Source organism: Metopolophium dirhodum, chromosome 3 (assembly GCF_019925205.1).
Source record: "Metopolophium dirhodum isolate CAU chromosome 3, ASM1992520v1, whole genome shotgun sequence".
NCBI lineage: Eukaryota > Metazoa > Arthropoda > Insecta > Hemiptera > Aphididae > Metopolophium > Metopolophium dirhodum.
In genome coordinates this window covers 12,648,521-12,720,609 of record NC_083562.1, presented here as the reverse complement: position 1 = coordinate 12,720,609, position 72,089 = coordinate 12,648,521, and the positions used below count along the sequence as shown (strand labels likewise).

Genomic DNA, 72,089 nt, shown 5'->3' with positions numbered 1-72,089 from the left:
TATTACTTTTATGAATTATAATAATATGATATAGGTATTATTTAAATTATTATTTTAGTTTATCAATTTAATTATTGATTAAGGTGGTGAATAGATATAAGAAGCACAAGAATTTTTTTTGCCCTAATCCCTATGATATAGAATATAGATATTAGGTGAACAATAGAAGTTAAGTATGTGACACTAAATTAATAGCTACCTATAACTTATAACGTTGTATTTGGAAAAAAAAATACCAGTTATTAATTAAAATTGTATCTTATGACTACTATCAGTTATAAGTTATAACATATATTTCTATAAATTAAACCAAAACATATATATATATATATATTGAGTACCCTATAAAGGTATGCACCTATTAATTATAATTATTCTACGAATAGGGACTGGAAAAACGACGACGACGTTTATATCTCACGTATTTTATACATTTCTAGTTCGGAACTAAAATATAGCCTACAATACTTGGATAGCACATTTTTCGTGACATTAAATATTTATTTTAAGTCTTAAAAGTAAATTTAAGCCCCAAAAGAATATAAAACAAACTTGCTTGAATTATCGACTCTTTCGGCGGAATCCGTGACGTGTGTGAACTGCGACGCCGATGAGGAAACGCTCCAGAAACAGAACTTAGAATATCTTCTTTGCTTATTGAAATTTTAGAATTTTTAGTCGAATGTGTCTTCTGCAACGACTTTGAGATTTGCCATAGATAAATAAATAAATGATAGATATTATACTAGGTACATCAATATGATGAATCCACGGATATAATATAATGCAACTTTTTATATCAAAGAGTTCCGTGTTAAGGAACAATACTTTGTTCATTGAAATTTGATATGACAATAAACCAAAATAGTTTATAATTTTGATTATAATAATATGATATGGGTATTATTTAAATTATTATTTTCGTTTATCAATTTAATTATTGATTAAGGTGGAGAATAGATATCAGAAGCACAAGAATATTTTTTTAAGAGCATATTGTATTTTATGAATTATTAAATAAAAATGTGATTACTGGATTTTAGAGTTAACATAAAGCCATCAACGTATACAGTAAATTCATCAAATACTATAATACCAACTAGATTTCTAAAACTCCAAGTCTATAATTCTAGATTCTGAGCGGATCGATGACTGTATTAATTTTACAATGATCTGTTCTTTATTTTTTAATATTTTTAATTATTTTTTCTTGTGGTCTGTGTAAACGATAAGTATTCGTAATAAAGATTCAATTTTCATATATAATATTATTTTATAGGCACTCAGTATATGTAATCATATGTTTATTTTTAGTTTAATTTAGTTGTAGGTATTTTTTTCTATTAACTATAAATTCATAATTGTATGAGCTATACATGTTACATATATTTTTCGAAAAAATTATTTAAAAAAACAAGAATAATTCCTATTTTACGCCAAATTTAAGTCTAAAAAGTAAATGTAAAATAGTAGGTATTAATATGAAAACAAACTTACTCGTAAACATCTACTCTTCCGGTGAAACGTAGCTAGAGTGCCGCCATCGCCGAAGAAACTATCTTTATCCATCTTCATCTCGCTCTGAACTGAAACTTGAAAGTATCAAAATACTTTATGAAAATAACCGGATCATAATGAAATTTGCGAGTTTGTATTAAAAATTACATTATATAATATGTACGGTTTAACGAACTGTCCGTTTATATGAGTTGCTTATTATTTTTTTGTTCACTGAAATCAAAATATACAATATATTATATTTATAATACAATAGTATTTGCTGAAATTATTAGAATTGTTAACCGTCGCCGACGAATTTCGACAATTGACGATAGCCATAGATATTATAAAATATATTATTTACTATGATAAATTCATAGAACTTTTATATTATAGTATTATACTCAATACCTATACGGTATATTGATAAATCGTATGTTCTTTTACAGAAATCTTTGTCATCTGCAATGCACCTATTCTGGTTTTCTATTTCAATTATAGTTCGCATGCCAAATTTAACAATACAAACTGGTCCGCAAGTTTATAGACATTCTAGTACATTCTCCCGGCAGTGCCAAGAGACACAGTGTTTGAGAAGTTATATTTTTTTGGTACCTAATTAATTTACAATATGAATTATTATAAGTTACCTATGTAGGTACTTGTCCAAAACTCTACTACCGGGAAACCATTGGTATTTTAGTATTTATGGTATAGCCTTACGAAGTTCACGATTTTCGGTGTTTTACGCACCCGTACAACGCTTAAAGTTTACCGAGCTTAAGTATAACAAATTAATTTTTTTTTTAATCTAGGTAAATCAACGTTTTAAAATTGATGATGCAAAAATAATTCTGACACCCACCCATGGTGGATTTACATAACAAGTCGAGGGATGTTTTTGATTTTAATTTTTCGAGCAAGCGCAGTGTGCCAGTGACTACACCGGATATATTATATGAAAATACCAAAAAGTTCAATTAGCTATAATATAACTTAAAAATAAGACTGACCGCCAAATTCAGAAAACAAATGACGGAGTACAAAAATAATGAAATTAGTAAACTTCAATTTATTAAGCTCGTATCATTAAAATATTTACCCGTTTAATATCAAGAGTATTATTTATTATTATTATTAAGGAAAGTATTAATTATTATATGTAATTACTATATGTATTATTCATTTAAAAGTTGACATTGATTACCTATTATTATTATTATTATTATTATTGAAAATATTAATTATTATATGTATTATGTATTATTCATTTAAAAGTTGACATTGATTACCTAGAAACTTAAATGCCCAGAATCTTAAAAAGAAAAAAAATTAGTTCATTAAAGATGGATTATTCGTATGGCACCAGGTTATTAATATTTCAAAAATTCGACTTATGTTAAAATCATAAAAAAAAATTGAAGGGAGGTGTTGGCGCCCGCAGGCAATGCATTTTAGAAAACCAAAAAAAAATGTGGAAAAAATGTTACGGTTGGAACACACATTACAAAGTATAAACTTAAATGCCCTGAATCTTAAACAGAAAAAACTAATAGAAATATTTAGTTCAATCAAGAAGGTTTATTCATGAGGCACCAAGTTATTATTGTTCAATTCTATACAAAAAATTCAACTAGTCACATGACAAATAAAAAATTGAAGGAGGGTGTTGGTGCCCGCAAGCAAATGCATTTTAGAAAACCAAAAAAAAATGTGGAAAAAATGTCACTGTTGGAATACACATTACAAAGTACAAACTTAAATGCCCAGAATCTTTAACAGAAAAAACTATTCAAAATATTTAATTCATTAAAGACGGATTTTTCATAGGGCACCAAGTTATCATTGTTTAAAAAGTATATACGAAAAATTCAACTAGTTACATAACAAAAAAAAAAATTGAAAGAGGGTATTGGTGCCCGCAGACAAATGCATTATAGAAAACCAAAAAAAAATGTGGAAAAAATGTCACTGTTGGAATACACATTACAAAGTACAAACTTAAATGCCCAGAATCTTAAAAAGAAAAAAAATTAGTTCAATAAAGATGGATTATTCGTATGGCACCAGGTTATTAATATTTAAAAAATTCGACTAATGTTAAAATCATAAAAAAAAATTGAAGGGAGGTGTTGGCGCCCGCAGGCAAATGCATTTTAGAAAAAAAAAAAAAATTTAAAAAAAAATATTATTGTAGGAATACACATTACAATGTCCCACCTAAAACGTCTAGAATCTTTAGCAGAAAAAACTATTCAAAATATTTAATTCATTAAAGAAGGATTTTTCATAGGGCACCAAGTTATCATTGTTTAAAAAGTACATACGAAAAATTCAACTAGAGTTACATAACAAAAAAAAAAAATTGAATGAGGGTGTTGGCGCCCGCAGGCAAAAGCATTTTAGAAAACAAAAAAAAATGTGGAAAAAACGTTACTGTAGGAATACACATTACGAAGTACAAACTCAAATGCCCATAATCTTAAAAAGAAAAAAAATTAGTTCATTAAAGATGGATTATTCGTATTGCACCAGGTTATTAATATTTAAAAAATTCGGCTTATGTTCAAATCATAAAAAAAAATTGAAGGGAGGTGTTAGCGCCCGCAGGCAAAAGCATTTTAGAAAAAAAAAAAAATTTAAAAAAAAATATTATTGTAGGAATAAACATTACAAAGTCCAACCTAAAAGGTCTAGAATCTTTAACTGAAAAAATTATTCAAAATATATAGTTCATTAAAGAAGGATTTTTCATAGGGCACCAAGTTATCATTGTTTAAAAAGTATATACGAAAAATTCAACTAGAGTTACATAACAAAAAAAAAATTGAAAGAGGGTGTTGGTGCCCGCAGGCAAATGCATTTTAGAAAACCAAAAAAAAATGTGGAAAAAATGTCACTGTTGGAATACACATTAAAAAGTACAAACTTAAATGCCCAGAATCTTAAAAAGAAAAAAAATTAGTTCAATAAAGATGGATTATTCGTATGGCACCAGGTTATTAATATTTCAAAAATTCGACTAATGTTAAAATCATAAAAAAAAATTGAAGGGAGGTGTTGGCGCCCGCTGGCAAATGCATTTTAGAAAACCAAAAAAAAATGTGGAAAAAATATTATTGTAGGAATACACATTACAATGTCCCACCTAAAACGTCTAGAATCTTTAACAGAAAAAACCATTCAAAATATTTAATTCATTAAAGAAGGATTTTTCATAGGGCACCAAGTTATCATTGTTTAAAAAGTATATACGAAAAATTCAACTAGAGTTACATAACAAAAAAAAAATTGAAAGAGGGTATTGGCGCCCGCAGGCAAATGCATTTTAGAAAACCAAAAAAAAAATGTGGAAAAAATGTCACTGTTGGAATACACATTACAAAGTACAAACTTAAATGCCCAGAATCTTAAAAAGAAAAAACTAATAGAAATATTTAGTTCAATCAAGAAGGTTTATTCATAAGGCACCAAGTTATTATTGTTCAAGTCTATACAAAAAATTCATCTAGTCACATAACAAAAAAAAAAAATTGAATGAGGGTGTTGGCGCCCGCAGGCAAAAGCATTTTAGATAACAAAAAAAAATGTGGAAAAAACGTTACTGTAGGAATACACATTACAAAGTACAAACTCAAATGCCCAGAATCTTAAAAAGAAAAAAAATTAGTTCATTAAAGATGGATTATTCGTATTGCACCAGGTTATTAATATTTAAAAAATTCGGCTTATGTTCAAATCATAAAAAAAAATTGAAGGGAGGTGTTAGCGCCCGCAGGCAAAAGCATTTTAGAAAAAAAAAAAAAATTTAAAAAAAAATATTATAGTAGGAATACACATTACAAAGTCCAACCTAAAAGGTCTAGAATCTTTAACTGAAAAAATTATTCAAAATATATAGTTCATAAAAGAAGGATTTTTCATAGGGCACCAAGTTATCATTGTTTAAAAAGTATATACGAAAAATTCAACTAGAGTTACATAACAAAAAAAAAATTGAAAGAGGGTGTTGGTGCCCGCAGGCAAATGCATTTTAGAAAACCAAAAAAAAATATGGAAAAAATGTCACTGTTGGAATACACATTACAAAGTACAAACTTAAATGCACAGAATCTTAAAAAGAAAAAAAATTAGTTCAATAAAGATGGATTATTCGTATGGCACCAGGTTATTAATATTTCAAAAATTCGACTAATGTTAAAATCATAAAAAAAAATTGAAGGGAGGTGTTGGCGCCCGCTGGCAAATGCATTTTAGAAAACCAAAAAAAAATGTGGAAAAAATATTATTGTAGGAATACACATTACAATGTCCCACCTAAAACGTCTAGAATCTTTAACAGAAAAAACTATTCAAAATATTTAATTCATTAAAGAAGGATTTTTCATAGGGCACCAAGTTATCATTGTTTAAAAAGTACATACGAAAAATTCAACTAGAGTTACATAACAAAAAAAAAATTGAAAGAGGGTATTGGCGCCCGCAGGCAAATGCATTTTAGAAAACCAAAAAAAAAATGTGGAAAAAATGTCACTGTTGGAATACACATTACAAAGTACAAACTCAAATGCCCATAATCTTAAAAAGAAAAAAAATTAGTTCATTAAAGATGGATTATTCGTATGGCACCAGGTTATTAATATTTAAAAAATTCGGCTTATGTTAAAATCATAAAAAAAAATTGAAGGGAGGTGTTAGCGCCCGCAGGCAAAAGCATTTTAGAAAACCAAAAAAAAATGTGGAAAAAATATTATTGTAGGAATACACATTACAATGTCCCACCTAAAACGTCTAGAATATTTAACAGAAAAAACTATTCAAAATATTTAATTCATTAAAGAAGGATTTTTCATAGGGCACCAAGTTATCATTGTTTAAAAAGTATATACGAAAAATTCAACTAGAGTTACATAACAAAAAAAAAATTGAAAGAGGGTATTGGCGCCCGCAGGCAAATGCATTTTAGAAAACCAAAAAAAAAATGTGGAAAAAATGTCACTGTTGGAATACACATTACAAAGTACAAACTTAAATGCCCAGAATCTTAAAAAGAAAAAACTAATAGAAATATTTAGTTCAATCAAGAAGGTTTATTCATAAGGCACCAAGTTATTATTGTTCAAGTCTATACAAAAAATTCATCTAGTCACAAAACAAAAAAAAAAAATTGAATGAGGGTGTTGGCGCCCGCAGGCAAAAGCATTTTAGAAAACAAAAAAAAATTGAAATTAAAAACTTCAAACTAAAATGTCCAGAATCTTAAACAGAAAAAAACTATTCAAAATATTTAGTTCATTTATGATGGATTATTCAAAGTGCACCAGGTTATCAATGTTTAAAAAGTATATACAAAAATTTCAACTAGTCACATGACTAAAAAAAATTGAAGGAGGGTGTGGGCGCCTGCAGGCAAATGCATTTTAGAAAACAAAAAAAAATTGAAATTAATTATATTGTGTGAATACACATTACAAACTTCAAACTAAAATGTCCGGTATCTTAAACAGAAAAAACTATTCAAAATATTTAGTTCATTAAAGAAGGATTTTTCATAGGGTTTTCAAAATTTTAAATAAATCATATGGCACCAGGTTGTAAATGTTTTAAAAAAAGAAATATATAAAAAATCAAAAAAAGGTTAAATATATAAAAAATTTAATTGAATGGGGAACGTGAGAGAACCTAGCCAGCCTCTTTTCAAATTATATAGTATGTACACAGGTACTCAGTGTACTCCCAGGTATAGCCGGTTATTGTCGAAAAATATTTATACAAAAAAATCTACTAGAGTTCAATGAATCGAAAAAAAAAATGGTTTGAGAAACCTGGGTGAAATAACACTAACCAAAAGAATACGATGGATGCTAAATACTGCAATACATGTTAACTACAATCCAAAAACTAGGTATTGTTTACATTATAATAATAATACGAACAATTATTATGATCAGAGGTGTATCACCGTAATATATGTATAAGAAAATGTATAAAAATGAATGTAATTTATAAAGGATGCAAAGAAATTAAATGAGAAAAAGGTCCTGTACGGACTCTACTATGTGATTGTTATTTATGAAGGACATAAAATAATGTTTAATTTAAAATAATATTGTGTTTGGCTGGGTACAGTCAATATTAAATTACGAACTATAAAGTCTAAATGCAAATAAAAACATAGTGAAATATCTATCTACATTTTATGATTTGTTGTGGTAAAAAAATCATTAATTTATGTTGGCTGTATTTAAGTTTTTAATAACTATACTGGTACAACTCTAGCTGACAGTCTTTAAGACCGAGTTAAAAACTATGATAATTAGTTATCGTCTAATTTCCTGTCCTATCCTCACCTTACCTCACCTAACCAAATTAATAATATTTAAATATTTTCTTTCAATGTTTGGTTTACAATATCGAATACCTTGATAGTTAGTAGGAAAAGATCATCGCAAAGCTCACGACCAGTGATGATAGTCGTCTATCATCACCGTAGCTTCAACTAACCATAGGTTTACCTAGTATGACCTTCGTATGACTTATTAGGAAACATAGAATAAAAAGATCCCGAGTTGCAGGTTGCTGAACTTAAGTGTTTGATTATCAAGTTGATTCTTTGATTGTTGACACCTTAATCCATGCTGAGGGGAAGGCAAATTGAGGCTCCTTTATATTGATAGTCGATACTCGATATAGGTATACTTTATTTGGCCACAATTGTTCCCCTCGAAGATCGCTGATAAGACCATTATGTTATATCTCTATTATCTATGATGGAGTCATATCCAGCTCACTCGTGTAAACAGTGTGGGTCTGGGTCCCATACTCTGATATTAAAAGCCCAGCCCACCTTCATATTATTCTCTATGCAAAAAGTACATTTAAGACAAATTTGTAAATCAATGCACAGACTCTCTATTGTACTAATATTTGTGATTTCATTAATTTTCAGTATTTTGTATTATTGGATTGGGAAAACATAAAACAATATAATTTACACAAGACTGTGGCTAACACAATCATACTTTGATAAAAGTATATCATATTATAAGTACCTTCTATATTTGAATTAATCGTTTTTTTTCGGGTACTTTATTGGTGGACGGCACTTTAATTACGGTCCCTCAACTTACTGAGGCAACCTTGAGGCATTTCCTTTTAGGAAATTAATTAAATCCTCAAACATAACTCTTAATTCAAGAGTTTGTAACTAATACAATCATAATATAATATGAGTATAGTACATTTCGTAATATTTTTTTATTATATTTACTGTTAGTGAAATATTAAGTTTGTATTTCTAATATATTATATGTTATGATATTTATGAACGACACTTGCACCATGGCCCCTCGATATAGTAATGTGGCGACCCGGCACATCTCTTTTAGATAAATGATTAAATACTTAATCAAGTCTTCCAATTTACTAAACATTTATAAGTCCGGCTATTGCGCTCAACGTGCACGCACGTAGTTGCCTATGAGCTCCGTTATCGCACTCGCAGTTCGATAATATGGTAGACAAAATCCACGACACCGGTGGCGACTCGCTCCAGACATCTATGTCTAACAAACGCAATTTTTCAAATTTGTCAATTTCGCCAAAAGTTGCTGATAAAAAGTCAAAAAAATTCGTTACACCTAATCGGTATGCCGCCTTGTACTCTGATGATTCTAGTGACAACATATTTAATACATCCACCAACAGTGCGACAGTTTGCAACGAAAAATCAGGTCCTGCAAAACAAAATATCGAGCAGCCTACGCTCGATACACAAGACGTCACGCCACCTCCGTTTTACATCTCCGACATCTCAAATTTCTCCGCCTTCACACATGAGCTAACAAGGTTGACCGGTCCAAACGCATTTACCTGTAAGTCTACTAAATCATACCTGATCGTATATCCCAGAGGCGTACTCAACTACAACACTATTCTGAATCATCTCAATAATATACTGATTCCAGTTTTCATACTTTTCAAGCACGCGTTAATCACTCATTAAGAGTCGCAATAAGAAATCTCCACCATTCCACATTGTGTACGGAAATTTCTGTCACCTTGTCGGAAGAAGGACATTCTGTGAAACAAGTTATCAATGTCCAAGATAAAAATAGACGCGGTCTCCCATTATTTTTTGTTGATTTATATCGTCAGAATAATAACAAAGATATTTTCAATATCACTTCGCTACTTGATACCAAAGTTATAATCGAAAAACCTCATCTGTCCCGCCGTGGTCCGCCTCAGTGCCATAATTGTCAAGCCTACGGCCATACCGATAACTACTGTCAACATATTCATAGGTGCGTCAAATGCGGTGGAGACCACCGCACCGTGAACTGCACAAAGGACCGAGCTAGTCCAGCCAAATGCGCGCTCTGTTCTGAGGTACACACGGCCAACTACAAAGGATGCCGTGTTTATCAATCCGTTACAAAAAAACGCAAAAATACAAATGTACCAACGCCTACAAAGTCTTCGTCAAACAATGTCCCAGGAGATCATGCTCGGCAGCTTCCAAGGAAATCCTATGCTGCAGCGACCAAAACGGTAACCTCTTCCATGGAATCCATCACAAATGTTTTATCAGAATTTATTTCTAATTTTAACTCTTTAATTACTCCACTAATTAATCTCCTTACCGAGATTGTCAATAAACGTTTCTGTCCATAGTGTACAGGTTTTTCCCTTTTTATCTATCTTTTCATCGTATATCAGACCATACCTACAATAACTTATCTTTATTTACTTTAGTTTATATAAACACGTTGCTATTTTATCTATTTGTATACATTTTGCTCATGCTAACAAATATCATTAATTTTATATGTCATACTATATTTTATACCAATTGTAATTATCCATAGTACTTAAAAATTTTAATTATCATATTATAATGTTAAAAATTATGTAAACTTTCAATATCCCTAGATTTAGATAGCCTTAGGCTAGGAAAGTCTTATGTTTAATTAATAAAAAGAAAAAAAAAACTAAACATTTTTATTTTGTAGATAATTTGAAGAAAAATTTCAAATTGAAGAGAGACTGAAAATTTTTGGTATGAAATGTTTATTTGAACACCTGTTATAATGTATTATATTGAACTTAAGTTAATTTTGTATAATGTACTAGACATTTGAACATTTATTACAATATACGTATATATTATACATAGATTTCAAATATGATTTTTTTTAGTTTTTTTTTTGATAGTTACCTACTTACTAGAATACAAGACACTTTATTTTTATATTTTGAAGCAATATATGTTTTGGATTATTTAGATCTGTATAAACTAAATTTCAGGCCCGTAGTTTAGTATTTAAAGTTTGTATGATCAGAGTCGTGGAACCAAATTTGTTCAGACTCTACTAGAATGTTGTAGTTAAATTAAACTTAATACATTTTCCTAATATTTTAACAGAAATTATAGAGCTAAAAATATAGAAATACCTATATTATGTTACGGTCCATAGTTCATAGTTTTGTTTCATTTATAATAATAATGCTTTTTAATATACTTTTTCATAAATTAATATTTATTACAGTTGACTTTTATGATTTGTTTGAACTATTAGTACGTATTTTTTTTGGGAAATCCCTATTATTACAACACCGTTACCAATATGCGTTTTTTTCTGGTTAGTTAATATAATTGCATGTTTTCATGATTTCTTCGTATTTATGCTTATTTTCTTAAAATGTTTTTATATTTTCGGTTCATCCGTTACCTACCTACATACCTACCTACCAAGTGTGTAAATAAAGAATTTTTTTTGTAAACCAATTTGAATTATTATTTATTAATTTAAAAAATTTTTAATAAAAACGTTTTCATTCAGTATTTTTTTGAACATTTTATTATTTTTAATATTTTTGAATATTTCAGTGCATATATTTGCCTGTTTTTAGTGCATACATGCAGGCAAGTATTTAACACTTTTCCATTGCATTAAATTCACAGCCCTGCTAATTACTTTTGTCCAATCATAATACCTACCACAATTAATGTTAAATGTCAAATTGTCAACAATCAACTGCTTCTTCAACTTGATAACACTTAAGAGGATGTCAGATTTTTAGCGCACCATTTATTTCTCTCTCTCTGACCCACGCACAATCATTTTAGTGTTTTCTTAATCCTACATTTGGTATGCTACGCGTGGGTCAATGATGGAAAACAAATAGTGCGCTGACATCCCAACCTAGCAACCAGTTTACACGAGTGAGCTGGATATGGCTCCATCATAGATAATAAAGATATGGATAGGACATAATGGTCTTATCAGCGGTCTTCGAGAGGAACAATTGAGGCCAAATAAAGTATACTCATATCGAGTATCGACTATCAATATAAAGGAGCCTCAATTGCCTTCCCCTCCGGGAACGCGACCTGAAATGTATTTAACATAGGCGTGGACTATCCATGGTGTCAACAATCAAAGGATCAACTTGATAATCAAACACTTAAGTTTGGCAACCTGCAACTCAGGATCGTTTTATTCAAAGTGTCCTAATGAGTCATAAGAAGATTAGTTAGGTAAACCTATGGTTAGTTGAAGCTAGTGGCAGTTGCAATTCAAGATCTTTTCCTACGTATTCGGCATTGTTAACATAACTATTCTACCTTTACACTTTTTCTTCCCCCGTCTCTCACAGCTATATACAGGTTCAGCCACTCTCATTCCACACCTCCATATGATCGGTATTCTGTCTATCCATCTCTTCTTCAGTCTTCTCGCCCCTCATTTCCCACCTAAATTAACTAACTTCTATAGCCACTCTCACTATCTCTTATCATACAGTGACCGAACCACCTAAACCTAATCTCTCTTGTTTTCACTACAATATGTACACTAACCTACACTACCCTTAATTAATTAATTTCTTATTCTATCCTCTTTTGTACCTTAACACCTAACTTACCTTTACACTTTTTCTTCCCCCGTCTCTCACAGCTATATACAGGTTCAGCCACTCTCATTCCACACCTCCATATGATCGGTATTCTGTCTATCCATCTCTTCTTCAGTCTTACCTACCCTAACTTCACATTTCTTTTTCATCTTTCCATTTCATACACCAAACATTCTGAAATCCTGTTGACCCATTTCCTTATCATCGCCATATACACACTACCTAATTCCTATTCACTCAGTCTCTAGTTACCTACAAGTCATCGTACTTGATTAACGGTGAAAATATTTAAATATCATTGAGCGAATTCCCTACTCGAAAGAATTAGTAAATAAAATATCATACCTGACCAATTTTCTAATTTTTAACACGACTTTATTGATAGCCGGAATAGTGTTATACCAGTATAATTACAATACAAATATTGAAAAATTTCGGGCAATACATCCTTTGATCAATTAACTATAATAAAAAAAAACCTACTGAGAAATAAGAAAATACATACCCCGTGACGGAATCAAAATCTGCTACGAAACTTAGTCTTCGAAACACTGAAACGTTCACACATTTCAATCTGCTTATGATATAATATATTATTCCCAGTTTGAAAATTTTCACTGACGAATACCATTTCTGAAATAACACGGATCTTATGCAGTAAAATGTTCTACAATATTCTAATGACCTATGCGTTACAGTCTACAGATATTATCATGAAACCTAGCTGTACTGCAGCACACGCTGTCGTCGAAGAAACAGCTATCTTCATCCGTCTCCATCTCTCTCTACATCTCGCTAATTGAAACTTATCTAGTATACAATACTAGTATCTTTATGATCTTTAATATATTCTGGTGTTCGAAAAAAAAGATTGAAATACGAAAAAAATACATATTTTTTTTGGTTTTGAATATGAAAGCTGTGAGATATGAATTTTGTGAGAAATCTAGAGGTACTAGAAAACTGAGACGAGTGTGTTGAATGAAATAAATTAAAAAATTGATTAACACAACAATCGGTTAAAAATTAATTTAATTCAAATAATGAGATGAACCTTATTAGACCATTTAAATTTTCCAGAACAAGCCCCCAGTTGTTGGTCTCATGCCAATTTTAAGCATAACTAGACCATAAGTTTATAGACATTCTATAATGCATTATCCTGCCGGTGGCCCTAGACACTGTTGGGGAAATAATATTTCTTTAGTAATTAAATTACGATACGAATTATAAGTTACGTACTTGTCCAATACTCGACTACCAGAATTTAAATTAAAGAATGTGATATACCTAGGTAACAATAAATTAACAGTTGTAGGAAAAGTATTATTATTTAAGGTATTTATCATAATATCTTAATTTTTGTACACCTATAACAACTGGATTTTAAAAACTACTCTACGCCTAGCGAGTATATAAGTTTTGAGTAGCGGCCCACCGGGAAAGTTCCCAGTATCTCACCGGCTCAGTCCCTTTTTACAGATATTATAAGTTAAAATTTGGACGAAATTACATATTAAAACCAAGAATAACGATTTTAGTTATTTTGTTGTAATTTAAAAATAGTAGGTATTCGCGGATTTATGAAACTTTTAGAGTATATTATTATAATTTATATACACGATTACACTTTCAAATGTAATTTTTTGGGCAAAAATGACTTTAACCTACTATATTGTAGGTACTAATGCCTAATAGTAAAATAAATTACTTTAATCTCAATATAATTTATTAGTTAACAATGTCTTTGCTCAGAATCGTTTTTCGTTTGTTCGTTTTGTATTTTAATAATTTATCCATGGATATATTATTATTACTAATAATTATAGTAGGTGTGTTTGTTATATTTCATTAATTTATTTAATACTATACCAATAAATTATATATTAATTAATAATTTTTGAAACATTGTGTTCGAAAAAACAAAAATAAATGTGATTTTAATTAGAGTCTTGTAATGTAACCTACCTGTATGTAAAAAAATAAATAAATTTAATAATAACTTTTGAACTTTTAGGGACATAAAAGGTAACACATTCGTGTATATAGTATTACACTATTTATATACCTATACGAGTATATGAGTAGGTATGTTATTCATAAGTGCGCACTACACGTCAGGTTAGGCAGTTGACCATTCCGTGAATATTACTTTTATGAATTATAATAATATGATATAGGTATTATTTAAATTATTATTTTAGTTTATCAATTTAATTATTGATTAAGGTGGTGAATAGATATAAGAAGCACAAGAATTTTTTTTGCCCTAATCCCTATGATATAGAATATAGATATTAGGTGAACAATAGAAGTTAAGTATGTGACACTAAATTAATAGCTACCTATAACTTATAACGTTGTATTTGGAAAAAAAAATACCAGTTATTAATTAAAATTGTATCTTATGACTACTATCAGTTATAAGTTATAACATATATTTCTATAAATTAAACCAAAACATATATATATATATATATTGAGTACCCTATAAAGGTATGCACCTATTAATTATAATTATTCTACGAATAGGGACTGGAAAAACGACGACGACGTTTATATCTCACGTATTTTATACATTTCTAGTTCGGAACTAAAATATAGCCTACAATACTTGGATAGCACATTTTTCGTGACATTAAATATTTATTTTAAGTCTTAAAAGTAAATTTAAGCCCCAAAAGAATATAAAACAAACTTGCTTGAATTATCGACTCTTTCGGCGGAATCCGTGACGTGTGTGAACTGCGACGCCGATGAGGAAACGCTCCAGAAACAGAACTTAGAATATCTTCTTTGCTTATTGAAATTTTAGAATTTTTAGTCGAATGTGTCTTCTGCAACGACTTTGAGATTTGCCATAGATAAATAAATAAATGATAGATATTATACTAGGTACATCAATATGATGAATCCACGGATATAATATAATGCAACTTTTTATATCAAAGAGTTCCGTGTTAAGGAACAATACTTTGTTCATTGAAATTTGATATGACAATAAACCAAAATAGTTTATAATTTTGATTATAATAATATGATATGGGTATTATTTAAATTATTATTTTCGTTTATCAATTTAATTATTGATTAAGGTGGAGAATAGATATCAGAAGCACAAGAATATTTTTTTAAGAGCATATTGTATTTTATGAATTATTAAATAAAAATGTGATTACTGGATTTTAGAGTTAACATAAAGCCATCAACGTATACAGTAAATTCATCAAATACTATAATACCAACTAGATTTCTAAAACTCCAAGTCTATAATTCTAGATTCTGAGCGGATCGATGACTGTATTAATTTTACAATGATCTGTTCTTTATTTTTTAATATTTTTAATTATTTTTTCTTGTGGTCTGTGTAAACGATAAGTATTCGTAATAAAGATTCAATTTTCATATATAATATTATTTTATAGGCACTCAGTATATGTAATCATATGTTTATTTTTAGTTTAATTTAGTTGTAGGTATTTTTTTCTATTAACTATAAATTCATAATTGTATGAGCTATACATGTTACATATATTTTTCGAAAAAATTATTTAAAAAAACAAGAATAATTCCTATTTTACGCCAAATTTAAGTCTAAAAAGTAAATGTAAAATAGTAGGTATTAATATGAAAACAAACTTACTCGTAAACATCTACTCTTCCGGTGAAACGTAGCTAGAGTGCCGCCATCGCCGAAGAAACTATCTTTATCCATCTTCATCTCGCTCTGAACTGAAACTTGAAAGTATCAAAATACTTTATGAAAATAACCGGATCATAATGAAATTTGCGAGTTTGTATTAAAAATTACATTATATAATATGTACGGTTTAACGAACTGTCCGTTTATATGAGTTGCTTATTATTTTTTTGTTCACTGAAATCAAAATATACAATATATTATATTTATAATACAATAGTATTTGCTGAAATTATTAGAATTGTTAACCGTCGCCGACGAATTTCGACAATTGACGATAGCCATAGATATTATAAAATATATTATTTACTATGATAAATTCATAGAACTTTTATATTATAGTATTATACTCAATACCTATACGGTATATTGATAAATCGTATGTTCTTTTACAGAAATCTTTGTCATCTGCAATGCACCTATTCTGGTTTTCTATTTCAATTATAGTTCGCATGCCAAATTTAACAATACAAACTGGTCCGCAAGTTTATAGACATTCTAGTACATTCTCCCGGCAGTGCCAAGAGACACAGTGTTTGAGAAGTTATATTTTTTTGGTACCTAATTAATTTACAATATGAATTATTATAAGTTACCTATGTAGGTACTTGTCCAAAACTCTACTACCGGGAAACCATTGGTATTTTAGTATTTATGGTATAGCCTTACGAAGTTCACGATTTTCGGTGTTTTACGCACCCGTACAACGCTTAAAGTTTACCGAGCTTAAGTATAACAAATTAATTTTTTTTTTAATCTAGGTAAATCAACGTTTTAAAATTGATGATGCAAAAATAATTCTGACACCCACCCATGGTGGATTTACATAACAAGTCGAGGGATGTTTTTGATTTTAATTTTTCGAGCAAGCGCAGTGTGCCAGTGACTACACCGGATATATTATATGAAAATACCAAAAAGTTCAATTAGCTATAATATAACTTAAAAATAAGACTGACCGCCAAATTCAGAAAACAAATGACGGAGTACAAAAATAATGAAATTAGTAAACTTCAATTTATTAAGCTCGTATCATTAAAATATTTACCCGTTTAATATCAAGAGTATTATTTATTATTATTATTAAGGAAAGTATTAATTATTATATGTAATTACTATATGTATTATTCATTTAAAAGTTGACATTGATTACCTATTATTATTATTATTATTATTATTGAAAATATTAATTATTATATGTATTATGTATTATTCATTTAAAAGTTGACATTGATTACCTAGAAACTTAAATGCCCAGAATCTTAAAAAGAAAAAAAATTAGTTCATTAAAGATGGATTATTCGTATGGCACCAGGTTATTAATATTTCAAAAATTCGACTTATGTTAAAATCATAAAAAAAAATTGAAGGGAGGTGTTGGCGCCCGCAGGCAATGCATTTTAGAAAACCAAAAAAAAATGTGGAAAAAATGTTACGGTTGGAACACACATTACAAAGTATAAACTTAAATGCCCTGAATCTTAAACAGAAAAAACTAATAGAAATATTTAGTTCAATCAAGAAGGTTTATTCATGAGGCACCAAGTTATTATTGTTCAATTCTATACAAAAAATTCAACTAGTCACATGACAAATAAAAAATTGAAGGAGGGTGTTGGTGCCCGCAAGCAAATGCATTTTAGAAAACCAAAAAAAAATGTGGAAAAAATGTCACTGTTGGAATACACATTACAAAGTACAAACTTAAATGCCCAGAATCTTTAACAGAAAAAACTATTCAAAATATTTAATTCATTAAAGACGGATTTTTCATAGGGCACCAAGTTATCATTGTTTAAAAAGTATATACGAAAAATTCAACTAGTTACATAACAAAAAAAAAAATTGAAAGAGGGTATTGGTGCCCGCAGACAAATGCATTATAGAAAACCAAAAAAAAATGTGGAAAAAATGTCACTGTTGGAATACACATTACAAAGTACAAACTTAAATGCCCAGAATCTTAAAAAGAAAAAAAATTAGTTCAATAAAGATGGATTATTCGTATGGCACCAGGTTATTAATATTTAAAAAATTCGACTAATGTTAAAATCATAAAAAAAAATTGAAGGGAGGTGTTGGCGCCCGCAGGCAAATGCATTTTAGAAAAAAAAAAAAAATTTAAAAAAAAATATTATTGTAGGAATACACATTACAATGTCCCACCTAAAACGTCTAGAATCTTTAGCAGAAAAAACTATTCAAAATATTTAATTCATTAAAGAAGGATTTTTCATAGGGCACCAAGTTATCATTGTTTAAAAAGTTTTTGATTTTAATTTTTCGAGCAAGCGCAGTGTGCCAGTGACTACACCGGATATATTATATGAAAATACCAAAAAGTTCAATTAGCTATAATATAACTTAAAAATAAGATTGACCGCCAAATTCAGACTTCTCTGTCGTTTTCAGTTAAAAACTAATGATTTTCGGCAATTAATTTTTGAAATATCGTTCATAATTTTTTGTTATAGCCTAACCTTATTTTTCAGATGATTGGGCTTTAGTTAATGGACAACGGTTTTTATTGGCTGATAATAAATCAACAACTGGTGAAAGAATTGTATTGTGTGCAACAGATGACAGCTTGAAAATGTTGACAGATGCCAAAACGTGGTATTGCGATGGTAATTTTAACCTTAGTCCTAAATATTTCATATAACTTTATGTGATAAGAGTTCAAAAAAATGATTCATATATAACTGCAGTGTACTGTCTTCTTGAACGCAAGTCAATGTCTATTTATGAAGAAATGTTCAAACTTATTTTAACTAAATGTGCAGAGCACGAATTATTTCCCGATCCAACCCACTTAAATGTTGATTTTGAAAAAGCTCTAATTTTTGCCGCTCAAATAATTTTTGATTCAAATTTGACTATTAGAGGCTGTTTTTATCATTTGTGCCAAAGTTCTTACAGAAAAGTCCAAGATTTAGGGCTAATCCAAATGTATAAAAATAACGACGAATTTAGTCATTTTTGTGGAATGATGGACGGTCTTGCATTTCTTCCTCTTGAACATTTTTTCAAAGGAATGGCTTACCTTAAAACAATTGTTTCTCCTGAAGGAGAAGATCTTTTAAATTATTTTGACACAACCTACGTAAATGGACCAGTTAGAAAAGTGGGGGTTGGTACCAAATTCAAATTAAAAAAAATAAGTCCTCTTTTTCCTCCGAATACTTGGAATGTACATAAAACAACGATTAATGGTGACCACCGAACGAATAATGTAGGTATGCGAATCGTGGAATAACAGATTTAGTCATTTAGTTGGCCACAGTCATCCGACTATTTGGACACTAATCCAAAAAATGAGATTAGAAGTATCGGCAGATAATGCGAAATTAGCTATCAACAGCATGGGAGAGCCGGTAAAAAAGAAACAAAATTCAACACAGTTCCGACTAGTTACTTTATGCCAAAGAATAGATAATCATTCAATTACCATTGAAGAATTTTTAGAAAAAGTTGGCCATAATATCAGAGCAAGGCCTAGATAAACATTAGAAATTTTTTTTAACATATTATATTTTATATGCTGTATTATGTATATTTTTTTGAATTAATAATATTTTCGATTTTTGTATATATAGGTAATAAATAATGATATAGTAAGTACATAATTATTGCATTTTTATAATTTATATAATTACAATTTATATTAATACCAACTGGAAGTTTTTTTTTCCTAATTATATGATTCGGACTTTTTCACCTCGGACTTTTTCACCGCGGACTTTTTAGACCGAGGACTTTTTCACCGAGGACTTTTTAGACCTCGGACTTTTTAACCACGGACGTTTTTACTCGGACTTTTTTCCTAGGACTTTTTTACCACGGACTTTTTGGTAGTTTACCGAATTAAGTATATCTTAATTCGTGCTACGAGTGCAAGCGGCCCTTCGGGAAACTCCTGAAACCGGACTGGCCCTGGTGGCATGAAGTTAGTAACGGTAAATATATTCAGACATATTTTGGATAAATACGTTTCTTAGGGGCCACTAATTTATTTACTTCAGTTGGCTATATCAGTGATTCTTATCATGATTGTCCATCGTCACTTATATTCTGTGATAATAGTATTTGATAGAACTGCACGTGAACCTGAAGCTATAATTGCTACTATTTTATTTGCTGCCTATAATAGGTTCAACTTATACAACTTTACTGACGATTGACCGCCGATTGACATCTCGCGTTTCCCGTTTACTTGTGTTTTATTTTATATGTTTTAATTTTTAACTATAAGTCTTAATTTCCATCAATCGGATTATCAATTATGGATTCACAATCGTCTGGAGGAGCTTTTAAGCGTAAAAAAAAACGCATGTCGACTTACCAACGAGCCATGAAATTCTCCAAACGGGGAAAGTTTGGACACGGTTTTCAAATCCAAGACGAAGACTTTCAATATTTCCTTAATATTCTCAAAGTGTCAAAAGAAACATTTGAAAGTGATGACGATAAATGTAACTATTGTTAGCTTCTTGCTAATGTATAATAGTTTCTCCAAAAAAATATTAAACACTATAGGTACAGTTAAAACATTAAATTTAATATCACAAAAATATTTTTAGGTATTTTTGTGGATAATGTGTTCAAACAATTGCATGGCAATGAAGTGAATTATTGTAGTAATCAAGTAGTGTCTCGTGTAGTTGACGACTTACTACCTGCGGCTAGTGATCATACTGTTTTAAATTTAATAAAACACTTTGAAAGCGATTTGCGGCCTATATGCTGTGACCAGTTTGCTAGCCATGTGCTCCAGCAACTATTGCACGTTGCAATTTATAGAGCATATAAGGTATTTATTTATTATAGTAATTAATTTAGTATCTAGTTATTAAAATATTTGTGTTATTATTTGTGAAAGGTTACCAAGGACATATCAGAAATTACTAAAGAAAATTATTTCAATTTTATAAATAAGCTATGCAAATTTATAATTAACAATTTGGAGGAATTTATTTGGGATACATATGCTAATCATCTAGTGCGCAGTTGCATTGCTTGTCTATGTGGTCAACCATATTTGTGTTCAAAGACTCCACAGCAAAAAGGCGAAAATATAGACACAAATAAAGAACATAAAGATTTACTAAAAAAATATGCTGACTGTATAGTAAATATTCAGCAATTCTCGGGTAAAAAATAACTACAACTTATAATTAACTAAACAACTAAGGTTTTCATTAAATTATTTTCCAGAAATGCCTACAACTGATATCACTTCTGGACTCTTACAAGTATTACTTAAATCAATTTCACCTGTATCTAAAAAAAGATTTAAAGCCTTAGTTGAAAAAATAATGAGTGGATGTTTTCCAATAAGTGAAAGTACCTCTTTTGATAATATTTCTCAGGTTTTTGAAAACAATTCATGTTCTAGGTACTATTAAATTTATTTTCAAACATAATGTTAGTTACTAGTTGGAAAGATAAAATGGTTATTACATATATTCATTTCAGACTCCTTGATGTTATAATTTCTGAATCACCAGAAAAATTGAACAAATTATTGTATGAAAAATATTTCAATGATAAACTTGCTGATTTAACAGTTCATCACAATGGGAATTTCACCATACAAAAAATATTATCTACAACTTCAGATGCTACTAAAGTAATAACATAATTGAAATAATTTTAGGGATTAACTATTCTTCTCACTTTGTACACATTAAATTGCCACAAAAGAACCATTGCATAATCAATATAGCTTCTTCAATTGGATAAAAATTTAAAACTGTAATAATTTGTATTTTTAGTTTGAAACAATTTTTGATCAATTAAAGGAAAAAATGCCTCAAATTATCAATCTTGGTTATACTGGAGTGTTATTAGAATTGTCTAATGCTTGTTTACGTTTGAAGTGTAAACAAGCTTTGTTCTTTAAAGTATATAATAAAATAGTAAATAAATAAAATTTCACTAGTTTAATTAATTTATACCTATTTAATTTTTAATAGACATTATGTGAGTCATTAAAATGTAAAGAAGAAACTGAAGATGGCATTACAGTTTTATTACTCCTTGGGTTAAAAGTTGCCGACAATTTTGATAATTTGTGTAAAGAACCATCAATTCATATTCATGGATCCATGATAGTACAAAATATATTGAAGTTTAATAAACCAATCAAAGTAAGATATTTTAGGGATTGTGTACTTGAAAATAGCTTTAATTAATTTATTTTTCAGGTGGTAAATAATTTGAACAATTTAGATACTGAACGTCTTGTTTACTTGCTTTGTGATGTAAAAGGCAGTTATATTGGAAATGCATATTTTGAAAGTGCATTTATTGGGGAAAGAAGTCGCGAAAAAATGATATGGAAATTAAAAGTAATCAAATAATTTGTTATTCATATTAAGTATTTTTTTTTTAATATTATTTATTATTAGGACTATTATACAACACTGGCAAAATCAAAAAGTGGTTCTCGCGCTTTTGATTGCATATGGAAAGTAGCGGACACAAAACAGCGTACTATGATAATGACGGAGCTTTTAAAACATGAATCTGAACTTACTAGCACACAATTTGGTTCTATAATTGCATCCAAATTAAATTTAGGCGTGTTCAGGCATAAAAGAGATGAATGGATAAAAGCTGATCAAGATAAACTTCAGACTGTAAAAGTTTTTGAAATCAATAAATATTGTTGAATTTTTTGTACAATTAGTATTTTTATTCTATAAAAGTTACAAAAATAAACAGTTTAATTAAACATAAATATTCCAATTACTGCCATCTTCGGGCAAAAGTTGATTAGTGACTAACAATATGACGTCCAGTATCCACCAGACTCCACCACCTCCAAGTGTCAATAGTTTTCCAACAGCTGTTCCAGTTTGTCCCAGACAAAATCTGTCCATACCAAGGAATCCCAGTAAAATTGAATACAACAGAGTTGTTAGAAAATAATAGCCACCATATCTGTAATAATAATAATAATAGTAGTAGTGGTGTAAGACTGTGTAACACATATTTTATTAAGAGAACGACATATCCGCATATTATGATGTCTCCCTCAAACGCACAGCATATCAAATTTTATGCTCAAGTTTTTGAACATTGAACTCTGGTTATTTTAATATTGGTGTGAAAATGATTTGTGCTTAAGTGTTGTTAGGTTTATTCGGTATTTTAATTTTTAAGCTATACTACGGCATATGTGAGAACATTACTGAGTTCCAACCAAAATGCTTCCGATTCTGTGCACCTCCCACTCAATGACAAAGGTTTGGCAAAATTCAATAATGTAATTTATATTTATACAACCTATACCGTCATGACACAAAGTGGGGGAACTTGTGCTTCAGACCGATACATGCACGAAACGGTAGTGTTTTCTCGTGGGCCGGAGTAAAGATATGAACATTTCTAATTTGTAATATTTTACATACTATTTTCATATTTTGCTTGGAAATTAAAATAACGAAAAAAGCCAATAGCTAATCACAGATTATGTTTTTATCTTTAACTTTTACAATAGGTCAATTCACTAATAATATTAAAACTAACAAGACAGAATCAATTTTGATGAATGCACATTTGGTATGCCGTAGGTTCATAAGACAGTGACAACACCTTTCCTGGATAGAGGCCTCTTAATATTTAAACAATAACAAATATATTATTAATTTATACTTCACGCATGGAATTCCTTTCTTGTTGAATTTTCTATTACCGTGACATTCTATACCCGGTAAAACCATGCATTGAACTGTTGTTTTTTCTACATCTTCATATCTATAACTACCTCCATACTAAAATATAAAACATAATATATAATAAATTTAGTTTATATTGTTATTTGTTATAGTCCCTATATTATTGTACCTTAGAACACCCGCCTGTCATGGCATCATCTCTTGTCTTGTTTCCTTTTAAGTCAACTAGGTCTTCACATTCAATGAATTCCATCGGCCTAGATATTATTATTAATATTAAAAATTACTGTAAATATTATTATTTGACTATTTGACATGTTGTAAGCTATAATACATATATTAATAAGTATAACAAAATTATTTACAAGAAAGAGCACATGACCAATGGCCCAGAAGGAACGTAGTTCAGCTCTGGGTCATTTTCCAACAACGAATCGTTTTTTAATCCTCCGCCATCGTTTCTTGACATATTTGAATTCATTGCCGCATGACAACAAAGGCCTGATACCAAAATATATCCTAATACTGACCAACTATATTTGTCATTCATTGTCTATGATCATGACGGATAATGATACAAAGTAAAAAGTAAAAACGGTAGATTTCACGTCTTCCTAACAATATTTCACAAATTATTATTTAAAATTTTAATACATATATTATTTTATATTAGTTATTCACATATTAAACTATTATGTTAATAATTATATTATTTGTTTTTAAATCAATCAGACAATAACTGATAACACTATCATTGTCATCCTATCACAATATTACAGGGAGACGACGTCCAATAATGGTCATAGATAATAGATACATACATATGATCATAGAACAATATTGATATGATCAGCTAAGGATGGATATATCATAGAGCAATATTACTCTATGGGATATATATAACAATGTATATATTCTATGGACCTGGTTAATATCATCAATATCATGAAGACTGTAGAAATTATTGTGGAGACCACTATAGACAAGAATACCACGGACCACGAACTAAGATATAATGGACTGGAAACGACATGGTCGGCGGGGGTCGGGGGACGGCCATGAAAAGGTTCACTTAGCTGATAAGAACACTGTTCTTGAAGTTTTCAGCGCTACCGGTGGTTTTATTTGGCTACACAATTTGTATCTTAGTCCGTGTTAAATGCAAAGGGCGCTGTGAACTCCAGAAACACATAGCGACCCCCCCCGCATTTGCCAATTGTATATACTATATACATTCGTGGCCGTGATAAGCTGCTCGTTTCCAGTATAGATAATATAAGAATATTCTTAGGTGGTATTCTCATGGTTTCCAGTCCATTATATCATATTGTTCTATAATTATATCTTAGTCCGTGCCATGGATATTCTAGACTCTAATACCATTTTTCTATGCTCGTACGGTCGCCGCCCGCACGATTTAACGGCCACAGGCTGCGCTGTGAACGTTAGGGTTGCTACTTTAACCCGCGTAGTGTAGGAAATAGGAATTATGCATGTTTTTTGTGTTTTTTGGAAAATATATGCAATATTTTGAATCATGATTCATGACTTTCTTCATATTTTATTGTACGATTACGCATTTATACATATGCATATAAATATATAATCTATTATGTGTTACCAGGGAACAAATTCACTTTAGCTATCCAGCACATTTTTGGAATTTTATTTACGAAACATTCGTGTTCCAGCGAGTTAAGAACGATTGTGTAAATAATTATTTTTCGTCGTAGACCGTAGTACACAGTTATTGTAGTTGTACTACAATCATAGCCCGAGGTCCGTTGGTACTTGGTAAAAATGATTTCAACATGGTATATCACAGTATCACACGACATATAACTTTTTAAACCTATACGTATCAAATGCACTCAATTGTCTTCCATAAAAATTGAATTGGATATTATAATGATGATGATTGACGGACCAGCAAGCACCATGGGTCATGGCAAAATAAATTAAAAAATAAGAATTACTGCACGTCTGCACCAACGTCCAGCACAGAATACAACTATGCTAGGCGTAACTGCGGTCTGCACTAGGCGCTAGCAAGTAGCAAGAGTCAAGTACTCCAGTAACAACTTTGAACTTGCTGCAGTACTTGAGTACTTTCAACCGCCAGATTTAATTATTGTTCTGTGTAAACTGTATGCGGTGACTGGTGGTAGCTGCAGGCTCGCTAGTCGTTGCAGCCAGCAACATGTTATCGTTATCAGTTCGTCACAAATTACGATATCGGTTAACCGTATATCAGTCTATACGTCCTAAATATTATAAAAGTAAGGTCAACCGTCATAATAATATCATAACTTGATTGGCGTGCCTGTATTATAGTCGTATGATATTATTATACTCTTATCGTTTAGAATTTTAGATCGGTAACATAATATAATATTATTATATCAACTTCAGTCAACACTCAACTTACAGTTTACAATATTGACTATTGAGTCATTAATACTTTAGGATTTAAGGCGTCATTGGTGAGTCATGAATTATGAAAACATAATATTTAAGCTAAAAGTTTCACCTGATCTATTTGAGGTATTGTATTAATGCCAAGTGTTTTTTTCAGTCTAAAATGGCGAATTTCTCGTCACCGATGCCGTCCAGAGAGTTCTTGTGGGACGTGTTTCAGAGGTAAGTGTAAATAATGATATTGATAATAGGTCAGGTCATAATGTTAATGTGATGTAGGGTTGACAAAGATAGAAGTGGATTCATCTCATCTGATGAACTGCAAATGGCACTTTCCAATGGAACATGGACTCCATTCAATCCGGAAACCGTACGTCTTATGATAGGCATGTTTGACAAGCATAATCGAGGAACTGTATCTTTTGACGACTTTGGTGCCTTATGGAAGTACGTAACTGATTGGCAATCATGTTTTCGATCATTTGACCGTGATGGCTCCGGCAATATAAACGTATCCGAACTCAAAGACGCTCTATCGTCGTTTGGTTATAGACTCGGTGAACAAATTGTATCAGTTATGCTCAAGAGATTTGACCGCTTTGGTCGTGGCACTATACTTTTTGATGATTTTATACAATGCTGTGTTGTGTTACATGTATGTATTATCTTTTTAGTACTAACATTACTTACTATACAATTAACTATTTCAGTGTATTTTTATCATAAACATTCTAACTATTAATTATTAATTTTTAATAACATAAATTTGTATTCACAGACCTTAACTGCTGCATTCCGTCAATTTGATACTGATCAAGATGGATATATTACTATTCATTATGAACAATTTTTAAACATGGTATTTGGATTGAAAATTTAAATGAATTCCATTATTTATTGAGTATTTTTTAATTTTTGTCTTTAGAGACGACCAGCATAAAGGATAATTTATATTAAAATATGATATAAAATGTAATATTTAAATTATATGATTACTTTGTCTGTTCCTTCTTGTGACACATTGGTTTTTAATACCGTCTTAATGTGATATTTTTAATCTATCAATAATTTTACTATTGTTATACATGAATTATTAATTATCATAGTAAATATATTATATACTACCATCTAAATATTTTATACAGTTTCAATTTTATTAAAATAAACAAAAATAAATGTTGAAAAGATTTTATTTTTTATTTTATTAATTTAAAGAAAACATTTGTTAAAAAGTTATGGCACGTGTATAAAAAATACAGAAAGATGACAAAAATATTAATTTTTAAAATTGGATTAATATAAAGTTGGATTGACATAAATTGTTTAATTAAACATGAATTTTCTTGAATTAGACGTTTGTAATATGACTTAAGACTATTCAATATGTTTGGAAACATTTTGCAATAGAAGATCGTTTGTATACTTAGCAAAAAGTGCCGTCAAAAGAGCAACTCCGTAACCAGTTGCTCGTTCACCCTATAACAAAAATTTTATACATAAAAAAAAATTAATAAAATGAGTTATCCCACTCATCTCAGACATAAGTCCAACAAGTTAAAATCAAATAATTTAACACGTTGAATGCCAACGTCGATTTGGCATGTGCATGCTAGTGGCCGACATCATTTGACCTGCGGACAACCGTCGCCAATTGTAAAATTAGTAGATTTTATGGAATTGTCAATACGGTTATGAATGTCCTATAGAAATTTTAAATGTGTTCAGATATAGCCACCAAACAAGACTCAACACAAATAGGTTACTCTATGTCAACCACGGGTTGATACCAGCCATAGGCGCCCACCTACTTGTGTCAATGACGGGTTAACATTGGCCACTGGCGCCCGTTTAGTCGTGTCAACTACAGGTTGACGTTGGCGTTTAACGTGTTAAAATAGCAAATTTTGTATTATTATGTGTTTTTAATTTTAAATTCATTCATTTTTTTCTGATGTAAGTAGAACTGTATATTTTACAGTATTTATTATCTAATATTGGTGTAACAAAAATAGAAATTTAAGCAAACAATACAATTCCAATCATCTGATTTTTACAGTATACAATTTCAAGGTAGAAATAGGGATGAGTAAATTGGGATCAATCTGTTAGGTCAGTTTAGACCAAATAGGTGAATGAGTCAATTAACTGTGATTCTAATAAGCGGAGTTTAGAGTAATTATATTTACGTAATGAGAAGGCCCCGCAATGTCCACATGAATCCATTGATTAGTCGTATCAAAGCCAAGATGAGCAGCTATAAACAGTCCCGCACATGACGAAGTAGCATTGGATCGATCCTAAAAAATAACAAAATATCAATTAAGTAAACAAAAGTTAACAAAAAATAAATGTAATCTTACAGCAACAGAGTTTTTCATGTCAGCCACAGATGATGAAAATTCACAGAAATGAAGTTCTGGACAGTAGACAATTGGAAATGTTAAATCTCCTGATATTAGACCAGCAGACACTACATTTTTTTCCCATTGTTCTGAGTTAGACATTACTGCAGCATGATACTTTCCCGTGCTAATTGCCTAAAACAAAAATATTTAATAATTCAATACTCAATTGAAAATCATGTTAAAATATACCTGTGCACCAGTTAATGTAGCCATGTCTAATATCACTTTAGCATTAAGATCTCGAGATGCATACACTACTCCATCTGATAAAACTAGACGTCCTTCAGCATCAGTATTATTGATTTCGACAGTTCTAAAATTAAATTGTTGAAAATAATTAATTATCATTGTTATTGCATAAATGATATACCAATACAAAACTAACCTTCCCGAATAAAGGGTATGTATATCATCTGGACGTGTTGAATCTGGTCCAATAGAATTTTCAGCCAAACAAAAAACAGCATGTAGATTTTGCTTAAAACTAGACTTCACTATAGCTTGGAACGCTCCTAAAATAGCAGCTGCTCCAGCACAATCTCGTTTCATGCCTGGCATAGCTGACTGAAAATGTTTAATGAACTAATTATATTGTTCATTTATATGCATTAAAAATATATTTACCTTTCCTTTGATGCTAAGACCACCAGTATCATAGACAATACCTTTCCCAACCCAAGCAATTGTTTCTGTGGCTCCTTGTGGGGTGTAAGATAATACAGCAAGAGCTGGACCTATAGAAGATGCTCTACCAACACCATAAATTCCTCCAAGACCTTTTTTCTTCAATTCTTCGCCGCTAATTATTGTAGGATTAATATTCAAGTCAGACCCTACATGTCTTATCTCCTAAAAGTTATATCCAAAATTAAAAATATCAAATGTATTCAGACATTATGTTTGACTTGCATCTAAGAAATGATTGACATTCATGTCATTACATGGAGTATCAACAATACGTGCTGTCATTTTAATAGCATTAGCTATTCTTTCCAAAGTTGCTATTTCTTCTTTTTCCACCTTATGATCACCATTGCTGTCAGGAATTATTATAAACTCAACTGTAACCGTTACAGTAGCTTTCTTCTGTTCTTTTAGCTTACCAACATATATTTTAGTTTTGCGACAATAGTCGTAGAATGCCCGAGCTGCAGCACAACCTGAGGCAAACATATCTTTTCGCTCGCAAACAATCTAAGAATCATTTTAAACATTAGGTACTTGTAAATAGATAATTTTGGATAAAGCAAATAGAATTTGTATTATCACTAACCACAATGCATTCATTGTATCCAGCTGAATTCAAATTGATCAGCTTTGTAAGCATATGGGGTTGTGCCGATGAATTATGACGACTATGAGAATTGGAAATGGCCGCTAAAGTGGCAGTGTTAAGAAAAAGTGGACAAGTGTCTGTTGGACAAGGATTCAACACAGACAAAGCAGATTTGAAAGTCTAAAAAATAGAAAAATCTTACTTTAGTACAAAATATATTTTTTAAACAATTATCAACTATATTCTCACCTGTTCGTTAACCCGTGGTTCTAACTTACACTTGACTGCAGAGTAAGATAAACTAGACAAGTGTTTTTCTTGACCTACGATCAGTACTGGTACACTAATCGGATCGGTTTTACTTAAAGAGGCCGAAAACTTTACAGTGGTGCTGGCCATCGTGTTGACTAGCCGCACGGTATGAGGTAATTACTAAATCAGCTTCAAATTTACTGGTTAAATCGAAAATATCCAACGAAAATTATTTTTTGAAATTCGGCATTTGCTCGAACACTATAAATTATAAAAGTAAAAATGTACAATCATCTACTGTAGATCATCTATTATCTAACCAGTAATCTCTTTTCTATGATCTTGATTTAAGAAAGCTTAAAAAGATACGAACTAGAAAATAGATAATACCAGTTATCACAGGACAATATGAAACTTCAAAACATCCATTAACTAAATTAATAGGTAACTATTGGTCAGATGTTAGAAACGAGAAATGTCATTCACGACTATCACGAATAAAAATAATTTTTACTTTTACAGTGCCACAGAAAAGTTACTCCACGTCCACGCAACTTACTAGTCTATGCAAGGCGCAAAATGAGATTACGAATTTTTATTTTTATTTTAACTTTTAACCACAAATATCCTCAATACCAGTATACCACTCCATTTCTTATTAGTAACAATCTTCAACCATATAAACTAAGGTCACTTAGCTTAGTTTTATATGGTCGAAGCCCGAAGGTAACAATTAAAAAATACCAATGTAGACTGTTCTTACGGAGTGTTTCAGTTCTTACAGGCTACAATACGTCTTGTCAGTAGTTCAAGTAGTTGTCATTCCCGTTAGAGCACTATTAGCCAATAGGGGAGGCCCGGTAAAATAAAATGAATACCCCCAAAACTATAATATAGTTATATGCATGCGTACGTGCTAATACCTTGATATATCATAGTAATCATCATTTAAATTAATATTATATCAGGTTACTAAATTTAATACTAAAATTATGATCATTTAGGTTATAAATTAATAATTAATGAAAAATTTCAGACACAAACGTATAAAAATTAAAATTAATACCTCATTGAAGTCTACCAGAAAATTTACTTAACATGTGCACTCCCATGGGACATCCGTCATCCACGTCTAAGTTGTAATTCTAATATACACCAAGAGGCATGAGTGCAATAAACACTTTAAAATCATTTGACGTTGTGATCCAACTCACATCGAAAATACGTAACAGGAGCATGGCTTGAATAAAAAAAAATTGAAAATCTATTAAAATAATAAATTCTGTAGTGTAGTATTAGTCTTTAATTTCATAGGCGTGGTGGAAGCGCGCCTATGTTCAGTCTTCACATCAACGAGGACAAAGTGGAATACATATGGTCGTAGGAAGACTAGACACCATGAGATTATATCCAACTCTTTATGTCAACTACCGAAATTACATAATAACAAAACAATTCAATTACCTAAGTTCTTTATATACATATACTATCAGAGAAAAATAAAGGGGGGGGGGGTAAGAATTCAGTCAGGAAATAAATACCTCTATGGTCTTCCGAAATTGTTGGGATCACTTTCAAGGGATTTGAAAATACATTAATACGACCTGTAATTACTTATGGAGCTGAAACATGAACATTAAGAAAAAGTGATAAAAGAAAATTCTCAGTTCTAGAGAGCAAAATACCTTCTGCGAAACATTTTTAGACCACTAAAAGACTTACTAAGTGGTAAGTGGAGAATAAGAAAAAACGATGAATTAGAAACACTCTTCCATAAACCCAGTATACCAATTACTAGAAAATAAATGGTAAATAACAAAAGATTACAAGCGCTGGACATACTTGAAGTAGCTAAAATCTCAAACGTATTTCGCAGAGTAATAGAAGAAAACATTACTGGAAAAAGACCACGTCTGGGATGGGGGGGGGGGGGGGGGGAACTATCTATTTAGAACGTATTTGTGGTTGAGGGCGATTTCCTAATTTTGTTACAAGGAAAATGACTGCATTGTCCACATAAATTATATTGTGATTTATAGATTTCAGTAATTTCAGTTTCTCTAGACAGCCAGGCATGCAAATTTATGCTTGAACAATTAAAATATAAAATAGTTAATAGTTGTTAACTTACATAATATAAAACAATGATAATAATAATAATTAATATTATTAAGTAGATTATGTTTTTATAACTTACAAAATATAAATATGCATATCCAAATGTTGGAATATAAATATTAACAAGTTTGTAAATTAATACAATGCAAAGAGCTACAAAATACTGATAATATTAATAATATATCTATAATAAGTTAATAACAGTTTAAAAAATATTAAAAATTACATAGGTATGTTTTTTTTTTTAAAGCATTTTATGTTCAAATTTTGATGTAAGCTGATATTCCGTTTTCACACCGCATCGTTTTTCATATGCTACAAATTCAAATGAACACATACATTACACATGCATTATTAAATGTCAAGGTAAACTCGATACCAACTGTACAGCAGAACGGTTACTTAATTTCCTATTTTTCCCAATTATTAAAAAAAATACTGGGCATTCTTTACGACCACCCCCCTCCTTAAAGAACTGACTAGATTTACTTTCTAACATTAAGTAATAAAGATATTGAAGTTGAAAATGTAAGTGTCTCTAAGCGTAAAGCTGTAACTGCGGCTTTTTTATAATAAATAACTAATTTTATGTATAAGTTCATGACATCTACACTTTATAATTGATTGAAAATGAATATTTTTGTGATTATTTTTGAATGGTGAATTTTTGGTAATTTATGGCAGCAGCAGGCCCTCATATATTATGTTATACCACTTGAAATAATTTTAAGTTCCGGTACCGAGTACTTTATAAAAAAATTATTTAACCATATGTTATATGTATATAATATATTCAAATATTCAATGTTGTAATAATATATGTAACCATACATTTACTATATAATTGATCTTTTTATCACACACAAGTTTAAAAAAAAAAAACAATGTAAATACAAACTCAGACTGTCAAGTCATTCATGATATTCATTAACTTACTGTCTAATATCTATTGTATAATAAAGTCAAATAATTCAATTAATTACAAAATAACAAATTGTTCTAACAGGTATAGTTATATTATAATAACTATACTATGGACATTTTATGGATACCTTAATAATCTTAAATTTATTTTTAATTATTATTATATATTATACCTAATTATATAATACAAACCATTTAAAAAAAAATAAGTACCAATTATAGATATTTAATATTAAACGTTTGTAGTAAAATAATATAACAATAAATAATTAAATAGCTGCCAATATCTAATTGAGCAGCACTAATTGTTCATTACTACCGAATTAATTGCATTTAAAGGTAAATTAATTTATTCTCTTTAAAGTTTTATTTAATCTTTAGTTTAATGGAAATAATATTTTTTTCAATTAATAAGAAATAAAAAAAATAATTTAATTAGCACAATTAGTGAAATTAAATGTACCATACTAATTTTTAACGTGTGTTAATAATGATAATAACTTGTATACAAAACATGTATAAACAATTCTAAAAATATAAATAATAATAGTACATCATCTGTATGGCTAATCTGTAATGAGATTTTAAAAACAAATAAAATATTTTAGTAACAACTATTTCACGAATGCTAATGTTGATCTAAGTAATTGATAAAAATAATATAAAATAAAATAAGTATTATTTTAATAATATAATATATTTAATGTTTCTTGTATGGTATTTTGAAACACATGATTTTAAAATGATCCGCCATTTGTTTCACCTAAAATATATAACATAAGTTTAAAATATTATGACCCTACATAATTATTATAATTTATATATTAATAATTTCAGATAAATAATTTATAAAAATAATTTAAAAATACTTACTACACAGCCTCCATAGTATATGTGTGTCACAATGCTTATTAATGCCATTATGTACATACAAATTAACTCAATGGGAGGTAAAAACATACTAAAAAATATAGCTACAACCATAAATGACAACAAATTGTTATGTGCTTCACAACGGGTCTTGCTCATTTGAGCCACAATTAAACGACACTGTAATATAAAGTATAAATAATTATCAATAAAACTATAATGTACAATCAGCTAAGTATAAACCTGGTAAGACACTACTATTGTATTCATCAGTGAACAGTGTTCGTTGTAGATTAAACAATGTACATAGATACTGGATATACTGTACCCCAGTTTAGACGGACACATACCAAAATGAAACAAAAACTAAGTAGTTTATTTTTTGCCCCATTTTTAGTATTTGAAATAGGTAAAACATAAGTCAAACCATAGCTAAATACACTGGTATGATCTCAACTTGAACAAAATATTGTATAGTTGGCACAGGTAAGTTATTATTATTTCCATGTTAAATTATGACGTAAGCATGTCAGTGTTTTGCGGTAGAAAATACTAACAAGCAGACAGCGTGACATGCATAGAACCAAGATGAGAACATACCAGTGTATTAGCCATGGATCAAACAATGATAAAAAACGTATAGTGTGTATACAAACAAAATAGTCTGAACTACACCAAACATGGTTCACTGACAAATATAACTTTAAAGCATAATTAGCTTAATACTTAGCATAATAAATTACTAATTTAAAGCGGCCTTTATTTTACTTACACAAATGTTTGAAAATATTGCTCCACTCATCATGAAAAATATTCTTGGATCCCTTTCAAGAATATTTGTAGGTGACATTTTTACCCATATTAAGCATAAAGACACAAAAACAGTTAAAGGAACTAATGGTCGACTACCTTCTAGAATACTTAAATTTTTGCCTGTTTTGTCCCTGTGACTTCTGTAAAAGTAAAAAAATATATTTAAACTCACAAATAAAATATCAACACACTCATAGAAAATACATTTTTACTACTTACATGTAAATATTATAAATTGAAACTGGAATGTTTGTAATGAATGTGGTAAAGTAAAATGTTATTTCTGTGACATGTCCAAAGGAATAATTATCTGTCAAAGACATTTTCCATTTTTCGGGACCAAAAATAGCAGTAAGACCAAAGAAGAATACTAATCCCTAAAAACAATAATAGATTTATGATTTAAACAGTGAGGGCAGTATGTAACTGCTCTGCTGTACAGTAAGGGTTGAGTGTAGCGTATACATTGTCATTGAGTAAGTCACTATAATATATGTATTACATATATATGATTTCATACACAAAACAATTTTGGGTAAAGACGACCTATACAATAAAATCTTTATTCTTTGTTTAAATATTTAATTTCTAAAAAATTTGAACTTTAAATGCTTTTAAAAATAAATTGTGCTTATGAATCTTTAATATTTGTAAATGGCTATAATAAAATCTTATCAGGAACCTTGTATTATAGAAAAATGTCTAGAAAATGTCAATACATAGCTTAGTCAAAATATTTTGAAAATTTTATCATGTATATAAAATGCTGATATAAACATTTTGTGAACATTTCAAGTATATACCGTTATTAATTTTTTAATTACAATGAATAAGACAATAATAATTTTACGAGAAATCATTATTCATTATTTAACATTTCAACTAGATACAATTTGCTACCAGAAACCACCTTAAAAGTTGAAAATCAAAGCATTTTTAACATCCCAAAAGGTGATGACAGACAAAAAAAAAAACCACAATGTGATTTTATCGAAATCTAAAATGAAATAAAATTGTCTGGAATATCAAGATTTTGAGATTTAGACATTTGGTATGTTTTATCGTATAAAATAAAACTGTTTACTCATTATTGATATAACATAATAAGAAGTGATAAAAATAATATTTAAATTATAATGAGATACAAAAAATTTAATTAAAATTTAAACTTACAACCATTGAAAAGTCATAACTCCACGGCAAATATAATACTCCAGTATTATACTTTTCCCAATGAGCCAGATAAAAATTAATGAATACCATTATACAGATATAATACATCCGTATTGGTTGAATAGTATTCGGATCATCACGCCCAAATATTGAATAAAGTGCAGTTGGGATAAAAACAGTAGTCCAGGAATCCAGACCGTGGTCAAACAGTTCACCTAGTGGGCCACTTGTGCCAGTACGTCTTGCCTGTTTACCATCAAGCCCATCTAATTTTTTTTTTTTAATTAATTATTATAGTTTTGATTATAGTATTTAAAAAGATTAAATATAAATACCAAGTGAATATGATATGAAAATAAATAAAGACACAACACCAAACACCCATCTTGGTATAGGATCCCCTTTGTAATATATTCCAGACACATAGAAACCATAGTCATAATAAGCAAGGAGAAGTGAAGCTCCAACAGTAAACAGAAAACCAACAAACGTTAGCAAGTTAGGTGCAATCCATCGTGGAGTAACCTAAAATTAAAAAAAAAAATTGTAAGGAAAACATTTTACATTTTTGAAATTTACACAAACTTGTTTTATTAAGTACCTACTTATAACAGTACAAATTATATAAAATATTAATTTGATAATAATGATAACACTCACTTTAATTAATGCATTCCAAAATGGATGCATAATGTATGTACCCAATGGATTGGTATCAATTGCATTATACTGAAAAATAATTTATTTTGTTAGTTAATTTAAATAAATATAAATACAACTGTTAAAAATATAAAAAACTGTTATATATTATATAACATATATTCAAACAAAAGCTGAAATAGATACCTACTTTGTTATGCACTAAAAACTATTTTGATATTTTATTTATTTATTTATATTAATAACGGGACGAGCCCGATCACATTGTTTTGTATTAAATAATAATTAATAATTATTTTATTTTGTAAACAAGGAAGTGCTGTCAATGAGATAAATTATTTTTTAATCAGAATTTTTTTTTTACTCCTTTACAGATTTAAAAAAAAAAATGTTTGTATCTTAATAGTTTTGCCTGTATGACAAACTTCTATTATACTGATTAATTTATCAAAACTACCTGACACATACTTCAAGTTTAAAATATTATAATTAAATTAAATTTTATATCTAATTTAAAGTATTCATAAAAAAAAGTAGTTAAAATTAATACAATTGTTTAAGAACATACTATTAAAAATAAATTTAGGAGGATTTATAAAATAAAAAAAATTCTTTTTTGGCTTTACAATACATTGTTTACAATAATATAATTATTAATCTAGGGAATAATTTCCTAAAATTAAAAAATAATATTTAGGCCAAGGTTAGTACAAAACATAATGCACAATATATTTATTAAAGGAGCTTAGGATTCAATAAAGGATTAATCCATAGTAAAGTCATGTTAAATATATTAAAATAAAACTTCTGCAAATGTCCTTTAATTAAAATAGGTACCTATTGTAATTATAAACTATATTCTGTTACTGTGATATATAACAAATTTATAAAAAAAATATTCATTACTAAGCCGAGAAATTTAAGTGTTTAAAAAATCATATCTTAATTAACAAATATTTTATTTTTATTGCTATTGCTTATAAGATTCATAGACAACTATTATTTATGATTATGAATTATAATTATATTAAACTAAGATTTATCATACCCTATGAAAACAATATTTAAATATTGAACATGATAAGACTAATACTACTAATTACTAAATAACTAAATGAGCATGACTTTAGTATGCACTATGCAAGTATTCTAATTAAAAATGCGTCAATAAGCACTTACTTTGTAATTGTCAAACCCATCAAGATGGTCCTTATTGAGATATAAGTTATCAAACACCATTGTGTAAACTTAAATCAATTATTAAAAATTCTGTAACCTAGCTATCAGTAGTTTAATAAATTATATAAAAAAAACCAATTAGGAAACACTCGTAACTAGTTATTATGAAAACTATTTCATACCTGATTTACAAATAGTCTAGTAGGATTTTAACCAGTTTGTTGTTAGCAAATCAATACAATTAATAATATTAATATTGTAATTAAAGGTGATTTTAATAAGATGAGATTACTGATACGTAGGGCTTGTGACTAAACATAGGACTGTTTCAAAAATATTAAATACATTTTTATTTGTTTGTACACAAAAAATTAAAAAATAAAGATTCACGGATACAGATCTAAATATTAAAAAGAAACAAACGGCGCATATTTGTTATTAATGTGTTAAAATATTTAAAAATTAAAACTAGATCCTTGAACTTTGGATTGCTTAGTGCTTAATGCTTACCGTTTTTTTCCACTACCATTATATGATAAGTAATAACTGATAATGGTTTAGCTTATCACTAAAAAACGCAGATCGATTTAGCGGTATCAACAACGGTAATTTAGCGGTAAGATCGATTAAAAGTTGTGCTTATCTCTGAACACGAATACCACACTCTGTCAATCTATCTAGTCTGCGGTCTGTATTGCACCAGGGACATAATTAAAGAAAAACTCGTTTTAGATTCTGAGCGAAGCAATGAATTTATTGTTTTTACAATGTGTGTTTTATTTATATTTTTATTTTTTTTTGTGTCTGTCATCACCTTTTAGGACAGTAAAAGTGCTTGGATTTTCTTCAACAGCAATTTTTCTGATAGGAAAGTGAATCTAGTAGTTACTTTTGAGGGTCAAAAGTAAAAATTATCCAGTAGTTTTCAAAAGCGACATGAAAAACAAAAGAAAAATTAAGGAAAAACGGGAATTTTTACGCAAAATTTGTTTTTGAGAAAATCGATTTTGATTTTTGGTGCAACTCTAAAACAAATGACCGTAGGTACATGAAATTTTGACTGAATGTTTATAGCATTTTCTATACACCATAACATTTCCCAAATATTTTGACTTATTTTGAGCTGTTTATGGACATTTTCAGTTTCCATTTTTTTTAGTTTTTTTTTCTATAAATATCAATAAAATTTTATCTGTTGGGTAAATTTAATTGCTTGAAAATTTAATAGAAGGCTCCTAGGTTATTGTTTCAAAGGCAGATGAAAAAAATTAAAAATCCTTAGTCACAGTTTTTATTTATAAGTATTTAAAGTTCAAATTTTGACAAAATACGGAAAAATCACGAAAATCAGCAAATTATTTTGAGTTGAGAATTCATAAAAATTTTTCTTTTTAAATCTAAGATTTGAATATGTAATATAAGATTACTCATAAGTTTGTCTACCTTTATCAAAAAAAAAGGTCTACAAGAAACTTAAATTAAATTTTTATGAACGTCTGAAATTTATATTTTTACAACATTTGATATTCACTCGATTTCTCATGTAACAATTTTCTTATTTTGTTGTAATTAAAAAACGTATGACTGTAGATACTTGAAAATTTCACTGAATGTTTATATTAGCATTCTATACACGATAACATTTTGAAAATAATTTGACACTTTTCAAGCTGTTTACGGACATTGTCAGTTTTCAATTTTTTTAGTTTTTTTTTTCTATAAATATCAATAAAAATTTATTTGTTGGGTAAAAAAGCGTGAAATTTTAATATAAGGCTCCCAATATATTGTTCTAATAGCAGTTGAAAAATATTAAAAATACATGGGCACAATTTTTTTTTATAAGCATTTAAAGTTCAAATTTATAATTTAATAATTATTTTGAAGTTGAAAATTTATAAAATGTTCAACTTTTATAGCTAAGGATTGAAAATTGAAAACAAGTCTCCACGTAAATAGGTTGTATATAAATTACTTTATTCACAATAATATCATCAAATATACTTGGTAATATCATAGGCTGACTGACCATTTTTGCTCAGAATCGTTTTTCTTATATAATGATATTATATCATTGAATTAAAATTTAACACCGTCCATTACCTCGATTCACTTGTAACCTACTGTACAGCAGAGCAACATCCACTTACCCACCTTTTTTTTATTTTTTCGTTTGTCGTCACCTTTTAGGACAGTAAAAATGCTTCGATTTTCCTTTCATTGCGTTTTCCATGTTTCCGATTAAGATTCTACCTACTGAAAATGTTAGGTCTCATATTAGGTGTCTCGATTTAAGTCTCTTATGGGGGTGTGAAACAATACATTTGTACAAAGGTAGATTAGGGTTTCTTTTTATCTTGTCAACTATCGCATTGTATTATGAATTTATCAGTCTACGTAAATCCGCCGGAGGCCCGAGCTATATTAGCGAGAATACGAGTACTGTTAACCATTGTACTTGGGTCGTTCTTACTGTGTCCGTTATAATTTGGATTGTTTGGTTTAGTTCTGTATCCACCTTCTTGCAGACTGCAGTGTGCACTACTGCACTTCTGAGCTAAACTGAGGCGCAGTATTCAGCATTTGCATTGCTGCCCCAGGTCGTTCCTGCTAGTTTTGAATTAATATTGCTCCTCGTCTTTAACTTATTTTTTAACGCTTCTAAGTGTTTTTAAATATCAAGCTCTATCAAATTTTACTCCAAGAGTATGAGATATCTAGGACGTTCTTTATTTGTTACGGCAGTGGCGCAGTGCCGTTAATTTGTATTTATAGGCTTCCTGTCTGCTTCTATGTTGTTTAAGTGAAAAGCCAGTGCCACCGTTTTATTCAGGTTCAGGGTTAGTTACAATTTTTTTGAGATAGTTAGTAGTAAGTTATTAAGATCTAGATTTAGTTTGGTTTCCACAATTCCACTGTATCTAAAGTGTCGGCTTGGGCAACCAGTGCAATGCCATATCTGCATACATAAATTGCCTTGCATTTGTATTTATTATATGATAAATATTTATAAGTATTAAAGAGCACTGGCTAGAGTACAGAGCCTTGGAGCAGACCGTTTGGAAGGTATCTGCATTTGCTGCAGATACCTGAATTTGCTAGCATTATTTTTATAACTATATAGTATATATACATTATACTTGGGATTTTTTACTTTTAACCACCCAAGTTACCAACTGAATTCAATTTACAATCGCCTATCAAGAACCATCCACGATTAAAATATGGACGAATAAGTCTATATCTTAAGATACCTATCGTATTCGGGTATTCCGTGGTTGAAACTTTACCTTTATTGCTGCTTAATGGTGACGTCAGAACATTGTTAAATCAATAGATATATTTATCGTTCCGCCTAGTCTATAAAATATGCCTACCTATATTTTATTTTACAAAGTTTCATTTCGGTATATTTTTGGTATTTTTCAAAAATGTTCAATTATTGATTTTACCTAATATACAAGGTGGTCCATTTAAGTACTTGCACTAAATATTTCAAAAAGTTTCAACTTTCTTAAAAATATTTTTTTACATAATTTTATATAATTTTAAAATAAGAATATTATTCGGAGTATATCAATCTATAAAGTTCAATTTTCGAACAAGTATCTAATTCATTAGTTATAACTTATAAGCATTTCAAATTTTAAGAACGGAAATAAGTGGAATGCCGCTATACCTACGCCCGTCTACCCCGCAAAATGTTGTCCACTACTCCACTAATCTAAACTTTAAACGCTTATAGTTATAACAGGTGAACTTAATTGACCGAAAATTGATTTTTATAGATTGAAATACTTCCAATAACATTTTACTTTGGAATATGAAGTTAAAAAAGAATTACGTCATTCAAAAAAGTAAAAACTTAAAAAATGATAACGATAAAAATAATAAAAATATTTAATTATACCTACACAAGATTACGGATTACACTTATACGTAAGTAATAGGTATAGGTATTAGTATAGTTCATTATATTTGTATTAATATTATTTAATTTTACTTATAGAAATAAATAGGTAATATCTTTTAATAGATTTACCTACCACATAATACAGTGACCATGAAAAACCACTGCTACAGTTTAGTAGGTACATTTATTACATTTTCAATAAAGTCCAGTAACTATTTCCTGTTTGAAACCCAAGAAGAATTCAACATTTGACCATATAGATATAATTATTAATTATTATAGTCATAATAATATAGTAGTTACTTATATAGAATTTTTTTATGTTAGATTGGCGGTTCACTAAGTAGGTATATAATAGGTACCTATATGGATAATGGATATACTATGTCTATATAGGTAGTTGATACATATTAATATAATATTACATACTATATTAAATACTTATATTATTAGTTTGAAAATCTAGAAGAATTCCACATTTTACCATAGCAATAGACAATTGTCTATATTGTCTGTATATTAATATACATAATTATAATAATTAATAATTATGGATAGGTATAGATTTACTCTATGTTAGATTGCCTGTTCTTGTTTACATTTATATATATATATAAAATATATAATATGGGTTTATGGTCTATGGATATAGTATGTCTATTAGGTAACTTAATTATTGACTGCCATAAAATAATTCAGTAACATATCAATGTACCTATTGCATTTTACTTACCCATCAGTTATCAAAGCACCCAGTATATAACTATATAGATAAAGGTAGGTACTTATTTAAATAAATTTACTATGACATATTTATATTTAGCTTAGGATTATTATTATATTTATCCAAGTTGGACAGTTCTTGTTCTAATAAATAGTTTCATTAAAATAGATATAAATGATTGCAGAAAAAAATTATCTAAAAAGAAATATGGGTAAGTATAGGTATAGTTTAGCCGTAATGCCGTATAGGTACTGTAAATAAAAACTATTAGGTACATTTATTATAATATTAATATTTAACTGTTATAATAGTGTATTATTTTAAATATTAATAAATTATTACTGTTATTAACTTTTGAGTCAATACTGATTTACTGTAGAATGGTATAAATAAGCAATAGCATAACATTATTCTAAATTTTTTGAAAATATCATTGTGTATAGGTATATAAAATATAATAGGGGGACGGAGTGGCCGAGCGGACTAAGGCGTCGGTTGCAATGCGCACCGTCGCCGGTTTGAACCTCGGTCACGGTTGGCACTTCTCTCCGGGCAGACATTTGTCTGGAGAGAGAGGCCGCCATACCCCAACTGGGCTTGGGCGCATGGTAGATACCTACAGGCTAAGGATGCCCAAATTAAAATTTCTGCCAAAACAAACAAACACGTGTAAACAAATCTACAGTACCCTCCCCAACATTATTAGAACTCACCCAATTTTGGTTCTACAGTAAATATACCTATTATAAAATTGAATTGTGACAATATTTCTGAAGACGAAACTGTGCGTTTTTCCCATTATCCTCAATATAACGTTCATTATAGTTTAGAAATAGCAAAAATGTCAACATTTTTAAATGACCTTTAACTTTTAAAAATGTTAATTTTTTAAAAAAAACTTACAGTCTTGCCATTTTTTAATGTTGTACAACACCAAAATGGAGCGAGTTCTACTCTGACTGGGTAAATGCGATTTGTCGGACGTGTGTGTTAAAACGGAGCAACACATGCGGGTTCATCTTATATTTTTAATCGACATTTATAAAAAAAAAAAAAACACTGAAATATCAAACATTAGAATATTATAAGTAGCTCTAAAAGTAAAAAAAAATTTGAATTTTATTAGTATAGAATACGCTATTATTTGATGAACATTTCAAATATCTCAGTTGTTTGTTTTTGTCTTACAATGAAATAAAGAAATCGATTTTATCATAACTGGTTTTGTGTAAAATTCTTGTTTTTCCTTATTTATTTATTTTTATTTTTATTGATTATTTTAAAAATTTCTGTCCCCATTTTGACCTTTGGATCAGAAACCAACCTCATAATGAAAGATCTAAGCATTGTTTCTACTTTAGAAAGTGTACCTATACACACGGCACACACACAAAAAAACACTTATCATTGTAAAATCATTACTTTCATCGTTCTGCTCGGAAATTATAACACACACAATATAATTGTAAAAATAATACATTCATCATTTCGCTCAGAATCTAAAAAGCTTAAAATATTTTTCTTTTTTAGAGTTATTTAAAATTTAAGGATAGCCAATAACTATATTAGAGCTGATTAAAAAAATATTTTAAGAGCTAAATTAATTAATTATTTATTTTTGTACTTCAGTTTTAAATAGTTATGTATGAGTCTTAATATTTAAGCAGACAATTTGTAGAGGGGTATTTAAATACCTATAATCTATATAGTATGTAGTATAATATATGCAGGCAGGTATGTACAAGGACAAAAATTGAAGCATGGAGTGAAACTCTGTACCTATATATAAGGTTGTATAGAATGCGATATGTATTGATATTTAATAGATACTCATCGTTTATAGTCATTTTATTACGTTCAAGATGATATCGTTATTGGTTTTAATCACAGTGTGCTTTGTGTTGTCGTCAGCAGGTAACAGTTAATTTTAAATGATGAGAAAAAGAACTTAATTATTAAAATGTGGAAATTATTTTTAGATTCTCCAGTAAACTGGACCGTGGACGAAAATACAGTACCAGAATCGTTACCCGATTTGATGCGCAACAAATATTATAGAAATGAAGAAATTCAAAACGCCGTGTTTTGGGCGTATAAAATTCAGTATGATGTTATTTCAGAACATAATGGTCGCGTATACGATGCAGAAACACCATTAGGATATTTCAACGATGCCTTGATTTTACCTAAGACCAGAGCATCATTAATAAATTCCAACATCGTATTCGAAAATAATACCATCAGTGGCTTATTGGATTTTAAAAGCAATAATATCGTCATACGATGGTCACAAGACCTGGTAAGCTATAGCTTCAAATTTAAATTATTACAACGAAGTTTAGTAGGTATACGTTATAATAATATATGATATTATAGTGTAGCTCAACTATAATATCTAAAATAATAGTGAGCTTCTGCCTCATAATAATATTAAGAATAACTAAACATGGAGACCTATTCATCAACCATGACTGACCCAAACACGGGTTACCTATAATATTCTATTAAAATTATTCTTTGTTTAAAGTTAAAAAATTTGTGTTAATATCATGTTTGTATATTAATCGCATAATGTTAGGAAAGTGTCTTGACTCGTGAACTCTACTGATCTAAGAATATATTATAATGTATAAGTTATGGCCGTGGGAATTGCTATAAGAGTTAAGAGGACTCGGGTCATATAATTTGTGACAGTGGCGTAGCCAGGAATTTTGTATGGGGGGGGGGGGCACTAAGTCTCACAAAAAAATACAAAAATACAAGTACAATATGTCTTTTATTTGCACTTTTAATTTTTTTATTAATCTTGATAAAATTTTAAGGTCAACACAGTCAATGTGGGGGGGGGGGCTTAAGCTATAGCCCCTTTAGCCCCCCTTGACTACGCCACTGATATGTTATAATATGTCTTATTAAATATTAATGTGAGAGGTAATAGCTGCATAAACATAGAATGAGTGGACACCAGTGTCTAATCTTCAATGAGTCATAATAGTGGTATGTATTGGTGTTTGTACAGTTTTATATAGATGGTGAACAAATAAGTTATTATGATAAAATAATAAATAACGTGCTCTATTATTATAAGTTATAAGTTATAACTAAGAACTAGAATATAATTAGTAGAAAGTGAACATTTAAAATATCCTCTCTTTCTATTATTGACAAAGATAATTTACCTACTGTGTATGGTCGATATGATGCAGGTATCTACAGAGATAACTTGGAAAGAGCTACAAATTGTTGGCAGATATGTATTTGTAGACGAGTGGAGATACGTAACTGGCGAATATAAAATGTTCGTAGAAAACGTTATGTATCAGATCGACACGCCGTTATCCAAAAACATAGAATTGTATCCTTCGTCGGCGCCAAATTCAGTCATATCTTATAGTAAATTTAGAACTACTTTTACTGGACACTATGCAATTTCAGACGGATTTTCGGCTACACGGTAATTAGAAAAATAGCTAATTTTAATACAATTTACAAAAGACCCCGTTAATAATAAAATATTATTTATTACAAACAAATTGTTTTTATAAAAAAAAGATGTATTATTATAATTGGTATTATATTCTGTTAGCGATCATTATGCAGGGTGCACATAATTGATTAAGTATGCTCACTTATCAGTAGGTACATATTTTTGACTAATTATAAGAAGTGCCCCGTGGTGACACAAACTTCTGTTTTTCTAATTAAAACCCCTCTTTTTTACTTTTTTTTAAAAATGTTGAAGTATACCTATTTGGAAATTTTAAAAGTCAAATTTTGAACAAATGGATTAGGTGGGTATTGAAAAAAAATAGAGGGTGAGCATGCTTGGTGAATCATCTTTTATAATATAATTAGGAAAATAATATTTCTGTATAGAGGGTATAGAGAACATAGACCTAGTAGGTATATTTGCCCGTACTTGATATAAGGTCTATATGGTAGAGACCCATATTTTGATTTCAATAATTTGTAGAGGTCTAGGACATGGGCCCCACGACTCTTAAATCCTGTCCAAAGCTGCCCTCTAAACATATAGTTCCATTTAGATATATTTATATAGTATCTATAGTAAGTAATTTAAGTAACTTAAGTAATTTCATTAGCTATAGGCTATAGCCTATAAAGCGTGATAAAAATTATTTCCGCAATGTGTGCTCCATGCAGGTATTTCTTGGAAGAAGTGGCATTTGCACACGTCGCGGACTACGTTTTGGAAATGACACGGCAGAACGTGACGTCGGCCATCAGAGCGGCAGTCCAGCCGTATGTACAGTACAGGAACCGGTCAGACCCACACTTCCCGGCCTCCGCCGGACGGCTGGACAATGGACGGTTCTTCGCAGTCAGCGACCCGTTCGTCGACGGCCTGGATACCGCGTTGCAAAAGGTGAACTCTGTGTGGACTGAACCGAACACGGGCGTGTTAATGGTCGCCGTCGAGCATACGTTGCACAACCTTAACGGTACGTTTAATCTGCACGTCGTCTCAGAGCTAGCCGAACTGCAGCAGCCCGGCCACGTAATCGATTTTGTCATGGACCGGGTCAGACTGAGCATCGCGTACGATGTACTAAGGCCCAACTGCCTTTGTTCGGCCATCGTGAAAGTGTACAAGATAACCACGTGGTCACGTGACAGTCAAGAGGACACGGGGCATCTGCCACAAGTGGCCGCCGCTTTCGCCAACACGGTCGAAGATCATTTGTCCATCGGCACGTGCGCAGCCATCGCAAAAACCAACAAGTACGGTACCAATCCATGCCAATGAAGTTGGCCACAATTAATAAATGACTCAAAATGTGTTTTAATTATTCTATACTTTTTTTTAATATCTTTCGGTTTTTTTTTACTCGAGTGTTATAAGAAAAACAATGTTTAGCCGTTTAGGTAATAAAAAGATTACACCTAAAGATGTAATATTATGACGTGATGATTGAACCTAAAGTAAGATAACTATTTATATCATTCGAGTATTAAATAATTTATAAATAAAATTAACGTGCATTAGGTGTGTAATAATTTGAGTTGTATTAATATTATTTAAATATTATTTTTTTAGATTTTGAGCGGAACGATGAATGTATTGATTTAACAATGTTTTTTTTATGTATACACAAAAAACAGATGGTCTTCGTTCAGAATCGTTTTTCGTATGCAATGATTTATCTTTTAATTAAAATTTAACACATCCATTACAGTGACTTACTCGACATCTACTGTACAGCACTTGTCCGTCTTTTTTACAACAATTATCATTGTTAAAAAAGTTCAATCAGTTTCCTATTTTTGAATACCTCACTGAACCACTTAGTTGATTTGTATATACGATCTTAAAAGTCGATTTTATAAATTCCATATTTTAACCTAAATATCTAACGAAATAAAAGTTTTTATTACGGTGATTAATGATGATTACGTATAAATAAATAAAATATAATATGCATTAGTGATTAAATGTAATTTAATGTCGATAAAAAAATGTTTGAAATGTAATACAAGGTTCTTAAGTGGTTGTTAATGCTTAAAACGAGTCAAAAAATGTTATTTATTTTTATATTTTATTAAATATAAAAAATACTTATATAAATATTCAGTGAAAATTGCATGTATTTACGGTAATTTGTTTTAGAGTTACACCAATAACCAAAATTGATTTTGTTGAAAACGGAATTTGCGTGAAAATGCCCGTTTTTTCTTAATTTTTTTTGTTTTTCCCGGCACTTATAAAAACAACTTTGAAGTTTAAATTTTGACCTCCCGAATGCACCAACTAGATTCACTTTCCCATCGAACAAGATACTGTTGAAGGGAATCTAAGCATTTTTACTGTCCCAAAAGGTTATAACATCCATAAAAAAACACATCATTATAAAATCAATACAAAAAATAATCTAAAATATATCCTAGGCTGACAAACCATCTCGCTTTTTAAATTTAACATTTATTCTTAACTTTATTCGAATTTATTATATTTTCAAAAATTTAAATATTTAGATATTTATATAGAAATAAAATAAATAAATGAAAACAAACGGAAAGTTGTTCTAACGTAAAATTGTTTATTTTATGACGAATTCAATGTTTTCCAGAAGTCTGATAAATAGATTTTTTTTTAATTGATCATTAAGCCCGGCAATTATGCCCATTAGCTGTTTGTTTGTTTGTGTGGGAGGATACTGTTGGTTGGTAAACACGTGTGTGTAGTTTTGGCAGATTTTCAAGTGGACACCCGTAGGTATCTGCCATGCCTGGGTGGAGGATGGCGGCACTTGTTCTCCGGACACCGTGACTTGCCCGAAGAAAAATGCCGTCTGTGAACCGAGGTTTGAACCAACGCCGGTGTGCGTCACAACCGACGACTTAGTCCGCTCGGCCACTCCGTCCCCGATAAATAGATTAATATTGGATAAAAAGCACATAATTTAATGAAAAAAAAATATTCTCGTGCAATCGTACGTGCTAAGTGAAAGTACAGTAGTTAGGTACATGTGCGATGTGCATGCGTGTGTGTGTGGAAGTTATTATATAGACATATACGGATATACGTACATAATGATAATTTACTATGTCCACAGTAAAGTTGCATAGCTCATAAGTAGTCCTCATTATATTGCCTATATTGAACTCCTTAAAAATTTACCATATTTTGTAATAATTTAATATTCTTATTCTATAGAAAGTTCCAAATAATTATTGCAATTTTTCAATATGATTTTTTCAAACTAGTCCAAATAATATACTTTGCCTTTTTTGGAAATGTTCTTAAAAATATCATATAGACATGTAGTAATTTTCAAGTTTAAATAATTAATTGTAGTTTTTCGAAACGTGAGGAAAAAAATAGGCAGCCAAAAAAAGAAAATGTAAAAAGTAAAAACGTGATTATATATTAATGTCAGGTGTGATTTTAACTGAAATCAGAATAATTATTTAAATGAAATATGAATACATTTATCATTGATTTAAAATATATGTTTTAATGTATCTCATTATCACAACATTTACAAGAGGTAGGTAACTTAAAAATAATTTAGTTACAATTTTGATAAGGAATTGTAATGTAATTTAATTACCAAAAATAAGTAATTTCCCCAACACTGTTAATTGTTGATTTGTAGTTTTAAAATTATTTTAAAAGATGTATCTTATAATATGCTAATATTTATGTAGGCAAATTGTTTTATTTTAATGTATGTTGTGTTGATCGATATTATACTTAAATTCTCATTATAAATGTACCTATATAACATAGGTACTAATGTACTATAACATACAACATACATGTATATACCCAGTGTTGGGTAAGTTACTTTTGAAAAGTAATTAAGTTACTTTACTCGTTACTAAAATAAAATTTAAAAAAATTACTTTACTTTTCAAATAGATAAATGTTTTTTTATGTAAGTGACAAATGGTAGGTAATCTGTAACTAATAGCAACCAAAAAAATGTATAATATGCAATATTTCTACTAATCATAATAGTAATAGTATATATGTAATAGTATATAGTATATATATGTAACCAATGGCAACCCTATAAATAAACAAAAAAAAAATTCTATTTGTGTGGGTCAAAATAAAATTTATGTTTGATCTACCTTCAGTTACCTATAGGGGTTGAACAATAATCTATATTATAGAGTATCTGAGTATAGTTTATGAAGTTAAAGACTCAAGGAACCTATTGGTATAAGTGTATAACAACAATAACTTTCACCTCAGTCAGTCAAGTCATTCAAAAGTTACACGTTTAGTATTAGAATACACTCAAGAAGTATAATAGGTAATATATAAAAATATTGGTAATTACTAATTACTCAGAAGCATAGGTGCAAATATTGGGGGGGGGGGCTTTAGCCCCCCTTAACGTTTTTATAGCCCCCCCTAAATTTCAAACACTATTAATGCCACTGCTCAGAAGAAATGTGACATAGAGCGCACGAAAATAGCAAACGACCAAATAAATATCTCTAATATGCATTTATGGACCTTTTCTGATAATGAAAATAACTTATTGATTATTATATTCATATAATATTATAATATATGAGTTAATTACGTTTAATAAAATATTATTTTATATTATAATTAATGTTAATAATAAAGTTTTAACTTGCAGTATAGCTGTCCTTTGGGCTTTGATATTTATTCGAATTTAAAACTTAGATTGATGCAACCAAACATAAATCGAGATAGATTGTATTGACCTGCAGCCTGCAGGATACAACTAAAATATTTAATTATGATTCTTAGGAATCAATATGATCCTTTTTGATTGCTTCGAGTTAACATTTCAGAGATATTTTTTTCAATGCAATATACCTACTAGATAGAGCTATTCAATCAATCATCGAACGATTTATAGACATGGATATAGTACCTACATATACTAGTTTTAATTTTTTAATAGTATTCCTAAATTCAAATTTCAGACAAACTCTTAATTCATAAATCAGTGTAAAGATATCTATACTTAAAGTGTTAAACCATACTCTTATCTAAATTCAAAGTTAAGTTCTTGGGATACTGTGTTTGGTCTTTAATGGTTTTGATGGTGTAGTTGCGTGGTTACAAGTATTTTCAATCACTTTAAAGTTTAAATAATAACAATGATATTACTAAGTTATGTATACGCAGACTATGAAGTATTGAGTACCTACTTCTTTTTTATTTGGTTAAGTTATATTACTTTTGTGTTTAAAAAGTAACTCAATTACAATAGAAGTTACTTTTTTTCAAAAATATCACTGGAGCTTAATAATCATGTTGTCAATACAACAATACATAAAGTCAATAGGTAATTGCAATTAACAATATGAAATTATTAACAAATACTCATTTTGCTACACTATTATTATTATAATTTTTTTTTTATTGAACTTTAGCCTGGCAAAACTATGGCCATTAGCTGTTGTAGGGGTTTATGAACTGTGGTTGTTAAGAGTAATAGCTGTTGTAACGGTTGTTACGATAGGTATGCAAACACGTGTATGTGTAGCTAGGTGTACCTACGGATCTGGGTGGTCACCCATCTGGGAACTAGTAGGAGCAGACGTAACTTACTCTCAGTCGTATTGCACAACTGGTAGCAGCCAAACCACACTTTTATTATAATTATCGATAGTTCCAACAACGCTGTATGTGCAGACGCCGAAACCGAGGTGAGACGTCCACGACATTACAACACAGAATAAATATAATAATAAAGTAACACTTTATAGTCAAATAGTCAATAGCTATAAAAAAAAATATTATAGTTCAGACAACTTAACCTATAAATTATAATACTTAAAAGTTATATGATATATTTTAATATTTACATACAATATTATCAATACGTTCTAAAAATGTATTAAACCAAAAAAATAACGAATAATTTAGTAATAGTTACTACAAAAAAGTAACTTAAATTACATATAAATTACTTACAATAAAATGTAATTAAATTACCATCAAATTACTTAAAAAGTAATTTTGTTACAGTAACTTGTAACTTAAGTTAAGTTACTACCCAACACTGACAATTAATATACATTTAAAACCCTCATTCATTGAAGAGATTACTTTAACATATTATTTTAAATTAAGCCATATCGAAAATTAATGGTTTTTGCAATTAGTATTGAAAACTATAAAACTATAAAAGTATAAAACATTTTATTATTAGATAACGAAAATGATCAAATCAAATATGAAGGATTAGGAATTATGATGATTTAACTTAACGTGTTAAACCTGTATTAAATGAATTTCTTTATCTCAACTTTGTATAAATTATAATATTTTTCAAATAAATTAAAATGATAAATACATTTTGAAATAGGTTGGTAGGTACCTACATACTACATAATATATTATATAATACCTATAGGTATATTATTTTAAATAACATTTCAAATGTTTTACATTTCCTCTGCTTGTTTTATTTTAAATAAATATAAATTAAATTGGTTACGATGATTTTAAATTATCTTACTTAATTATCGCTTTTAGAATAAGCGCAGAGTGATTTATCATTAAAAATAATTTTTTATTTTGTTCTATAATTTTCAATTTTAATATACCGAACAATTATAAGATATTAATTAGATACAGACATTTGACATTTTAGGATTTATTAATTTTTCTTTCATACAATATGACGATTAAAATTGAGACGAAAAGCTTGAATGCTAAGTTCTTCATACTTTGGCCTTCCGGTAATCGAAAAATATCGAAAATATAATGTCAGGATTTTGATATAGACACTTGAAAATCTAATTTTGATGAAACCTAATATTTAATCATATAATAACGATTTGAATAATTATTTTATTGTAATTCAAAAATTATAATAATTTGTATATGAAACTATGTTTGAAACTTTTCATCACTGTAATACGTATATTTTGTTTGTACCTATTATAAAAACATATAGACACTTGATGTTTTCACAAAAAACATACATTAACCCGACATTTTCTATACATATTTGATATAAAAATATATTTTGGCTATTTTTAGCTACATATTTAAAATATTTGTAATGTTCCACTTTTTTTATTTAAATTTTGATAAATCAACTAAATCATAAGCGGTCAAAAGGATTGAAAATACAAGACTACAGAGGTCTTTTTATAAGTTTTTCTTACCGCAATTAATAAATATAAAACACATAAGCCCGATTTTTTTTTATTAACCCTTATAATTCAAATTTTATGAACTTCCTAAGAAATTACAACAATTTGCAAATTATTCTTTAGATAAAATACTTAACATTTTTAATTTTTACACTTAAGGTTTGAAAATCTTATACAAGATTGTCCTTAAGAGGACGCTACACCCGCTTGCGTTGTTTCCGTCATACAAATGCAGAACATAGCAATAACTGTTTTGCGTAGGATAACTAAACTCATTACTCCCTCTGTATTTACAATATAATTACCAAAATTCTATAACGCATATAGGGAAGAGCTATTTCTGTATTCTGTGTCGTAGCGTTTTTGTTTTTTTGATAGCACTTACCAATAATTTTTAATAATTAAACGAAAAAAACAAATAATACCTAATTTTCTTAAACTGATAACTTTAATTGTGTTTATGTTATCCAAATAATAGAAACACTACGTCACAAGTGTAGCGTCAGCTTAGGTTATTTTTTCTGGGAATTAAAATAAAAGTTTAGCGTAAAGCCACATACATTTTACATGAGTGATTGAAGTTAAATTGTTAACGGTATTGGCTATTCAAACATACTATATAATAACGATGCTGTTATTTATTATTGAAATTTAAAAAATATTAATCGTAGAGTAAAATATTTATGGTCATACGTTCACCTATACTACATAACTACAAATAATTCGGCAGTGCGACGTCTATGGATTTTTATTTATAATTTGTATCAGACGTTAAAAGATGTCTACGGACTACGATTTACATTTTATAGTGAACCAACGGTTAAATCCAAATATTAAAAAACCTATCTACATGTATTCACTATTTTTAAATGTGTACCTAATGTTAATTATGAACTACATAATATGATAATAAGATGATAAGATAAACAGCCAATGAGTTTTTATAATTTATAATAAATATTAAATTATAATAATACTTATTGCGAAAGTTGTATAAGCCTACGTGTTAAGTCGTTATTAAAAGCGGATTGTCAAAAACAATTTATCACCCGTCAGTTTAGTGGTGTTAGAATGCTTGATTGTATGCATCGTGAACGTATAAACGAAGTGTGTATGAAAAAAAAATCTGCATTTTAATAAATGTCTATCAATTTGACCTGTTAGAAACTAGAACTTTTGAATGTATCTCGGGTCTAATTACTATATCTAATAAGGATCCAGATTTCAGAGAGGAAAGGGAAATGTGTGTAATGAAGATTTAATTATATGTAATGTTTAGATTATTAGTCACCAAAGAATTATCAATCGAGTTTTATTTACCAATGATTATACCAGATTTAAAACAATTAGTTATAATAATTTGAAAACAAAATTAATTAAATGAGTAACTCTACTATACATAAGCAATACCTAATGCCATTGTTAAAATATGTCAATTTTAATATAATTTGCTAATATACCCTGTTAAGACTATAATATTATAATTTAAGAATTTGGTAAAATTATTTGCCTATGTACCTAATAAGCGTTCTGGTTCTACAAATTAAAGGGTTTAAATGTTGCCTTCCTAGCTCCCTTACTAGAGCAAAAAAAAATCGGGTTCCGTGCCTGTACGGTTATAAACCAACTCCAGACTTTTCGATTTTTCGAAACGTGCGTAAAATATAACGATATTATGTACATTGTACAAATATAATATAGGCCCGCTTGTTGCGGTCTTTGCCTCCACCCGAAACCATTTCAACTGACATTCAATAAACACATGCATAATATTATTATTATTCATATGCTGTGACAACCACAGCGTACCGACGCTACGACCTTACATCGGCGGCAGCGTTGGTGCTCGACGAGGGGGAACAAACATCTGTGCTTTGCGCTCAACACACGCGCTTAAGTAGCTGACGTGCGTGTGACGTTTTGATAACCCCTATAATATAACCATTATATTATATACTAAATTATATTATATTGGGCACGGCGTTATAACTTATATTTTACATGCGCTCGACGGTATAATGTCGTACGATGCAACATGACGAAAGTCAAAAATAATAATAATAATAATAATAATATATTATTATTTATTATATACCCATTTTACGACGACGGCGAAATATGTTTCGACACTGCAGCGAAGATAACGGGGCACGGAGACAGCGGCGTAGCGCGGCCTGAGACCCGACGACGCGTATTATTTCGAATCGCGGACGCCGAGGTGCAGCAACTTCGTCGACGGCCGCGCCGGGAGCTGCAGGTAAGCAATGTTCCGTCAGTGTATAAAATGTTATTATATTATAATATGTATCATTAGTATTATTATTGCAATACAGTGTCGTGTGTGTAACACATAATCTTTGTAGTTTGTGATACATAAAATTTATAGACAGCCAGACAGGGGACAAAACTATAACACAAAAAATACTAAATTTTTGTTTTTTTTTTCACATCCTACTCGCGTATAATGCCGGGCTTTACAAACAATCACTGAGCATTTAATGAAGCAATAATAAGCTAATGATTCCGTAAACAATAAACATGGATTAGTTTCCCATGATTATTCCATTAAATTTTAGTGAACCATTAAATTAATCAGTTTTTTTGCAACCTGACATAATACCTATACATAATAAATATATATTCGGTTATGATGTACTGGTTTTTACCGATCATACTATTTATATATACCACGGTCTTCGGACTGCGGTTTTAATGCGCACGTGGAATTATAGGATAGATAAGCGTCGCGTGAAAATGTACGCAGAGGTCCAAGTTCAAAAGAAAAAAAAACGAACGTACTTCGACTAACATATTACCTACAATAATTTAGCTGTAAATATATTATAATATGTACAGTGTACACTGTACACCTTTATAGATAGCGAGAGCGCGTGCGTGTTTACCGCCGAAAGTACGGAATTATTATAAATTATAATCTCTCAAGATTTGTTTTCGACATGACTTGAACATACGATAATATTATATTATTGTGCACTACACTGTAAAGCTTCAGCGTCGTTTTAAAATTTTCCCAGACTCTTCTAACAATTTCAGAGTACCTGCATAATACAAAATAATAGAAATTACACTCACTCTCACATACAGAGTACCTATAAAAAAATAATAATCGAATTATTATAAAGTAGGATTGTACATAGGAGTGTTTTTAAAAATTCCGATAGTGTACTAGAAATAAGATTCCACACTACAGAAAAAAAAAATCATAGGTACCTACTATTGATATTCATGTATAGAGTCAATGATATATATCGTGCGACAAACAAATAGTTCTTTTAACTTTACTGGGTAGGTGTTACACGTGTGTCTGTCCACATTAGGTACATCACGTCATAATATCATAATCTCCGAACAATATTTGTTGGATAATATTGGTTTTTCCTTCATTGGCCTATGATATAATATATTATTATGAATAAGTGACAATTACGTAATTGTTCTTAATTAGGTATTCTGGTATTCAATATGTTCATCTACGTATATATAATATGTATTCATTTTTAAGTGTGCCTACATTATTGTTAAATGTTTAATGAATGTAAACTTTAATTTCACATTTTCACGTGTTTAATTAATCTAGCATAAATGTTTAAGATCAATTACTTTCGTAATTAGCGTTCAATCTCTATGCATTATAGTTAATATAGTTATATATAATAGTTAATAATAATAAACTGTACATTGTTTGATACTTTGAAATGTGCGTAGAAAATTAAATTTATGAATTATATAAGAAAATAATATTTTAAGTTATATAGTATAATGTTTCAAATTTCTACAAATACATATATATATTTTTTATTTTTATAACAGAATTATAAGTAGTGTTGGTGGAGAAATCGTTATTTTGTGTGTAAATATCAAGCTTCGTAATAATTTTATAATAATTAACTAATAGGAATGTTAACTGCTTTAAAGATAAAACGACAGGCAAACATATTAACTTGACGTACCTGCCTAACTAAAAATTGACAGGTACTCCGGAACGTTTAATATGTACCTATATAAAATGTATTACAAAAACACGAGTATTTTTTTGTTTGTGAACATTCACTACCTACATGTTTATGTGAATTCTTGGTAATTTTTTTTCCAGCAATGTAAACCATATCTCAGGGATGCGTATTCGAAAATATTTTACGATAATAGTATTAAAGTATACTGAAATAATGATTTTTAATAATTTTGGAGAGTTGCGTATTGCATGTCAACTAGTTATAATAATTGTATCGACCAAGCTACTCTGTGTCACACCCTCGTCTGGGCGTGGTTTGAACGTCTGATGAACATTATTTTTGAGGTTTTTTCCTGTACCCGATTTACTTGTGCTGTTTGCTCAACTCACATATGTTTAGTATAAATAAAAAATGCAAACATAAATAAATGCACACCGTACCATACATTCATACTTACAACTTTCTTTCTAATCATTTGAGGGATAACACGAAAATGTATTATATATTTATGCATTATAAAAAAATTAATTTAAATTTTCAAAAAACACTAAAAATAATAAAATATAAATAAAAAATAATAAACCTAATTTTATTCAAGGCTGTTGTATTTGTATCTATATGTAGATAAGTACATTGTACAGTAATAATTTAATTGACAATTTTGTTTTTTTAATGTAACATGTAATAAGTAACACGATTGATAATTGTATATTAAAAAATCTAGGTAATTTTATTGAAATGTTAATAAATAATAATGTGTATTTTATAAAACATCTCCAATATTAATATATTATACCGGATACATAAACAAATTAAATAGTATATTATTTAAATCTAAACACAGTTATCTTAAATTATTATTTATGAGACAATACTGTAGTATATTTTTTATATGATTATATAACTATATAAGTATATAACATATTAGACATACTAAATTATAAATAATATACGGAAAGGATATTAATATTTAATATCAAACCTTTAATTTTTGTTGTTAAAATTTATTTTGAACTTAAAAATATTATTTACTGTAGTGTTTAACTTAATGTCTCAATATAATGGTACTTATATATTAAATTTAAAAAGGACAATTTTTATTTAATTTTTGTGTTAGTGTAATAAAGAACAATATACCTATATAAAAATTAAAATTATTTATTTACTATAGTTTCTACAGTTTACAATAGTCTGCACTTTTCATAATATTTATACTAATTTAAGGCTAGGTATATTGGTATATTGACATTAGGAACATTTGATTTTTTTTTTCTTTAAATGACTAACAATTTTTGTCGGTTAAAACGCTTAAAAATATAATACAATAGGGTTTCTCTAACATTTTTTTTAACCAGATTTGTTTATTAATACGTTTAGTAAAATAACTTATAATGAAAAAAATTTAATGATATTTGGTTTTTAAGTATTTATTTTTTACTGACTTCTGTTAAAATAACATTTATCAACTAAAACTGTTGCTGTAACACATTACAATAAATTAGTCTTTAAGAAATAAGAATATGGCTTTACAATAAATGTGATTTTTTAAAAGAGTAATTTTATACAGTCTATAACCCACATAATATTCCCTATACAATATAATATAAACAATTTATCGTAAAATTATTTTTTAGTACAATCATTATTCGATAGACCATAGACGTACGGTCCATATTTTATTTTCCTCGTCGAAACGTTATAATATACATTATACATAAATTTAATTTTTTTTTTCATTTGCCCTCAACCGGCTATCAGTTATAGACGTTATAGTACGTTTAATAAAGATAAAAATTCGTAGAGAAATTCGGAGTTTGTACCATTTTTATCATTTGGGGTCATATTTTTTTGACCTGAACCAATAGTGTTATCGCGAAGAGTTTGTATGCAGGTGGTCTATATAATATATATTTTTATTTTATCGATCATGTATAATAATGATTCGAATTGAAGAAAATGTTGACCCCTCATAATGGATAGTATTGTTTTTGAAATTTAAAACACTATGTACACATTTATGCAAATATGTGTAAAAAAAGTCTGACGGTTACACTGAATCTAAATGAATTCGTAACATATAAACGGTCATAAGAGTAATCAAATATTAATTCAGTAGGTACATTTTGAAAACATTATTGACGAATTCATATTTCGTTTATCATTACAAAGTAAACGACATTTTTCTTGTTATACACCGTGTGTCGTGTGTGTATATGTAAAACAATAAAATATGGCATTGTAAGTGATTTGTCATTTCTAACATCAATATGCGACGCTTTACCTTAGAAACATAAAAATGTGTAAAGGTTCATGGTACCAATATTTCAAAACAAAAAACAAATTCGTGTTTAGGTAGAAATAAAAATAACATTTAAAGAATAAACGTTTTAGTACAAATTATAGATATTTAGGTACCTAATATGATATATTAATATATTATACTGCTTTTAAACAACTAAGCTTGCATGGAATAATTGCAATACATAAAATATGTAGTGTTTTTATTCATCATGAATTAGGTATGAACAAAATTAAATAGGTACTATATAATCCTATATTACATTTTTGATAGCAAATAGATCATATAAAATATTATAATTGGTTATTATGAATAGAATATAGATCTAAGAAGAAAGGAACAGTTATCCATATATAAACGTAACAAAGTTCAAATAATGTTAAGATACGCTATTTTGTGTTTTAAATTGGTTTATTTTTATTTTAATAACACTCGTGTAGGTATATAGTTTTAGTTGGAGTGTAAATGAAAATGCCGATATGAAAATATACAGGTACCATTAAAACTATAATAAGTACTAGCCATATTAAAATCATAAAAAATTATTAGGTTTTCATTATCAGTTTAGTATTAATTAAAATTATCTTTTCGTTTCATTTTACTGATCTATTTTTTACAAAACTAATCGCCTGTTGTCTATTATAAATATATTTTAAATGTGCCTACCTTATCTATACCTAAATGTGTTTGATAATTTAATCAATAAATTTTATATCATTATCTGCTGTTCCAGGATATTTGTTCTAAAATAAAGTTAAATTTATATAATGTATTTTTTAGAATTTTAAACGCAATGAAGTAAGGACTTTAATTGTAATTAAATATTAATAATTGTAGATATTATTATAATATTACATATTTTATATCCCATAGACATTTTGAATAATTCAAATAATAGAAAAAATAAATAAATTGTAAGATAAATAATAATACTAGACACTGGTTAGTAGGTATAATGTATAAGTTATAAGATAATATTATGTCAATTGACAATTACTGTAAAATACATTGGAACTCATTTTTTATTGTCATTTTAATATGAACCTAGATACTTTATACTAAGTCTACTTCTCTACTAGTCTACTGGATACCTAAACCTAATACCTATTTACTATTGTATGTATAATATATTATTACGTGTAATTTTAAATAATTGAAAAATATTTTAAATATGAAAATAATTAAGATTTTATAGAATTTTACTTATTTAGTATTTAGGTACACTTTTACAGTCAAACCGACAAATAATAATAATATATTATATTCTTATGAAGCCCCCCAAAGAACGAAATTCTTAATTAATTATAAAGTAGAAGTAATAAACTAATGAATAGTGATAAAACTACGATCAAACCGTTCAAACAAAATTTTAGGTTCTGAGCGGAACGATGAATGTATTGGTTTTACAATATGAAAAGTGTTTTTTAATTTTTAACTAATTTTTTTTTGTCTGTCATCACTTTTTAGAAAAGTAAAAATGCTTAGATTTTTTCAACAGCATATTTTCTGATACGAACGTAAATTTAGTTGGTACCTTGGGGGGTCAAAAGTTTTCTTAGTAGTTTTTAAAAACGCTGGGAAAAACGGGAATTTTTACCCAAATTCTGTTTTTAACAAATCGATTTTGGTTTTTGGAGTAACTCTAAAACAAATGACCGTAGATAGGTACCTACATGAAATTTTCACTGAATGTTTATATTTGCATTTTGTTTAAACTATAAAATGTTCAAAGTATTTTGACTTAATTTGAGGTGTTAACGGACATTTTCAGTTTCCAATTTATTTTGTTTTTTTTTTCTATAAATGTCAATACAATTGTATTCGTTGGGTCAAAAAACTTGAAAATGTAATAAAATGTTCCTATTATATTGTTACAATGACAGTTGAAAAATATAAAAAATACAGACACTAATTTTTTTTACAAAGTTCAAATTTTGACAAAATGCGTAAAAAAGGTTTAACTTTTATAGCTAAGGACAATGTCCCGCGTCCTTCTTTAACCAAAAATTCTAAAAAATATAAAAACATAGTTTTTATATTTATTTTATGTTTAAATTTGGACGAAATTATATATTTAAACAAAGAAAAATGATTTTAGTTTTGTTTTATATTTTAAAAATATTATTCGTGGGTACTTGAAACTTCTAAAGTATATTATTATATTCAAATATGATAATAAACAAATAATAATAATTCAACTTAACCAGCTACCGTATTAATAATAACTACTTAAAAATATAATATAAAATATTTTAGGCAGACCACCCGTCACCGCTCAGAATCGTTTTTCTTATACAATGAAATTATATCATTGAATTTAAATTTAACATCATCCATTATAGTCACTTACTGGTAACCTACTGTACAGCATAACAACATCCACTTACCCGCTTTTTTTATTTGTTTTTCTAGTATCTTGTACCAATATCCAGTTATCAAATTTCCAATAAATCGATGATTACTGTATATTAAGGACAACGTAAATACGTAATACCCGCGTCTTTTAAAAAAATTGTTCTACTTGTGTTGTCTAGTGTCTACGTTTAATTTTGGATTGTTATTTTTAATTTTTTTTAATATTACAATGAATTTCATCATCAAACTAAAGGTAGGTAAGAAAATATCTGGTTTGTACGTTTGGTATGTTTACCATATATCGTTATTTTAGAAAATTTTTAATATATTATATAAGATATTGTAAGTTAAAAATGTTCATAACTCAGTTAAAAATTAAAATATCATTAAAAATCGAAATATAAACACAGATGATATTCCTACCTTTAACAAGTCAATAAAATTCACTCTAATATTAAAGTTAACAACACAAAATTGATTCTGCTTTACATACATTTTTTTTGTTGTACGTTTGTAAAATAGAGACACATGCGATGGCATTCTCTTAATGTAAACGGGTAAAATTAATAAATTACAGAATTTCATGTCTTGATGTCTATATAATAATGTTGAAATTATTATTTACAAACAAACGGACAAACAATTTTTCTTCTTTATAATATTATAATATAGATAACAGTTTGTACGTATATGTGAAGTTTATTTTATTCTCTAACTGGATAACTACAGGGAAAATATGAATCCTTAAATGGCTAAATATCGTATTGAATTTTACTCAATAAATACGTAATAAACTAATATATACTGAAAATCAGTATATTTTATTACATTTGTGCGTGATAAAGACATTGTGTAAAACTGCTATTTGGCTTAGTGCCATTGATAACCGTAGTACCGTATGTAATCCTAACAATTACAACCGTTTATTTTAGGTTGCCAAGATGGCTAAGTTCAATTCGTCCGTTTCTCTCTGTACAAAGGTAGTTGAATTGATACGCGTACAATGTACCTACTCGTATACCTATTTATTATTCTAGGCCTGTTAAAAATAATCATTTCATTAAATTCAAATAATAATTTATAGATAATAATATGATCAGATTATAATATATAAATGTACTGAGGGCTCTGCGTTTAAAAATTAAACGTAATACATTATATACATTTAACTCGTATGCATTTTTTTTTAGGTATAGGCTTAAATTCCAATTACAAAAACTGTTTGGTTATACACATTATCTACAGTCATTAGGTAACATGAAAATGAAGATTATTAATTTTTAAATAAGTACCTATGTATACTATATGATGTACTCATGTATCATATATAATATATTAATGTACAGTGTATATGAGCGTGCATGATTGCATCGGGTTTGTTACTTCGATCTATATATGTATGACTGTTACAGTATTATATATATTTTATACGCAATATAAATGTAACAGTCATTGCATAAACGTCACTCCGCACCGTTTTCCGGCGCATGATCAGATTTCCCGTTAGTGGTAGATTATTATACAGTAAAATATTTTTCTCGAACGCGCAATCTCGAACGAAAGCCATTCGCAACCCTTCGAACGGGGTCCACGATTTCAGACTCCGCCCTGGGAAAATGTCACCCACGGCCTCTCGCCGCACACACTGGTTGCTGTATGTATTATTGTATTGTACCATTCGTATTAATCGCGTATCCTACTGTATAATTATACTGTGTACGATTTCAGCGTCGACATAGGATTGTGAACTTGAACAATTTTCAACTGTAATTTATGTTTTATCACACACACTATACAGTATACACATTACACGGTGACCTGCAGGGACGACGGAAATGACACCACGCCGACTGCCGGTCAGCGTGTAATATTATGTATAATATTATAATATGTACAAGTATATTATATTTTTATGTTTATTCTATATTCCTATCGTATACGCGCGGCCTACATTGGATATAGTGCATAGGTAATATAACAATCTAAATGGTGGTAATTTATCCTTACAACCATCGGTGTTCACGGTGAATATCGACCGTTCGCGATCTTTGACCTGTTTTGTCAGAAAAAACAACAACACAATATTATATCGTTGTTGGTTTAGCATTTTCCCGTCATGGACGGAATTTCATTAACTGCGAGTGTAATATAAGATAGGTTACCTATTGTATTTGAATTTTGAGTACCTACCTATTTTATTTTCTTAACCCATGATTCAGTAATCATACATTAATATGATCCATCAGGTGGTTTCAAAATTGTGACAATAAGTACGCATAAATTATACCGTCTACTCATGTCGGGTCGGAGGTTCGACCTCGAGCACCCTTAATATTACGTGGGGAATTCATTTTAGTTATATGATTTTTGTTTTTCATCATATTTAATTTCAATTCGAAAAACATTCAGATGGTGGGCGCCACGCCGTTCATACACTGCGTATTAATAGAAGACTATAATTGCCACCGAGTGCCGTCATCTATTATTGCGACACAGGCGGGGGCGAAGGTTTGTCTTGGCATCGTATTAATAGCGAAAATATTATTCAACGTTCCCGAATTTCGCATGTCTTTGTTATTGTTCGTCGCCTTCGCTGCAAGTATAGTTCGGTCCGGTTTCGCCGGTAAATACTCGCTTAAAAAACGAACCGAACAGTCGCACGGTTGACACGAATTTGGGTGAAACAAATCCGTTTTGTATATCGTTACACCGACGTTATCTGAAAATACAATCGTCTGGAATTCGTAAAGGTATTCTATATATTATCTTCCAACGCGAGTGGCAGTTCAAGATATTTTTTCAATGTGTTTGATCGCATATAATTTGGATATGAACGGGTAATTTCAATTTTTCCCGAGAATAAATTTGTATAAAATTACTGTATCAAATGAAAAAAAAAAACCATAAACCATTTATTAAAATATACGTTGTTCGTATAATATAATCTAAATAGAAATCGATATTATTTTCATATTATAAACCATCGTCGGGCATCACTATAATATTATAGTATATTAGCCACATTTTTTCTGTATAATAGCAGTGCACAATAAATTATAAGGAATATAGTTACTACTTAGTAGTTACCGATTTACTAAATATATCATTATAGAATAATATTATATAATTGAATTAGTTCTTGGATAAATGGGTACAAAACTAATTAACCTAATAATTAATAGTTTTAAATAGTATACCACTCTTTTTTTAACATATAGTTGAATTACGGTTTTCGGGTTTTATAATACGAAAATATTATTATTTATAAAAATATATTTTTTATACATGGTGTGCTACAACTATACTGCTTTAATTAATCGACATTAAGATTTTAAGAAACACGATAAACTCGAATAAATGTTTTTAATTTTAAATTTCTTCTTGATATTCCGTCCCAACAATTGTCTGTTTAAAGGAAGCCACCGTCGCCCATATAAAAATATCAAATTAGTTTCGACAAGTATATTTATAGGGGTCGAAATCAGGGTCATCAACATTCATAGTTGGAATAAACGGGCCTATTAAAATGGTTGACAACATATAACAGTTAGGGACTGCATGTAGAATGTAGATACAGCAATATTGAAGGCAATTTAGTTATCCTCAATTTACAAACGTACCTAATAGTTTTTTTTACGATCGTTTTTGTGTATATGTATAGTTAATATTATAAGCTACGGAACAATAAATTGTAAATTTGGTAAGGGTCTATTTTACTGTTAGAAACAATGTTTTATTTATCGGACACGTCACACGTCACTAGGTACCTACTAAAGTACTACCTAATACATAGTACTTACATATACAAATATATATCATTTAAATTCATAGAAGATAGAACACTAGAACCGTAGTCCATAAAACAAAGTGTACAACAATTATGTTTATAATAGTATAAAACCCGTTGGCCATCCGCCATTATGGTATAATATGAATTATATATAATATTACCTATATCCATTTATGATCTTTATGCACGTTTAAAGTTTAAGTTATAATATATTATTGTTTATAAAACTGATAATAAAATATTACATCACACATATTTCAGTATTTGATGTAATTATTGTTATTGATATTATTTTTTTTATATGGCAGTATCTAAGGACTTTTTTAATACCTATTTGATTATTTTTTAAACACAAATATTATTAGAACATTTAAAAACAATTATAAACGAATAAAATACATTTTTCTTATACCAACGGCATAAATACGTAATGTGTTGAATGTCTAATGAATTAATTAGATAAATAAGTATGAAACATACGATAAACACGTTACCTTTTGGTTTATGTCGTTCTGTACATAGAAATATAGAATGAAGATATTATTATTACATAACGGACCACATATACAACCCCACCCAATGTGGACATTATTAAAACACATTTTGTAAAATATCAGAGATACATTCAGACATATGCACCGGGCAAGGACGAGCGTGAGCCCTTAGTTTCATTTTACAGTCTTCTGTAACTTGGCGACTAAACGACCCACGCCAATGTAATGCCAGGCAGCGTTCACCGTAGGCTAGAGCGCTATTGCCTTTTTATGGTTGTATATCAATTAAAATATATATCTGTCAGAAGTTAGTTAATTCAGATTGTTAATCACGTTAATTAGTCATTATACATATCGGTTGTATAGATTATCCACAGCTGTTATAAAGCATAAATACATACGTATTGACATCGCGTTGAAGCGCTATTATAATATTATAACACAAAAGTCTATAATATAATATTATTATGTAATACTTTTTAAACGATTGTGAACTATTTTCGATATGAATTTATTTTTTTCTTGACAAAGAATCATTAATTTCGAGTATAATTTATCAGTTTTTTTCTTAACCGTATGCCGTCATCGTTGGAAGAGTTTACATTAGTTGGAAAATATTTTATCATTTAAAAAAAACGATGATCCAATAAAAGTTCATATAGGTACATTATACACAAGCGTGAACCCTGGTACATACGAAAAACATTACTTTCAGTCTTAGATTTCACAATCAAATATATGCTTTAATTATAATAATAATCCATGATTATCAAAACTAAAATTTAATTATTTTTTTTATTCCAATTATTAATTGTATATCATTGATTTATCATTTCCATATATACCTAAAAATAATTGTTACATACGTTTTAGATTATTTGTGCAATCAACAACACATATTCATGAATTGAATTGTAACAATTTGTGAATGTTTTATGTACATTCAAAATATAAAATTTGATATACCTAACTGGTATGAAGTTTGTAGTTCAAAAATTTTCATATACGACTACGAAATATTATGTACTGTATACTTACGCTACATAAGAAGATATACGTAAAATGCCAAATTTAAAACCGTTAACATTACATGAATAACTAATAAAATTATTACAGATATAGAATTTTAACCTAACCTGACCTAATTAGTTATCCAAGGAGGAATTAATTACCTACGAAGTAAATAAAAATTGTACTATATAATATATAGGTATATATCCTGTATATGTGACATACCAGCTGATACTTACAAACTGATTAAATTGAATTTGTACTTTAAAAATTATAACACGTTTGTGGATATAGCCGATATAGGTTTGTACCTATATATGTATTTTCTAAGAATATTGTTCGACACTTAAACTAAAATTCTGAATATTACAAATAAATGCATTTAAATTTGTTTATGTACCTATTTATGCAGTTTTGACCGCTTTTAAATTAATTATAAATTAACAACCAACTATAGCAATATTTAATAATTATTATTGTATATAGCTACCTAACTATTATATACAAACATTTAGTGTTTTGTATTGAATGTTTAAGTATGGGGAAAATCGCCTTGGTCAGGCTGTGCACTGTGCTGTGTGCATATTTAAAAACAATTATAATATTGACAAGGCCAAAAAGGCCAAAAACCTATTATGAATTGTATTTAATAAAACTATAGTAAGTACCTACTATACAAGAATTTCGAGAATTGTTTAAGTATTCAGTAGGTAGTGATTTTCTTTATGTACGAATTTTCGATGGTAAATATAAACATTAAAGTCATACGCCATACATGTATTATATAATACTCAAGTATACTTAGGTAACTAACAAAATTAAATAATGAAACTTTCTAGATTTGGAAGAAAAAATGGTAATAATCAAAATTTCTCTTCGAGAGACACTATATACAATATATATAACTGACGTAGATAACACTAGAAAGAAGTATGCAAAACGATAAGGACGCGCCTTATTACAAATCAAATTGAACTAGTAATATGTTATTGCTTTAACTCTTAGATTATTATAACGAATATTATAGTACGTACATTGTATACAGAGTGATGTTTAAAATATGTGTATATGATTTGTTTTTATCCAAAAGTAATATTTATTATAGTTTATTTAAAAAAATTGATAAAAATGTTAACTTTGTTTTGCTTAATTTAAAAATGTTTGATCAATTCCTACACTGTTGTGAATTTTCAATGGCATAGTGTATGAACCAATATTAACATCTATTAAATATACATTAAACCATGGTATAAGACGTATATTCTATTACATATATATATTTATATTTATAAAGTAATTACACAGGTACTTAATTCAATAACTAAAATCTGAATGTTTTTCCCACCAGAATATTCTAAATTTTAACATTAATTTGTAAATTAAATACCAATAGCTAGTTTTAAAATAATATAATAACAATAATATAAAATAAATATTGTTCTTATATTATATTATACGATTAATTTATTATTTAAAAATTAGATTTAAAAACTAATAATTATTATACCTTAAGCTTATGAAATACTTTTCTATATAGGTTAAAGTGCTCGTGAGTGAACAAAATTAAATCCTATTTAAATAATATAACACCAAAACCTTAAGTAAAAACCATGAACACACGTAATTCATTTAACACGCGATTTGATGGTTTTTTTTCTTTGGTCTTTGACCTTATATACGCATTGATTATATTCAAACAATTTTTTTCCATAATATCCATGCAACTACTGACATGGGTTTGAAAGCAATAAAATATTTCTGACATTAGATTTTTTTAATACTATAACTAAAAATCAAATAGTAGGTATACCTTTTATTGGTACGTAATAATCGCTTAATGAATTGCATTTTTTTCATTTGTTTAAATAACAATTAACAGATTTTTCTATAAGAAAATAATGTCGAATATTTCATTATACTAAAACTATACATGCATATATGTAGCAAAAGTGACAACCAGTTGGTTGCGTTATAATATTGTACGTTGAAAACGAAAAAATAAAATAAAACAGCTATCATAATAATAACGATTCCTCATTTTATCAATTACTTCCGCCAATCGGTCGTAAGTATATATATATTTATATTGTAATTTATAATAATAAAATAATGTCAACCGCATAAAACAGAATATTGTATATTATGGCCGTGTAGAGTAATATAATATAGAGCTCACATCTTCTTATCTCGGTTTGCAGTTGATAAGATTAGAAGGCCCGCTAAAAAAAATATATATATAATAATAATAAATAACGCTGAAACCGCATTCCCAGACGTGTGTAACGAAAATGCGATGAGTAAAATACATAATAATAATAATATATTGTGGCGGGGAGCGTGGTGTATATATTATTACGGGTGAAGCTTTTGTAGATACGCAACGCTATATGTATGTATGAGTATTATATTTGAACCGTTTGCGCGTTGCAAAGGCACTTTTGATGTCGGCCACGCCTTTTTCAGTTCGCGTCTGTCAACCGCACGTTCTGGTTTTGGTTTTCTGTGTCAAATATTATCGACGTGCGTTTATTCGGTTTTTTTTCAAGTGCACGTTATTATTACGAGTTTGCCGCACAATAATATAATGTTGTAAAACAATATATATATGTATTAAAGCACATATATTACATGGTGTTATAATTTTTTTCTAGCGTACATATACCGTATATACATATTGTATGCGTGTACCGTTTACTCAATCCGAATTTATTTACAATTAATCATTTCATATATGGATTATAATGTTGTACCTATACCTATATACGTGTTCGCTGTTATTGCATTGAACGATTTTGTTTTTTCATTACTATAATATTCATGACGTAAAAAAATAAAACAGTTTTCGTTTATAAAAATTATAATGTTATTTAAATGGTTCACGAGTCGAAACGGTTTTCATACATGTAGTACGGGCAGTACGTATCGGCTCCGCACCGTGGTGTTTCCTGTTGCGTAAATATTCAACTTAAAGGTCAAAGGATATCATCAAGTGGCAACGTTACTAATGAGTTACCCGGGATCCAAGTTCGATTTTAAATATTTGTTCCAACACTATAATATTCTGTATAATATACCACGTGTGTATTTATTAATTTTATTCTGTGCTTATTGTATATACCTACCTAGTTTACAGTAAAATTCATTGAGTATAAAAAATACTTACAATTTCGCAAACGTTTTCCGTTATTCTACTGAACAATTATTTAACGCACTAGAATAAGTGTATAAATAATAATAATAAGTCTGTTTTATAATAAAAAGTTAAGTTACATTTTTGAAATCAATACAATTAATTTTAACTTAAGTATATAGTTATAGTATATTTCAACATAAATTATATTATATAGTAATATATTTGTGTATTGTTCAATTATAAAATTTGAGGCACTCGATAAATATTTCTCAGAAGATTTATGTTTAATTATTAAATTCTCAGTAAACTCATATCAAATTAATTGCTCAACTTTTAATATATTGCATTAATTCATCTTTGCACCAGAATTTATTTTATTAACTTTATGACATAATTGAAACGTTTTAGATATTTTTTATATAGAATTATCAGTAAAAATAAAATAATTTATAGTTATTTGTATCCAGAAAAATTCCATTGCAATAAATATATTTCCTATATTAAATTCAGATATATTTTAAGAAATTAAAATTATTATATAGCTACGATTATTCATTAAAATAAATTATATTTATTTGTATTAATAACAAGTGAAATAATACATTTTGACAAAACAAACGTGCCCTTTAATACTATGTACTTTACGATTTTATAATACATTTTATTTTATTTAAATATTTTCCATCAATTTCGTTCATACAAATAAACTGATAATCTATGTACAAAGAGCGTCTATAAATGTAGTAACAAATGTTTGGCCCCCTGTGTGTTTTTAATCTCATAAATTAAAGATGGTTTGAAATATTATTACTAACGAACATATGCACGCATTAATATGTTTGTATGTTTCTCGTTATATTGACTTAAACGTCTATGAAACCTCACACTGTTTTTATCATATTAGATAAGAAGGTTTGCCCTAACTAAAAGGCCAAAGATCATGTTTGCGCGTTATCTCAATACAGCTTAGGTCATCCGTTAGCGCTCGTCGACCTTTGCGCGCGCAACCAATATATTTATGTAAGAGCCGACGTACTCAGCGCGCCAGTTCTCCGTCGGACAGATAGCCGAACGATCTGGGGCAGTCTGTGTTCACCATTATTTTGTTTTCTATAGTACTTTTTATTCGTGTAAAATTTGTATTTTAAATTACATCTGTAAAGTCGCTAGATGGTTTATGACTTTTGGTAATATATTATTGCTATTATTATTATATATTTTTTTACATTTTTTACACTTAGGCATCCCTCGGCGGACCCTTAAATACGATCACATAAGTTCAGAACATTGTACGATTCACATTTCACAGCTACAGTTCGTCACAGGTTAGTTGGTTTATTATATACCGTGAAATAATTATATTATTTAAATATTTAATGTTTAATAGATAATGACTTATGTGATTTTAATAATTTATAATTTTTATTTTTCAATGTATATAATTTGTACAAGCCTTGTATGAATTATTATATTTATAATCTACGTGTTTATTTATTTTAAATTAAAATAATTTAAACAACGGCTAATGTCTGTTTAACTTTAATTCTTTATTCACTGATATTATCAGTTTTCATTTTATCACTGAAGATTGCTTTTTAAATGTATTTAGAGTGGTGTCATAAATTATCTTAAACAAACTGTAATAACAGGTACCTATAAAACTATATTCTATGATGTATTTAAAATTATTTCTTGATAATTTTTTATTTATTTTTTAAATGACGATTCCCATATTTCCCCGTACTTAACATTGTAATTGTTTTTAATTATTTTGTATGAATAATTCATTTTAATTTGTAAGGATATATTTATTTTTGTTGTCAGATATTAAATTAAGATTGTGTGTTTATATTTTATATAACTTTAATAATCTCATATAGTTACCG

At 28.8% G+C, this 72,089-nt stretch overlaps 6 protein-coding genes and 2 pseudogenes across 8 annotated transcripts; 5 read left to right on the top strand and 3 right to left on the bottom strand.

Moving 5' to 3' along the window:
* The first annotated feature begins 9,013 nt into the window (after nucleotides 1-9,013).
* LOC132940185 (uncharacterized) lies at nucleotides 9,014-10,057 on the top strand (annotated as a pseudogene).
* Nucleotides 10,058-19,067: 9,010 nt separating this feature from the next.
* On the top strand, nucleotides 19,068-19,623 carry LOC132940706 (uncharacterized; annotated as a pseudogene).
* Nucleotides 19,624-20,204: 581 nt separating this feature from the next.
* On the top strand, nucleotides 20,205-22,807 carry LOC132941711 (uncharacterized). The gene is made up of 9 exons (XM_061009862.1): nucleotides 20,205-20,592; nucleotides 20,701-20,930; nucleotides 21,000-21,270; nucleotides 21,335-21,515; nucleotides 21,596-21,749; nucleotides 21,895-22,023; nucleotides 22,096-22,269; nucleotides 22,327-22,470; nucleotides 22,531-22,807. Exons 1-9 carry the CDS (start codon nucleotides 20,403-20,405, stop codon nucleotides 22,792-22,794), a joined length of 1,737 nt encoding a protein of 578 aa, XP_060865845.1. The 5' UTR covers nucleotides 20,205-20,402; the 3' UTR covers nucleotides 22,795-22,807.
* Nucleotides 22,796-24,746, bottom strand: LOC132941712 (TM2 domain-containing protein CG11103). Its single transcript, XM_061009863.1, has 4 exons — nucleotides 24,168-24,746; nucleotides 23,972-24,059; nucleotides 23,780-23,898; nucleotides 22,796-23,065 (listed from the first exon to the last, which is right to left on the bottom strand). Exons 1-4 carry the CDS (start codon nucleotides 24,350-24,352, stop codon nucleotides 22,852-22,854), a joined length of 606 nt encoding a protein of 201 aa, XP_060865846.1. The 5' UTR covers nucleotides 24,353-24,746; the 3' UTR covers nucleotides 22,796-22,851.
* Nucleotides 24,747-26,056: 1,310 nt separating this feature from the next.
* LOC132941398 (programmed cell death protein 6) lies at nucleotides 26,057-27,412 on the top strand. Its single transcript, XM_061009435.1, has 4 exons — nucleotides 26,057-26,285; nucleotides 26,378-26,442; nucleotides 26,500-26,875; nucleotides 26,999-27,412. Exons 2-4 carry the CDS (start codon nucleotides 26,384-26,386, stop codon nucleotides 27,098-27,100), a joined length of 537 nt encoding a protein of 178 aa, XP_060865418.1. The 5' UTR covers nucleotides 26,057-26,285; nucleotides 26,378-26,383; the 3' UTR covers nucleotides 27,101-27,412.
* On the bottom strand, nucleotides 27,393-30,543 carry LOC132941397 (probable aminopeptidase NPEPL1). The gene is made up of 9 exons (XM_061009434.1): nucleotides 30,151-30,543; nucleotides 29,899-30,081; nucleotides 29,535-29,819; nucleotides 29,250-29,474; nucleotides 29,011-29,189; nucleotides 28,815-28,938; nucleotides 28,581-28,757; nucleotides 28,407-28,517; nucleotides 27,393-27,696 (listed from the first exon to the last, which is right to left on the bottom strand). The coding sequence occupies exons 1-9, from the start codon at nucleotides 30,298-30,300 to the stop codon at nucleotides 27,595-27,597; spliced, it is 1,536 nt and encodes a 511-aa protein (XP_060865417.1). The 5' UTR covers nucleotides 30,301-30,543; the 3' UTR covers nucleotides 27,393-27,594.
* A 1,869-nt stretch (nucleotides 30,544-32,412) lies between these two features.
* On the bottom strand, nucleotides 32,413-38,424 carry LOC132941795 (ethanolaminephosphotransferase 1). Of its 3 annotated transcripts, none has more exons than XM_061009971.1 (9): nucleotides 38,073-38,424; nucleotides 37,891-37,991; nucleotides 36,712-36,780; nucleotides 36,387-36,576; nucleotides 36,052-36,317; nucleotides 35,098-35,255; nucleotides 34,838-35,018; nucleotides 34,069-34,245; nucleotides 32,413-33,958 (listed from the first exon to the last, which is right to left on the bottom strand). In XM_061009971.1, exons 2-9 carry the CDS (start codon nucleotides 37,948-37,950, stop codon nucleotides 33,896-33,898), a joined length of 1,164 nt encoding a protein of 387 aa, XP_060865954.1. In that variant the 5' UTR covers nucleotides 37,951-37,991; nucleotides 38,073-38,424; the 3' UTR covers nucleotides 32,413-33,895. The 3 variants fall into 3 exon arrangements, with proteins under 3 accessions (XP_060865954.1, XP_060865955.1, XP_060865956.1); XM_061009972.1 differs by having other exon boundaries at nucleotides 37,891-37,987; XM_061009973.1 differs by lacking the exons at nucleotides 37,891-37,991; nucleotides 38,073-38,424 and adding an exon at nucleotides 37,549-37,666.
* Nucleotides 38,425-44,211: 5,787 nt separating this feature from the next.
* Nucleotides 44,212-48,412, top strand: LOC132941314 (uncharacterized). Its single transcript, XM_061009322.1, has 4 exons — nucleotides 44,212-44,441; nucleotides 44,507-44,826; nucleotides 45,734-45,981; nucleotides 46,692-48,412. The coding sequence occupies exons 1-4, from the start codon at nucleotides 44,390-44,392 to the stop codon at nucleotides 47,293-47,295; spliced, it is 1,224 nt and encodes a 407-aa protein (XP_060865305.1). The 5' UTR covers nucleotides 44,212-44,389; the 3' UTR covers nucleotides 47,296-48,412.
* The last annotated feature ends 23,677 nt before the right edge of the window (nucleotides 48,413-72,089 follow it).

Excerpts from the sequence above, each read along its gene's own strand:
- LOC132941711 (XM_061009862.1), top strand. The coding sequence starts at position 20,403 with ATGGATTCACAATCGTCTGGAGGAGCTTTTAAGCGTAAAAAAAAACGC. Across the intron at positions 20,593-20,700 it reads TGAAAGTGATGACGATAAAT|GTATTTTTGTGGATAATGTG; the intron begins GTAACTATTGTT and ends AAATATTTTTAG. Across the intron at positions 22,471-22,530 it reads AAATGATATGGAAATTAAAA|GACTATTATACAACACTGGC; the intron begins GTAATCAAATAA and ends ATTTATTATTAG.
- LOC132941712 (XM_061009863.1), bottom strand. The coding sequence starts at position 24,352 with ATGAATGACAAATATAGTTGGTCAGTATTAGGATATATTTTGGTATCA. Across the intron at positions 24,060-24,167 it reads TTGGTCATGTGCTCTTTCTT|GCCGATGGAATTCATTGAAT; the intron begins GTAAATAATTTT and ends AATAATATCTAG. Across the intron at positions 23,066-23,779 it reads AAAGGAATTCCATGCGTGAA|ATATGGTGGCTATTATTTTC; the intron begins GTATAAATTAAT and ends TTATTATTACAG.
- LOC132941398 (XM_061009435.1), top strand. The coding sequence starts at position 26,384 with ATGGCGAATTTCTCGTCACCGATGCCGTCCAGAGAGTTCTTGTGGGAC. Across the intron at positions 26,443-26,499 it reads TTGTGGGACGTGTTTCAGAG|GGTTGACAAAGATAGAAGTG; the intron begins GTAAGTGTAAAT and ends AATGTGATGTAG. Across the intron at positions 26,876-26,998 it reads AATGCTGTGTTGTGTTACAT|ACCTTAACTGCTGCATTCCG; the intron begins GTATGTATTATC and ends TTGTATTCACAG.
- LOC132941397 (XM_061009434.1), bottom strand. The coding sequence starts at position 30,300 with ATGGCCAGCACCACTGTAAAGTTTTCGGCCTCTTTAAGTAAAACCGAT. Across the intron at positions 29,820-29,898 it reads GATACAATGAATGCATTGTG|ATTGTTTGCGAGCGAAAAGA; the intron begins GTTAGTGATAAT and ends AATGATTCTTAG. Across the intron at positions 28,518-28,580 it reads ACATGAAAAACTCTGTTGCT|GATCGATCCAATGCTACTTC; the intron begins GTAAGATTACAT and ends GTTATTTTTTAG.
- LOC132941795 (XM_061009971.1), bottom strand. The coding sequence starts at position 37,950 with ATGGTGTTTGATAACTTATATCTCAATAAGGACCATCTTGATGGGTTT. Across the intron at positions 36,577-36,711 it reads TTTGGAATGCATTAATTAAA|GTTACTCCACGATGGATTGC; the intron begins GTGAGTGTTATC and ends TTTTAATTTTAG. Across the intron at positions 35,256-36,051 it reads GTTATGACTTTTCAATGGTT|GGATTAGTATTCTTCTTTGG; the intron begins GTAAGTTTAAAT and ends TATTGTTTTTAG.
- LOC132941314 (XM_061009322.1), top strand. The coding sequence starts at position 44,390 with ATGATATCGTTATTGGTTTTAATCACAGTGTGCTTTGTGTTGTCGTCA. Across the intron at positions 44,827-45,733 it reads TACGATGGTCACAAGACCTG|GTATCTACAGAGATAACTTG; the intron begins GTAAGCTATAGC and ends GATATGATGCAG. Across the intron at positions 45,982-46,691 it reads GACGGATTTTCGGCTACACG|GTATTTCTTGGAAGAAGTGG; the intron begins GTAATTAGAAAA and ends TGCTCCATGCAG.